The sequence below is a fragment of the Zingiber officinale genome, chromosome 7A (assembly GCF_018446385.1).
Source record: "Zingiber officinale cultivar Zhangliang chromosome 7A, Zo_v1.1, whole genome shotgun sequence".
Classification (NCBI taxonomy): Eukaryota; Viridiplantae; Streptophyta; class Magnoliopsida; order Zingiberales; family Zingiberaceae; genus Zingiber; species Zingiber officinale.
The window spans coordinates 92187095-92251316 of NC_055998.1; the positions used below are offsets into that span (position 1 = coordinate 92187095).

At 35.0% G+C, this 64222-nt stretch overlaps 4 protein-coding genes, 1 long non-coding RNA gene and 1 other non-coding gene across 15 annotated transcripts; 3 read left to right on the top strand and 3 right to left on the bottom strand.

The window, feature by feature from the left end:
• The first annotated feature begins 7319 nt into the window (after nt 1–7319).
• On the top strand, nt 7320–8506 carry LOC122000258. Its single transcript, XR_006117047.1, has 2 exons — nt 7320–7580; nt 8411–8506. It is a non-coding gene; the product is annotated as an uncharacterized LOC122000258 (long non-coding RNA).
• A 1370-nt stretch (nt 8507–9876) lies between these two features.
• Nucleotides 9877–10717, top strand: LOC122000259 (zinc finger BED domain-containing protein RICESLEEPER 2-like). Its single transcript, XM_042554725.1, has 2 exons — nt 9877–10444; nt 10518–10717. Exons 1-2 carry the CDS (start codon nt 9893–9895, stop codon nt 10533–10535), a joined length of 570 nt encoding a protein of 189 aa, XP_042410659.1. The 5' UTR covers nt 9877–9892; the 3' UTR covers nt 10536–10717.
• A 9270-nt stretch (nt 10718–19987) lies between these two features.
• Nucleotides 19988–27564, bottom strand: LOC122001783 (probable sodium/metabolite cotransporter BASS2, chloroplastic). 2 transcript variants are annotated; one of them, XM_042556704.1, is made up of 13 exons: nt 27174–27558; nt 26988–27072; nt 26101–26224; nt 25947–25988; nt 25721–25834; nt 25573–25635; nt 25248–25375; nt 24400–24481; nt 24264–24315; nt 23236–23333; nt 22580–22741; nt 20694–20783; nt 19988–20354 (listed from the first exon to the last, which is right to left on the bottom strand). In XM_042556704.1, the coding sequence occupies exons 1-13, from the start codon at nt 27307–27309 to the stop codon at nt 20277–20279; spliced, it is 1254 nt and encodes a 417-aa protein (XP_042412638.1). In that variant the 5' UTR covers nt 27310–27558; the 3' UTR covers nt 19988–20276. The 2 variants fall into 2 exon arrangements, with proteins under 2 accessions (XP_042412638.1, XP_042412639.1); XM_042556705.1 differs by lacking the exons at nt 25573–25635; nt 25721–25834; nt 25947–25988 and having other exon boundaries at nt 27174–27564.
• A 6092-nt stretch (nt 27565–33656) lies between these two features.
• Nucleotides 33657–38358, top strand: LOC122001784 (pentatricopeptide repeat-containing protein At3g22690-like). 2 transcript variants are annotated; one of them, XR_006117476.1, is made up of 3 exons: nt 33657–35829; nt 37738–37862; nt 37995–38358. XR_006117476.1 is itself a non-coding variant. In XM_042556706.1 (2 exons), exon 1 carries the CDS (start codon nt 33712–33714, stop codon nt 35782–35784), a length of 2073 nt encoding a protein of 690 aa, XP_042412640.1. In that variant the 5' UTR covers nt 33657–33711; the 3' UTR covers nt 35785–35829; nt 37738–38358. The 2 variants fall into 2 exon arrangements, 1 of the variants encoding a protein (XP_042412640.1); XM_042556706.1 differs by having other exon boundaries at nt 37738–38358.
• Nucleotides 38359–38599: 241 nt separating this feature from the next.
• Nucleotides 38600–38670, bottom strand: TRNAG-GCC. Its single transcript has one exon. It is a non-coding gene; the product is annotated as a tRNA-Gly (tRNA).
• Nucleotides 38671–39589: 919 nt separating this feature from the next.
• On the bottom strand, nt 39590–47557 carry LOC122001785 (transcriptional corepressor LEUNIG-like). 8 transcript variants are annotated; one of them, XM_042556714.1, is made up of 18 exons: nt 47317–47557; nt 46798–46895; nt 46606–46715; nt 45594–45920; nt 45410–45495; nt 45057–45144; nt 44914–44980; nt 44660–44670; nt 44053–44367; nt 43755–43934; nt 43264–43506; nt 43033–43147; nt 42748–42857; nt 42486–42635; nt 40575–40730; nt 40369–40485; nt 40057–40263; nt 39590–39923 (listed from the first exon to the last, which is right to left on the bottom strand). In XM_042556714.1, the coding sequence occupies exons 1-18, from the start codon at nt 47346–47348 to the stop codon at nt 39780–39782; spliced, it is 2556 nt and encodes an 851-aa protein (XP_042412648.1). In that variant the 5' UTR covers nt 47349–47557; the 3' UTR covers nt 39590–39779. The 8 variants fall into 8 exon arrangements, with proteins under 8 accessions (XP_042412648.1, XP_042412644.1, XP_042412647.1 ...); XM_042556710.1 differs by having other exon boundaries at nt 44621–44670; XM_042556713.1 differs by having other exon boundaries at nt 44660–44673.
• Between the last annotated feature and the right edge of the window lie 16665 nt (nt 47558–64222).

The following is a 64222-nucleotide window of genomic DNA, read 5'->3' on the forward strand; positions in this document are numbered from 1 at the left end:
TTTGTGGGAATACTGAAGCTAGTTACATGATTATCTGTCATAATTGCAAATAAAATTAAATTTTTATGTTTGGGGTGTTTTCTGTTGTCAGTCTTATTATTGGGGTACTTTCTGAATTATTTTTATAGTTCAACCATGTGGAAGGAGAATGCATTTGGTAAATATATATACAACACGACAGAATATGTTGCTTGTTCTTGTGTAGGATTTATTATTAATTATGTTTTTTTCATGGTGTTAAAATATATTCTAGTTTGCATTTTACTGCTTCACATCAACATATATATCTATATATATATTGACTTAAATTTTCTTGCAGCATCATTCTATCAGAAGACTGAAGCAAGGCAATCTCGCTCTCCTTCTGCCATTGTCATTGGTGGTGGATTTGTAGGGATTGCAACTGCTCATGCACTGAAAAATGCAGCTTTTCAGGTGTTATGTCGATATAAATTAACAGTTTTTTTAGTTGCCTTTACATATTAGATTCTAAGTTCTGATATGAATGCAGTGTGTGAAGTGGCTGGGTAAATTTGTATCACATGGAAGTTTATTTTTTATTCCTTAGGTTGTGCTTTTAGAATCTCGGGATAGAATTGGTGGTCGAGTTCACACTAACTACTCATTTGGTTTTCCTGTTGACATGCGAGCAGCCTGGTATGCTTCTTTTTTGTGTGTTTTTGTTTTCATTCCTTCTGAAGAGGATTGTGGCCAGCCTTCAAAATTTCAGTGACTAGCAGTTTTAATTTGGACACTTCAGGTTGCATGGTGTCTGCAACGAGAATCCATTGGCATCTTGGATTGGAAGACTTGGTCTACCAATTTATCGAACTTCTGGTGACAATTCTGTCTTGTATGATCATGACTTGGAGAGGTAATGGTTAACTGAATAACTAACAGATATCACTGATCATGGAGACTATAATCTTATGGAGACAAATTTACTTCTATTTTTCAGCTACGCACTTTTTAATGGTGATGGACATCAAGTGCCTCAAGATCTAGTGGAAAAAGTTGGTAAGGTGTTTGAAACCATTCTGGAAGAGGCAAGTTCTTTATTAACCTTATATTTGCAGTGCTGATAACTTGGAAATATTTCTCTTGTGAAATGACTGTTCAACGTTTACAGGCTAACAAACTCAGGTATGAAACAAATGAAGACATGTCTATAGCACAGGCTATTAAGCTAGTCATGGAGAGGCATTCAATATGATGCATTATTAATGAATTAAGTCTACTTTATGAGATTTCAGATTTTTTTATTATTCATAGGCATTTAGTTTAGATCAAGTGACATTTCTTTATCTTCTTCTTACAGGTGGAGTTTGAAGGATTAGGAGAATTAAGAAGCAAGGATGAAGAAGATGAAGGATTAGGAGAATTAAGAAGCAAGGATGAAGAAGATGAAGGCATTTAGTTTATCTTCTTTCTTTATCTACTTGGTCCACTTCGATCCAAGTACGATGCAAACATGGCAAGGATGAAGAAGATGAAGGATTAGGAGAATTAAGAAGCGGTGTTTTGTTACTCTTCTAGTGTTGTACATGGTAAAAGTAGTTCAAATGATCCAACTCTTCAAAACTGGATATCAAGATTAGGATGTTGTGTTACTCTTCTAGGATTAGGATGTTGTGTTGTTCTACCTTTGTTTTAATAGTGTCGTTGTCATTTTGTTGGCTGCTTTTGAAATTTCTTCGGAATGTTGTAAATATTATTTTCGAATGTTAGAAAATTATATGTTAAATTTTATTTACAAATTTAGTATTTTGAATGATTTATAATACTAGAAAATTGTATAATAAATTTTAATATTTTTTTTATTTTTATCAAAAAAAAGATAACAATTTTTCACTGTTGTCGTAAATAGTTTAAAACCGTTGTTGAAGACCCTGTTATTAAAGGTAGACGCTCAAAGACAACGGTGAAAAACTGTTGTCTTTGAAGGAAAAGACAACAGTTTTTCACCGTTGTAAAAACTGTTGTCTTTGTTTTCAAAGACAACGGTTAAAAATTGTTGTCTTTGAGTACCCCCTTTAACAACACAGCCTTTAACAACAGTCCGAAAGGGGCTACGACAACGGTGAAAAACCGTTGTTGTAAGGCTTTTTTCTTGTAGTGCTATATCAAGAATAATGATGTCACTCCCATCATATAGGAGGGATAGATCCTATCTACATCACTCATATCCCTCCGCATAATTTGTTACATACCCAGTAATCGCCTTTATAGTCAACCCAGTTACGGGTGACGTTTGACGAAGTCAAAGTATACAACTCCTTATGTAGGGAACCATGGTGACTTCAGGTCCAAGGACTAATAGTCATACTAATAGTCACATGAGAAAGTATATGACACTCATATAACGATCCATGATACTTTCTCATGACGGGTCATTCAGTATACATTCTCCAATGCATACCCATGTGTCAACTTGATATCTCTATATCCATGACTTGTGAGATCAAGTCATCGAGTTGACCTACATGCTAGTCTCATCGCATTAACATTGTCCCTGAATGTTAATACTTGACTAGGAATGATTAAGAGTAGTGTTCTCTATATCATCTCACTATCGATTCAACCAATCGATTGATATAGATAAGAACCTTCTACTCAAGGACGCTATTATACTTAGTTATTTGGCACCAATACAAGTAAGTATAATAACCATAAAGAAATACCTTTATAAGTATATAGGAATATGATACATCGAGTCCATACAGCAATTATCATATGATTAGCTCTAGGGCTCTAACTAACAGGATTGTCATGTAAATCCTGCAGGTGGACTTAGTCCGACATGACAACAAAGTTGAGTGGTACTACTCTTGGAGCTAGATATTAATTAAGTGAGTTGTCAGTAACTCATTTAATTAGTGGCATTCAATATCTTAAACACAGGGAGACTAACGTACTCATAATAAGAAGGAGTCCATATTGTAATATGGGATTGGTGCGATAATGCAATAATAACTCTTTAGTTGTATGAGTTATTATTGATGAACTTGAGTTGGGTGTTCGGGGCGAACACGGGAAGCTCAAGCCCATCGGGAGACCAAAATCAATTCCTCCTCTCGATCCCTATTGTAGCCTCTTATTTATAAAGTCTTATATCCACCAAAAACTCAACTTCTTACCCACCTCTTGGTGGTCAGCCAAGCCTAGCTTGGAGCCCAAGCTAGGGCCAGCCAAACCAAACCAAGATGGGAGCCAAGTTGTGGCCGGCCCTAGCTTGGAGCCCAAGCAAGGGTGGTCGGCCACATTAACATTAAAAGGAGTTTTTAAATTTTAAATATTTCCTTATGTGGAAGCCATGATTTTAAAAGAGAGTTTTTAAAATTTTAAATCTTTCCTTTTATAGCTTTCTACAAAGGATTAAGAGAAAGGTTTGATATCTTTCCTTATTTGTAGTTAAAAGGAATATTTTAATTTTTGATAGAACTTCCCTTTTTTGTAACCATCCACATGTTTTAAAGAGAGATTTTAATTTATAAAATTTTCCTTTTATAGCCAACCATGAAGGGATTTAAAAGAGAAATTTTATTTTAAAATTTTTATTACCGGAAACAAATAAGGAAGTTTTAATTTCATGTTTAAAAGTTTCCCTTTTTGGATTAAAAGGGGTGGTCGACCATGACAAGAAGAAAGGGAAGTTTTACTTTTTTGTTTTAAAACTTTCCTTTTTAGTCATTGGCAAAAAAATAAGAAAGTTTTAATTATGTTTAAAACTTTCTTTATTTGCCAAGACCAAGAAATATAAAAGAGAAGAAGGGGTGCCTCACCCAATAACACATCCATTATTCCTCCTCTCTTATTCCTTGTGGTCGGCCCTTCCTCTTCCCCTATTCTTCTTCTTTGTGGCCGGCGACATCACCTTCTTGGAGAGATTTTGGTGGCCGGATTTTGCTTGGAGAAGAAGAAGAAAAAGGAGGCATTGTTTCCTAGTATCCCTTGGAGATTGGTTGGTGGGCGAAACTCATCATCCTTGAAGGTTGTTGGTGGCCGAAACTTAAAAGCAAGAAGAGAAGGCTTGGGTGGATTTCATCTTGGTAGATCGTCGCCCACACGACGTCCAAAAGAAGGAGAGGAATACAATAGAAGATCAAGAGTTCTATAAACTACAAAAGGTATAACTAGTTATTAGTTTCCGCATCATAACTAGTTCATCTTTTGTATAGATCTTGAAAAACCAAACACAAGAGGTTATCGGTTTTTAAGTTATCATTTTTGTTATCGATTTTATTTTTCGATTTCATGTTTCGATAATGTGTTTCTATTGAAGTCTCTATAGTTAAACCTAGTAACCTAGTTTACTGTAAGAAGTTAAATATCCAATTTCTCTGTGAGGTTTTATCTAGAAAGTGGTGGATGATCCCATACCCAAGAAGGCCTAGTGTCTCGCCATGTTTAACCTGGAAGTCGATCTTAGTAATAGATATTTGATAACTTTTGTAATATTGTTTAACTTAGGAAGATCACATCGGTTGAACTTGGAGTAAGAATGTTAAGTTTCGTTCCCAATCCAAGTTTAGCTTCTAAAGGGAAATTTGGATTAATAATGTTAAGCATCGTTTGTAATCCAAATTTAACTTTAGTAGAGCACATGGGTAGCTAGGATAGTTCTATGCTTGTACAAATTTTTATACAGAGGAACTAGGACGGTATTTCGAGTAGCAACCAACACAATTTACTTTTATTGGTTTGGTCAGTAGAGGACCGATTTACTCTTGTTGGTTCGGTTAGTAGAGGACCGATTTACCCTTGTTGACTTGGGCAGTAGAAGATCAATTTACCCTAGTTGGTTTGGTTAGTAGAGGACTGATTTATTCTTGTTGGTTCAGTTAATAGAGGATCGATTTACTTTATTTCATAGAGTTTCTGACCTTTGAGTTGCTCATGCTTGGTTAGATAACCTAGAAGACACATTTGAGTACATGACTTGTACCAATATAATTGTTGGCTTGACTGGTCTATAGAGGATCGTTGTATTCTATTCCATGAGGACTTTGATCATAAACTATATGTACCTAGTTGGATAACCTAAAAGGTACAATTGAATAGATGACTCTCACTGAAATGGAAAAGTGTAGAGCCAGCTGCTTAATACTTACGAGCTATATTCGTTACTTGGGTGTATAACTTGAGAATACATTCAGATATATAACTTGTATTTGTGCGGAAAAGATGATGTTAGTTGCTTATCCTTTACATGACCAGGTACCATGTGAAGGAAAATACAGAAGATGATTTTTGGGAATAAGACATCACTTAGTGATTACTTTGAGATGTTTTGAGAGAGAGTACATCTCACCTTCGTTGGTAGTATAATAGTTAACAAGGCAATGGCTAGTCCAGTCGGCTAACATTGTTCCATGGGAGATCCTGACTCATGGATCTATTGGATATGGTTAGATATCCTTGGTGGTACATATAGATATATAACCTATAATGATGTGGAGAATGTGGTGTTAGTTGATTAACACCTATGAAATCCAACTATTACTGAGTGAAAGTATCATAAGATGATCTTTGAGGAGCAAAGTGTCGATTGACAGTTATTTTGACCAGTTATTAATGATAGTGCTCTTCTACCCTTGTGTGCATGGCTTGTCACTAGAGGTTCCTGAACCTTAGGTGGAGCAATCGTGTATGATAGGTTACAAGATAATGGTTAGTTGACTCAACTAGCATTATCTCCAACAAGTAGCTCAAGACCTTGACCACATAATCAATTATCTAGGGTATTGAAGTCTATATTTCATATCAGAGTGTTCGACCTTTTGTCGATATTTTTCAGAGGACATTTACGGGCACGATTATGAGTTATGGAGATGCCCTCTTAATGGGTATACTCTCGGTCCAGAAGTTAAGTAACCCTTTGGACTTTGGATTGTCATTCCTTTACTATGGATATTTGAGTACTTAGAATGATGAGATTTAACATATTCTTTGAACATATAAGGGTTGGTCATTTATTGTATTATACTTAACGGTCGAGTAAGAGTAGTAACCATGCAACCCTAGAACCAACCATCTTTGAAATTTATTGAGATTGATGATAAATAAATATTCTGTTTCATCAATACAAGCCAAGCAGTTACTGTCTCATGATGTCGGAAATATTTACTATTGCTAATAAAATTTAACAAGGATAGTATGTTACTTCACTCGAAAGTTTGTATCATTCGAGAACACCTAGATATATTTCTAGATGAACTCCTAAGCTTTCCACCTGAAAGTCAAGTGGAGTTCATGATTAAGATATTTTTGGGTATAACTTCGATACTCTATGTTCAAATAGAAGGTTGGATGATTTCCTTTCATTCTATCATTACTCAGAGAGCTATCAATTTTGATTGATGCTGAGGATGATTTGTAATTGGTGGATATTGTTGATTAGATTATAGACTTGTTGTCAGTGATCTTACGATTGAATGTGACTGTTGTACAGACATTATGAGTTCTTGATATTACCATTTGGCATACCAATGCCCCAGCTGTGTTCATAGATTTGATGAACTGAATATTTCTAGGGTGTTTGGATCAGTTATTATTGTCTTCATTGATAATGTTGTAATATATTCCCTATCTGAGATGGATCACGAACAATATCTTTGTATAGTTCAAGAGATGCTTCGATGAGAATATCTCTTTTCGAAGTTTAGTAAATGTGCATTCTGACTACCTTCTGTAGGATTTATAGGATACATTGTCTCCAGTAAAGGTATATCAATAGATTCACAGAAGATAGAGGTTGTTACCCGTAGCCGAACATAGTGCAGGAAGTTTGTAGTTATCTGGATTAGGGGTGCAAACGAGTCAAGTCACTCGTAAGCTGCTCGTGAGCCGCTCGGTCAAAGCTCAGCTCGAGCTTGATTTTGACTGAGCTCGAGCCGAGCTCGAGCTGGCTCGTTTAATATTTGAGCCGAGCTCGAGCTCCTCTAATACTAACTCGATGGCTCGTCGAGCTTTTTCGAGCCCAACTATATATGTATAATATATTTTTATCTATTCATGTGAATATTGATAAATTTAGGTCGTTAAGTAATTAATGATAAGTATTAGGGTAAAGGTGTAATTTTTGAGAGTTTATTTTTAAAATAAAAATACCTTTCTAAATCCAAGTTAAAGTAGTCAACCAACTCAACCCTAATCTCATCCTCTCACCCTTCGCCGCCCTCACCTTTCGTCGCCGCCCTCACCTTTCGTCGCCGCCAACCCTTGCCCTCCATCGGCGCCGCCTACTCAACCGTCGCTGTCTCGCCTACTCAGCATCACCCTCAGTCGGGATCAGCCCTCACCCCCTTCCCCATCACCCTCAGCCCTCACCCCCTTCCTTATCTCCCTCAATCGTCAGACGTTGCTCTCAACCCTCACCCTCTTCCTTATCGTCCTCAATCGTCACACGTTGCCCTCAGCACTTACCCCCTTCCCTGTCACCCTCAACTTGATTATAGGAACATCAGTTTGGTTCTGTGGTGGAAGGTTGGTTTTCTACATAACATTATAAGCTAGGCTTTGAAGAAATCCTTAAGAGGAGCTGCTGGAATTGGGTTTACACTACGGTGAAAGCTGACAAGGTAAATTGTAAATGTGGTTATTTGTATCTTTTAAATGCTTTTTTAGAGAGGTTTCTTCTGTACTGTGGTTTTTTCTATTAGCTGAGTGGAGAAATAATCTTTTGAGGTTTTCTGGACTTTGGAAATTAATATGGTGATCCTTTTGTATATTGTTGGTTCTGTATTTTTTCCCCCAAGTCAATGGAATCATTCCTAGAGCAGTAAATGCCTTAAAACCCTTGATTTGCAAGTTAGTCATGTTATGTGTCTTTGGGGCTAACTTCTTCAGTGCTTTAGGTGTCCCTCCTATTGGATTTTAGTGGGCGATAAGATTATATTTTCTTGCACAATCCGTGTATGCACTTCTGTTGTCTTAATTTATATGGTAATATTTTATGGTGTGATTTCTCCACTTTAAATTGGAAATTTCTCTGAACTAATCATAGCAATAACCATATCTGATCTTCATTTCTATTCATATTCTATGTAACATTTTATAGTATAACACTATAACCTCAGCCTAAAGTTAGTCATATTTTTAATGCTTTTGCAGTTCTGTTTTTATTAGTCTATTTAATATGAATGACCTATAAATTATGTGTGCTTGCAATATATGGAAGTGGTAATGAATTGATTTGCTGTGGTTTGTTTCCTTCATTTTTTAGGGGGGATTTCAAAGATTTGACCTTGGAAGTTTGGAGCTTTTTTTTTTTCTCGCAAGTACTTACATGGAGTTCTTTTGATTCCTACAAACTAAAGATTTGAATGTTGCTTTATAGACAATATTTTCTCTTTTTATTATTGTTTGAGCATTTTATAATTTATTTGATAATTATTTATCTCTGGATCAGTTATGTCTGTAGAAGAGTCATCTGTTCCACTTACCGTAAATAGTGCCATAACTGAAAGTAATGAAGTTAATCTTGAGATCAACAAGGAAATTATCACAGCTGGTCAAAAAACATAAGAAAATGCTAAAGAAAAAGAGGAAGAGGGGTTCAAAACAAATAAAAGGAAAAAAATTTCAGAAGTGTGGAATGATTTTGACATAATGGATGGATCAAAGAAAGTCAAATGTAAACATTGCCAATCCCTTTTTACATTGGGTAAATCAGGGCCCACATCAAGTCTTTTAAGGCATAGATTACATTGTGTGAAGAGAAAAATTTATTTGCGAGAAGCTGAACAACAAACAAAGTTGAATTTTTTGCCCACTGATTCAGCTTCACCATCCATTCTTACTTTGCATTCTGGAAAATTTGACATGGAACAAATGAGGGAGGCAGCTGCTCATTGGATTATGATGCATGAACATCCATTCACCATTCTTGATGAAAAGGGGTTCAATTTAATGATGAGGCGTGGAATGCCTGAATGGCAAAAAATTAGTAGGACGACATGTAGAGTAGATTGTATGAAAATTTATGAGGTTGAGTAAAAGAGGTTGAAGAAAAGTCTTGAATGCATTGATAAAATAAGTTTGACAACAGATTGTTGGAAGTCAAAGACTCAAAAAATTGAATACATGGCATTGGATTGATTCTTGTTGGAATTTGCAAAAGAGAGTTTTAAGTTTCATTAACATTCCACCACCAGGGGGAGGTCTTCAAATTTCTGATGCCATTTTTAAGTGCATGAAAGAGTGGGGTATTGAAAACAAGGTTTTCACTATTACTGTTGATAATGCTTCAAGTAATGATTTGGCCATTCGGTACATGAAAGATACCATTCAAAGATCTAGAACATTGGCATGTGAAGGAAATTTATTTCATATTCGTTGTTGTGCACATATCTTGAACTTGTGCGTTCAAGATGGGTTGAGGGAGATTGAAGATATTATTAGTAATATAAGGGAAAGTATAGAATATGTAAATCATTCAGAGGCAAGACGTATGCAATTTACAGAGTGTGTGCAACAATTGCAGTTGAAGGATAAAAGATTGATTCGTGATTGCAAAACTAGGTGGAACTCAACTTTTGAAATGTTAAGTTGTGCACTCAAGTTCAAATAAGTTTTTCAAATGTTCAAAGAACGTGATCACTTTTATGGTTGCTGCCCTCAAGAAGAAGAATGGAATAAAGCTTAAAAGATTTGCTCACTGTTGGAGGCTTTTTGGATAGCCACACACATCATTTCAGGTAGTGAGTATCCTACTTCAAATTTATTTCTTCAGGAAGTTCAAAAAATAAAGTCGTCATTGGATACTTATGCACAACATGAAGATTTGTTTCTTAAGCAACTGGCTAGTAAAATGAAAGAAAAATTTGACAAGTATTGGGGTGATTGTAATCTATTGATGGCTATAGCTATGTGTTAGATCCAACCAAAAAAAATGTTTGCTGTTGAGTTTTGCTTCCCTAAGCTTTATTCTGAAATAGATGCCTCTAAGCATATCTCAAAAGTTAAGGAGATAATTAATTCTCTTTATGAAAAGTATGTTGCTGAAGAAACTAATAAAGGAGCGCTTCATCCATCTGAGTCTGAGAGTTTTGGTTCTTTAAGTGTTAAAAGAAATCAACAAAGTTCTGTGTATAGTTGGGATGATTTTGATGACTATTGTGCAAAAGTTGAAACTTCGGAGACTAAGAGATCTGAATTGGTAGATTATCTTGAAAAGGGTCATCTTAAGAAGAATGAGATTCCTAAAATATTTTCGTGTTTAGAATGGTGGAAGATGAATAGAATGCAATATCCAATATTGTCAAAGATGGCAGCTGATATTTTAGCTATCCCAGTGAGTTCAGTGGCTTCAGAAGCAACATTTAGTGCAGGGACGAGAGTTATTGATTCTTATCGTTCATCACTATCTCCGGACACAGTGCAGGCTCTTCTATGTGGGGGTGATTGGCTTCGAAAGATACATGGACTGAAAAAAAAGACTAAAGTAAGTTAAATTTCATTATTAGTTTTCTAAGTTACAAACTAATCATCTAATTATTTGAATTTTTCTTTTTCAGAAAGAGAAAACTTACTAGGAAATTTTTCTTCCAGTATCTACCTCTTAAAGTAAGTTAAATTTTAGTTTTTTGTTTAACATGTGTTTTTGGTTTGATTATTATGGTATTATAGTTGAGCTTAATATCAATCCATATTATAGCCTCTCGGTACATAAGAAGAATTCATTCTTCTAACCAAATGATTGGCCTTTTCTATAATAGATAACTATAAAACTGCAGAACTAAGCACGTCACTTTGATATAGATAGTGTTAAACAATTGTTCCCAGTTTAGCAGTACTTCCCTACATGAAATTGTTTCACAAAGAATAAAAGAGCTTTATCACTAACATACATGATCTTTCAACAGAACAAGTCATTGTCATCGAATCCATGTACTGAAGACAAAGGTATTATAGTTGATTATTATGGTTTGAATGCAGTGCAGGTGATATAACTGAGAATTTGATTGAATGTAGTGCAGGTAATATAACTGAGAATTTGAGATGAAGGAAGATATTGAACGTGGCAAAAATTTGATATTTTGAGCAGCTAATCAATTTGGATGGAATATCATGTATGTTGGGTCATTATGTTTTGATGTTCAGTAATTTGACTTTTTATTGGAGAAACAGATAATTATATTTTGATCAATTTTATGGATGAAGATGATTGCAGAAATTTGATATTTTGAGCAGGTTTAGATTTTGGAATATCATGCTTTTGGGTTTAGTGTAAAACTGTAAACTATATTGGGTCATTTTTTGATGTTCAGTAATTTGACTCTTTTATTGGAGAAATAGATAATTGTATTTTGATCAATTTTGTGGATGAAGATGGATATGTTGCAGAAATTTAATATTTTGAGCAGGTTTGGATTTTGGAATATTATGTTTTTGAATTTGGTATAAATTATGTTGGGATGAAGTTTGAGAATAATTATGTTTTGATGTCCAGTAATTTAACTTTTTTATTAGAAAGATAGATAATTGTATTTGATCAGTTTTATGGGTGAATTTGATGAAGTTGTTAAAATTGCAGTAAAATAAGCTCAAGTTATGATTGGCTTGAGCTCGAGCTCGAGCTCGAAGGCTTGCTTTTAATTCGAGCTTTTTGAGTTGAGCTCGAGCCTTGGATTAAATGATCGAGCCGAGTTCAAGCTCAAATTTATAAGCTCAATCGAGCTCGAGCTCGAGCCGAGCTAGCATAAAATGAGTCGAGCCAAGCTCGAGCCAATTCTGGCTCGAGCTCTGCTCGACTCGTTTACAGCCCTAATCTGGATTAGATGGATATTACAAGGGACTTGAGGGTTTTCCAGCATAGGTATGTCATTGATTTGACTGACCAAGAAGGGTATGAAATTTTCCTGTATGGAGGCTTATGAGAAGGTTTGAGGAGTTGAAATGAAAACCAATAGTTGCACCCATCTTAGTTTTACTTTCTAATATAAATGAATTTGCACTCTACATAGATGTATTGTATCAGGGGTTAGGTGCAATTTTGATGCAGCACGAGCAAGTAGTTTTGTATGCTTCTTGTCGGTTGGAAGAACATGAGAAGAATTAAAATGTTCATGATTTGGAGTTAGCTAACCTCAAGGGAAAGCTAATATGCCTTGAGTAGGAAATCCTGAGGAGTTTTGGCTTGTCATCGGATTATGATTACAGGATTGGTACAGAGTTTCCAAGTTGAGATCGGTAGAGCGGAGACAGATAGAGCTAGCGAGGGACTCTGGTGTCTAGAGTTTCTCAATCACCTATTGTTGAGCAGATTTAGAGGGCTCAAGCTAGTAATCAGCATTTTTGATTTATATGTAGCAGAGCAGTCTCAGGAAAGCAGATAGAGTTTTCGTGTAATGAGAAAGAGATTCTTTATTTTTGTGAGAGATTATGTCTATTCCTAAGTCACATCTTGTCTGGGAGGAGTTGCTGCAGGAAGCACATCAATCTAGATTTACATTTCATCCGAGTGGTACCCTAATAATAAAATAAAAGTGTCAAAAAAATAAGGAAGAGACTCAGGATTTACTTGGTTACAACTTACGTGGTTGTTAATCCAAGGAAGTTATAAAGCTTACTAAGAATCTCTTTCTCTGAAGGCGGAGAAGCTTTTTACACACAATGAAAGCTCAAACAGTTGCTAGGAAGTTAATACAAGAATTGATATACTATTTTCTAGCTCCAGGGGTCTTTTTATAGCTCCTGGAAATCCTATCCGTAGCTTGAGAGCACCTCCAAGGGGAATGGAGGGTGCCTCCAGCGAGGCAGCAGTGGATAAAGGTTTATCTGCTGCCAACGGCTACTTTGGATAGGTCGAGGGCGCCTTCTATAGACATGGAAGGCACCTCCCTTGCTTATAAAGGGCGTCTTCCATGCCTATGGAAGGTGCCCTCGGCTTGAAGGAAGCGTTGGCGCATGGGGTGCCTCGGAGGTGTCTTTTATTCCTTTAGAAGGCACCTTCAGCAGATTCTCCGACCTCCATATGGTCTTGAGCTACTCCAATCGCCTGGGTGATTGCGACCTACCGAAATAGGACTCACTCGAATCTAATTTCCGGCCTTCTCCTCGAGCAGGCTTCCGCTCCGGCTTCTCGTCTCTCGAACGTTGCGTACGTTCTTCTCGCCCACTGGTGTACTCTTTCGCAGTACTTCTTCCCTTCGATGCATCGATCCCATCGACTATCTTCCTGTGTCATTCTTCTCGCTGGTTGTGTCTTCCACTCGACTTCTCGTGCTCCTAAGCTCCTACATACTTAGACACAGGGATCAAACCAAAATAGGACCTAACCTAACCTGGTTGATCACATCAAAACAACCACAGGGTTCAAAATTTACATCGCAAGAAGTTACTCCCTAATCCTAGAATCCAGAGTTTACCCCATAAACGTGGTATTACAATCACAAAACATGTTCACTATTTAGAAATCCGATTACAATCTTAGAGAAAGAGAGAAAAGGCTTAGGCTTGATCCGAGATTCCACTTCCTAAATGTTCTTTGCCTTGCTCCAAGCCTCCTTGGAACCCTCAAACAATTTTCAGATCGGATCCCCTTCAAAATGGCGTGAGAGCCTTAAATAGGTGAGGAGGCAGAAGCTCAACACAAGCCGTCCTGTTAGGCAAGGGCGCCCGTGCTCACTGCTGGTGGTTGAGCATGGTCCGTACCGCTAGGCACAAGCTCTCTAGATTAAAAGCCGAGCTGAACACAAGCCATGCCACTAGGCACAGCCACTCATGTTCGATACTGGAAGCTGAGCACAGGCCATTCCACTGGGCATGAGCGCCTATACTCAGTGTTGGAAACTCCGAACTTGGTCTTCAATCTTCATTTTATGCTCAATTTTGTGCCCTAACATAAGAAATATACAAGAGTAGTATCCCAACATAGAAATGTATTGGCATAAAGGAAAAAAAGATGAAACCATGAAATATTTACACACAAAGGAGGTCAAAAGATATATCGAAACATGTCAAAATACCTATATAAAGCAGACGCATCATCGTTCACAAATCTTTTAAGTGAAGAAATCCGATGAAAAAGCAGGAGGTCAACCTGAAGGAGGGACCATAAATGGGTGACCTCTGTGCTGGTCTTCGAACTAAGCATTGTGTGTTCAAACCATCGACAATGATGGATCAATACCGGTACCACTAGACACATCTAATGCAACAAGAAGCTGCTCCATAACTTCGAAGAAGTCAAAGATGGGAAGAAACTATTCATGGGGAACTTAACAACCTCGGACATCATTGGTCAAGGAAAAGTGGTGCTAAAGTTGATCTTAGGCAAGGAGTTGACTCTCAACTATATGTTGTATACTCCATAGCTTCGGAAGAATCTAGTGTCTGAGTCACTATTAAGCAATCATGGCCTCTACATTATTTTTGAGTCGAACGGAGTTGTTCTATCTAAAAATGAAATATTTTTAAAAAATGGTTATGTAACTGATGGGCTATTCAAGCTCAATGTAATGGCTAAGGTTAATAAAATTGTAAACTCTTCTGTTTAAATGCTTGAGTCTTTATGTTTATGGCATGGTAGACTAAAACATGTTAACTCTGATATATTGCATAGATTAATTAACATGTAAAGCATATCTATATTTCACCTTGACCTGAAATATAAGTGTAAGATTTGTGTTAAAGCAAAATGATAAGGTCATCTTTTCAACATGTTGAAAGAAACAACAGATCACTCGACCTAATTCACACCGACGTGTGTGACCTAAAAGGTACACAACATATAGTGAAATAAGTACTTCATCACTTTTGTAGATGATAACATAAATTATTGTTATATGTATTTTCTCAAAAGTAAAGATGAAGCTATCAAGAAATTTATTCTCTCTAAGAATGAGGTTGAAAACCAACTTAATAAAAAAAATTGAGGTGGTTGGAAGTGACTCAGGCGATGAACATGTATCATCGTTCCCTGAGTTGTGTGTTGAACATGGGATCATATACGAAACAACAGCTCCTTATACTCCTTAGCAAAATGGAGTTGTTCAGCAAAAGAATCACACTCTAAAAGAAATAATAAATACTCTTTTATTGGGCTCTAGATTATCAAAGTTCATGTGAGAGCTATATTAACAACTAATTATATTTTAAATAAGGTGTCACAAAAAAAAATTATATAAGAACTCTTTGTAGGATCGAAAAGAATTTAGATATCTCCACAATAGCATGATATTGTCCACTTTGGGCCTAAACCCTCATGACTTTGCTCTTGGGCTCTCCCCAAAAGGCCTCATGCCAATGGAGATATCTTTTCTCTTATAAACCCATGATCTTTCCCATGTGTTTCCAATATGGGACTATGTTTGCAACCTTGCAACCCCAATAATCCCCCCCTCAAACAAAGGACCATAGGCTTCCCACATCCGATCCTCGACCCACCAGGTCTTCCTACCCCTCGGTCCACCCGACCTACTAGGACTTCCTTGCCTAGTCGCAACTAGGACTTCCTGCCTGGTGTCTGGTCCTCTTGATCCGAACATAGGAGCCCCCACTTTCTTTATTCGAGGTCAATATTGTACTCACATGGCTCAATCAGACCATAGCTCTTGTACACAGTCGGCGGTTAAACCTTCTGGCAGTCCAGGCTCTGATACCAATTGTAGGATCGAAAAGAATTTAGATATCTCCACAATAGCATGATATTGTCCACTTTGGGCCTAAACCCTCATGGCTTTGCTCTTGGGCTCTCCCCAAAAGGCCTCATGCCAATGGAGATATCTTTTCTCTTATAAACCCATGATCTTTTCCATGTGTTTCCAATATGGGACTATGTTTGCAACCTTGCAACCCCAACACTCTTATGAGTTGTGGAATGAAAGACAATCATCTTATAAATATTTGAGAATATGGGGTGTCTTGTCAAAATTTTGGTGTCTGATCTAAAACGGATGAAGATAGGACCAAAAAATTTTGATTGTATATTTATTGGATATGTATATAATAGCAGTGTGTATCAGTTTTTTATGTATGAGTCGTAAATACCATATATGTACAAAAACTCGATAATACAATACAAAAATACCTTATTCTGCGAGCATGTGTTTTCGTAAAAGACTCGAGAGGAAGGAAGTTCCTTAAAATGGGTATATGAAACACAAGAGGAAGAAGAAGATGATGAACCAGTTGAGGTTGAGCTCAAATAAAGTAAAAGAGCTCGGATGGAAAAAAAATGCTACAGAACAGATTTTGTCACTTTCATATTGGAAAGTTAGTCTCAAAGTTACTCAGAAGCAGTAAGTTCTTTTGATAAACCTCATCAGAAAGAGATAATTGCATATGAGATAGATTCTATCTTGTCAAATCATACTTAAGAACTTGTGGATCTTTCTAAGAGAAATAAACCACTGGGTTGCAAGTGGATTTTTAAGAAGAAAATGAAATTAGATTGCACAATTGATTAGTACAAGGCTAAATTAATAATTAAAGATTACCGACAATGAGAAGATCTTAATTACTTTGATATGTATTCTCCAGTGTCAAGAATAACTTTCATTAGCATATTGTTGGCTATCACCGCTCTATAGAATCTAAAAATACATCATATAGATGTAAAAGTAGCCTTTCTAAATGGGGATTTAGAAGAAAAAATCTACATAGAATAACCTAAACAGTTTCCCATCCCAGAAAACGAAAATAAGGTTTATAGATTGGTAAAGTTGTTATATGGTTTGAAACAAGTACCAAAATAGTGGCATGAGAAATTTGATAATGACATGAAAGAATGTGGATTCAAAATCAATGAATGTGATAAATGTGTCTACATGAAAACCACATAGAATGACTATGTCATCTTCTATCTATATGTAGATGACACATTTATCATTGGGAGTAATAATAAGATAATCAAATATACTAAAGACATATTGAACTCAAGATTTGACATGAAACATGAGCCTAGTTGATGTGATTCTAGGAATTAAAATTTTTAGAATAGCAGAAGGACTTATTCTTAGTTAGTCGTTGACAAGATTCTTAGGAAATTCATCAATGGTGATACTACATTAGCACAAACGTTAATAGATACGAGTTATCATCTATCAAAGAATCGAGGAGAAAGTATCTCTCAAATAGAGTACTCTTGAGTGATTGAAAGTTTGATATACCTAACGAATTGTACATGACTAGACTTAGCTTACACGGTAAGTAAACTAAGAAAATACACAAGTAATCTCGATGTTGAGTACTGGAAAGGGATCACAAGAGTACTGAGGTACTTGACGTATACTCGTGAATATGAACTATATTGTACAGAATATCCTGCTGTAATCGAAGGATACAGTAATGCGAACTAGATATATGATATGAGAGACTCAAAGTCTACAAGTAGATATGCATTCACTTTGGGAACTGAACAATTTCATGAAAATCTTTTAAGCAAACTATAATATCCAGATCCACGATGGAATCTAAGTTTGTAGTTCTTGACAAATATAGTGAAGAGACCGAATGACTACTATAATTTTTAGAAGATATTCCTATATGGCTGAAACTAGTGCTAGCAATTTACATACATTATAATAGTCAATCAATAATTGGTCAAACATAGAGTCATTTGTATAATTTTAAGTCTAGATATATACGTCATAGACATAATACCATGAGATAACTACTCTCAACAGGAGTTATCACTGTTAACTATGTGAAGTCAAAGGATAATCTAACAGATTTACTAATCAAAGGGTTAAACAAAGAGTTATTTACAAGCTCATCGTGAGAGATGAGCTTGATACCAATGAGAAATGTTAGTACAAAGGAAATCCAATCTATTCATACTAGAGATCCCAAGAACTAGGCTCAAAAGGACAACCTAATTGCACAGACAAAGTTGCTCACTATGGGGAACGACCTAATAGATTAATAAAGGATGGAGGTTAAGCACATGACTTTTAATGATCCTATAGAGTAATGTGGAATACTCTTGAGATATCACCTATGTGAGAAAAATGTGGGGCTACTTCGAAGAGAATTGAAGGCATAAGTCTTAAAACTTCTCACAAAATCAGACATGTTCATGACTAAGAACATACTTATAAGAACTAAATTGTATTAGAACGAGTCATGGGTGAGATATGTCAATGCTTACACAGACAACAGAACAATTTAAGGATATTGTGTCTACTATCAACTGGTAAGCAAACAGATCTTTACAAGGGAAGATTCAAAGGGTAAAATCTACATGTCCCATACTAGCCTCAACTATTGAATGTTATCACATACCTATTCATATTGGGGATTGTTAGAAATTTAAATAGAAAACAAGAAGAGGTGGATGAAGGAGACTCCTTTGTGTATGAGTTTTTAGTCCCACATTGAGAGTTTCATGGCTAGTTGGTTAGTTTATATTGTTGCAAGTGCATGTATAATATGAACAAATGCATGAGGAAAGGCTCTGTCTCACGCATGGGTACATAGGGGCAGGTGCAAATCTAGGGCCTGGATTACACTGAACTAAGTTGACTCGTGTGGGAGCACAACATGCGCACGTCGAATGTCAAATCAATCGGGGTAAAATTTGCCCAAGTGGAACAACCAACATTTTGTTACGTAATTTTTTTTTTTTTTGCTATTGCTCAAGTGTGGTAATAGAAGCATTAATCAGACATTAATAACAATTCTAGAACCTCCCAAACAGCAATGACCGACCATTGATGATTGGTGGCTGTCATTTAACTTATGCATTGAATAGTCATTACTCGGTCATTCAACACGGCAAGGGGTGAGCACTCCTATATAAGAAGGCAAGATCTTATGCAGAAGGGGGGAAAAAGCTATAGTGCAAGAAAAGTGATCTCTATCCACCTTTCCTCCCTCACCGTTTTCCTCTCTGCCATGTATCCGCTCGGTCAAGCCGCTCTTAATAGCCTTCGGGTATTATCTCAATTTACTGCGACCACTAGTGCTTAGTGGAAATTCACAATTTGTCGTTGTATCCTGGGAAACAGATGACCCACAATAATCTTGAAGCACATTCGAAGGTGGGACGAATCTATTTTAAGAAAACTGTTTGAAAGGACTCGACAGTCGACGACTTGGCACTCATCAGTCGGCAGTCAACACTTAGCAATCGGAAGTCCATAGTCAACACTTGGCAATCAACACTCGTCAGTCAATAGTAAGCACTCGTCAATCAATAGTCAGCACTCGACACTCGGCAGTCGATAGTAGACACTCGGCACTCGACAGTTAGCAGTCGGCAATCGGCAATTGGGTATCCAAAACATCCTAGTTTTTTAGCTAGCTCAACTATCCCAAACAGCTCTTCCTTCCCTACTTAGCAACTTAAGATTATCAGCTCAGATCAACTCAACAGATAAGTCTAAATTTAGTTTTATAAATTCATAATCTTTCCCCTTTTCTCCAACTACAAGATTGTCTAACACAAACAAATCGAGCATGTTCACAGGCTTTTATCTTTTCAAATCGGCTCAAAAAATATTTGAATCATATCCAAAATTATCAAATTCGAGCCCAACTCGAACATGTTAAATAATTTTTTTGAATCGAATTCGAACTTATAATATTTTATTTGATTATTTATGAGCCACTCATAAATCGAACTCTAATTATTTTTATGTAATTTTAATTTAAATAGACTCAAATTAAGGTTTGAATGATTGGAATCAAACTAAAATTTAAATCATTTTGAACTATAATTTGATTACGCTCATATCAAAATTCAAACAATTTGAACTAAACTTGAGTATTTTGAACTATAATTTGATTACGCTCGAATCAAAATTCGAACAAAACTTGAGTTTGAATATTATTTCGAATCAAACTTGAGCTAAAATTAATAGTATTTTTGAACTTCAAATCAAATTCAAATATCTCTTATATTTTTTCAACTCGGACTCAAATATCAATATTTTTTATATTATTCGACTCAATTCATTTGTACCCCTAATTAAAATAAGTATATTAGACCAAGCCTCAGTTTGATTAGCTTATTTCCGTGTTGTGTTCTGTTGGACATATATTTGAAGGATTAAAACTAAGAATATTCATCATATTTCTGTGTGATGTATTTGGATAACAATGCTTTAATGCATTTGGAGCAAACCAACAATCTTATTCAGATGAATGTATAACTAGCAAATCGGAGAAACAAGAATCTAGTTTCTGCAGACCCATATCCGATATCGATTCCCCCACATAGTTCAAGGGGATCGGAAATTGCTCCATCTATGCCTATCTTCGTCAGTACAAGAATTCCTTTAGGCTTTCGATACGACGAGCAAACAGGAAAGAAATCGTATGTTTCTTCATCACTCTTGAAAGTCATCCTTGTCATTAGCAGGAATAGGCCTGTTCCTCCAGAAAACAGCAAGAGCACTCCCACCGAGCTGTTAAGTTAAAAGATGAAGCATGAAGGTTTAAGTGGCATTGCTTCGTATTCGAAAAAACCGATAACAAGTACAGTTAATATGGAGCTTAATCTTATTCTACTACTGAACCTCAACCAGCTATTATTTTTGTAAGAATTTAATCGAGAAGAAATTCTTGCAATCTCTAGCCATGATGTTTCGACTGCCTAAGTGGATCTCTGTAGATTATCAGTCAGTTTCCTGTAAATAATATAGTTTGTGTTTCTTTCTTGGCCTGTCTCCTAGCTAATACTCGATACTTCAAACATAAAACAAATGCTCGGAACAAAAGTAAGAGGCATCAGTTTGAAGTCTTACCGCCATGCAGACAACGCTCACAGCTGAAGGAACAGAGACGAGGGGATTTGTGAAATGTTTTTGAGCAAGCAAAAATCCAAGAGCAGAACTCTGGATAAAGAATTAAAGATTGGGTAGTACACAGTCAAGCATAATATTTCACATAAAAAAATTAATATAAAAGTTTTGAAAAAATGCAGCATAGCTGTATTTTGTTTTCAGTATTTCTAATCAAGCAAGACATTAGCTCAGCATTTTTTTTTCCCCGATCATAGTGAAGAAAAACTATAACTGACCTTGATTGCTAGTTTGCTATCTACTGATAAAATGCAGTAGTTAAGAGACCGTCTCATGCCGAGAAAGTAGAGTTAATCCAATCAGAATTGAATTACATGGTCAAATATCGTATTGCTGTCACACATTTGCACTAGATTTTGAGAAGGTAAAGATAGGAATGGTTTTTCATCGTCACGGAAGACTATGCAAACCTAAAGCTACTAGTGGTCTTGGTGTAAGAAATTCAATCTTAGATATTGCAACTCGCTTACACACGGACTGTGGCTTCGATAAAGGACATGTTATTATGGTTCAGGTGGTCTTCTATGAAGTTCCTAAAAGCTGATTCTACATGGACTATAAAAACCCCATGGTGCTAATCGTGGAATCTGAAATGCATCCTTAACAGAAACATTGCTGTAAATTGCATGCAAATGGAAACATTTGTTTTAAGATGAAATCAGCAAAAATGGTGATTGGGTGATTATGAAGTGCGACATAGTTATGCACTCATCCATGGTTGCTGATATTAGCATTCATCAGCATCTTTCCTGTGGGAGTCGTAGTTGACAGTTGCATGGTAGAAGACAATGCAAAATGGAGAATGCTCTCTAAAAATCTGCATACAGAGTCGCACAGTATACTAAATTAAATCGAACAAAAGAGATGCTATAAGTTAGTTGGTTCAAAGGAAATCCCTAATCCCTGAGGTACGCATTCATCATCTGAATGCTCATTAATTATTCTGAAACTGTAACTATGAATAGACTGAGGAAACGAGGAATGCAGGTAGAAACTACTTATTGCAACAGAACGAAGAGTGGAGATATGGAAGGAGTACAATATGTTGCATATTTGGAGGGAATTACGACGAGGCAGTTATTCACAATTTGTTATTGAATGCTTTCCAAGTCTCATACAAATGTGTTCTATAATTGCTGCAGCAAAAGGTAAACCTTTATTAAGTTGAAAACAGATACGTTTACTAGTTCCACAAATGTACATACTATACTCACTCTACTCAAAATTAAACTTCTTTTCATGTATAGAATGCATAACATCAAGTTTAACTTCTCTACAAAAAGAAAAAATCTCATGAGATTGTATTGCAACTGTTACTAAAAAAAAGATTAATTAACAGGAGATTATTACTGCATGTAGGATTGTGCATAACCTCAAATTAATTATTTTATTTTGTTTTGAATGATACTTGTGCAAATCATACTTCTGACAATGTTTTGAATGTTACCCTCCACATTAGCACAAAGTCACCAACTTCCAGTGAAACAACACCCGTGTGAAGGTGATGAAAGAATGAGAAAACTATTGAAGGATCATCATTTGTACCAGTTTATAATGTAACATTCGTATTTTGATGGATTTTTGGAAATCACCAAAGAGTAAGTTTTTTTTTTTCAATAAGAAAAAAGGAAGAACGAAGAATCTTTGGTCTAGGTCAGTTTTAATTTGACTGTAGTCAAAACAGAAATCCACAAGATTTGCTGTAATTAATTTAAAATGCTTCATAGTTCAGATTTGCAGCAGGATTTTCTACAGGATCTTATAGATACAGATCATATTGTGCCTCAACTGTGCCCATTAACTCTTTAAATTCAGTCAGTAAGTATTACCTGCATGCCGCATTCTATTGAAATGGTACGAGAAGTGGATTCCCCAAATGTTGAAAGTCTAGACAACCAATAGCCAAGGGCAAACGCTGCTACATGAAGGAGAGCTACAGGAATAATAAGTTGTGCTCCCTGAGATTTCAAGACTTCTGCAACTTGCCCGATCTTGCAAAGAAAAAAATTAAAAACCGATCAATCTTAAAAAAAAATAAAGATGCTAAAAGACACGATCACTCAACCAACACCATCACTTAAACAATAGGATTTGTTCCATGCACAGTGACATTCTTCAAATTGGCACACTTAGACTTAACACAAGCATATTCATCAGAAAAAAGACAAAATAGCTACAAGAATATGTAGCAATAATATTGAAAATAGATAATTGACACAAAGCAAGAATCACATATTTATGTGGAAAATCCTAGATGGGTAAAAAATCACAAGCAAAGGAAAAGAATTCACAATACCAAAATTGGTACAAGAGGAGATAACATGATGCTAATTACATACATAAGTGTGTGAAAATAAAAATAAAGGTAAAACAAATCTCATAATTAAAGTAGCACTAAATAGACTGCAAAATTTGCAAGTCAAGGCCAACAAAATTTGGGTCATAAACTCAACAATATGCTAAGTTCATAGTCAGGCATACTTACAGGGCTTGCGCACAACAATGTAGTAAGGATAACACCAATCAATGGGGTGAGTGTGGATATTCTCTTGGTAAACTTAGGGAAATACTCATTTGCCAATACTGCCAAAGTCAATTCAATAAGTCAATATGAGATCCTAATGTATGTAAAAACTTAATAGATACTATACCAGAAGGAGCCATTACATTGTCTATCCAGAACTAATGCCTGCACTATTCTTAGGAATATTACTATATAAAACAGAAAGGACCCATTATCGAATGAACTACCAGATGTGAGCAGAAAACATTCCAGCAATTGTTTTCCAGGGCTTTCAATAGTCTGATTCATCTATATCCTTTCAACTATATCTTTGTTTCAAAGAAAGAAAAGGTGGTCATTGGAATAGGCAAAAATACCTTCATCATAATTTAACATGGTTTAAAATATAATGCCGCACCGGATGGCATGATCAAAACAAAGTGTTCCAGTAAATTATTGGCATTCGAAATTGATTGGCACCAATAATATTTCCCATGTTGCTCATGCCAATAAATATCATACTATACCAACACTTGTCAAGTTTTAACATGCGTCAAGATGAAATCTATTAATTAAAATTCAAAATCAATTAATTATCTAATTGGCATATTCTTATTATTAAACGTAAACAAGTTAAGGAAAAGATTATAAATGTATAATTTAAATGAATTCATGTTAACACATATTGAAGCATAAAATACGTAAATTCATTTTTGGTTCCACTAATAATCCAAAAAAGTTCTAAATAGAAGAAACTTAAATAAGTGAGCCTCGTGTGATTCATCTCCACATGCTTTTACACATATGACATACTAAAATATGTCGAGCATTAGTCTGATGCAATATAATAACATTTTTAATTCAATGGACTATCTACTTGTATTATTAGGAATTAAATAAATTGATCTCAACACACTTTGAGAAGGGTACACATTTAGAATTGTATGTTCATAACAGCTCAACAATGAAAATAAGTGTGTGCTTGCAATATTTCTCAAAAGAAAATTTACCGCCAACAATGGTGGGGACCAAAACAACCTGAAAAGTACTGATGGCCAATCCCTAGAGACAAATAAGAATTCAGTGATTATCATTGTATCATTTGCTTGATTATCATTGGATTTACTAAGAAACAAATATCCTTACAGCTGCATCAACTGGGACAAGCTGACCGGCGAGAAGCTTAGTGAGAAGAGGTGTCATTACTATAGCCCCAATTGTTGAACAACTGAAAGAATCCAAGATCAGCATCTGATCACTATAATGTATTGCTTCTAGCAAGTTTAGTGCAGACAGATAAACATAAAGGTATCAATATATATATATTTAATCTTGGATAAATTTCACCACATAACAGGCATACCAACCAAACAGATTGGAGATGCCCTATAACATAATAGATATGTGACTCAATCTCTCTTGAACTATTGAAATTATCCAGAGGGAATAAACACTAAATTATCAGGGGGGTGATCCATCATTCATAGTTTAGAATCGTCCTCTATGTGATGCTTATTGGGCCCTATAAGCTGACAATGGCAAGAGAATGTTACAACAGTGCATAGCTGCCTGAATGATATATCGGTGACCAGTTGTCATGTGTCCACATAAACATAGCATAAATGAATTTCATCCGATGTACAGTAAATTATTAGTCATTTCTACTTGGGATGGAAATTAATTCTTCCTAAGTACTAAAGAACCTGCAGCCATAATCTCACATAAGCATATATACATATGTGTCAATGATAAAGGGCACACTACAAAAACTTGTTCGAATGATTGGATTGTTATCTTATATTTCCTCAGCTAGCAAAAACTTGTATAAATTAACCAGGTTCTCCTAATAACATACAAACAAGCCTCTTAAATCATATGAAAATGGAATACTTCACTTCACAGGATCCGTAAGGATTCCCAGGCTCCGATTATTTCTGCAGATGACAACCTTGTGTTTATGTCCAGATATTGTTACATGGTGTAAAGAAACTTACGTCGTCATAAGAACTGAAAGTGCTACATTTCCTTTTGATATATAAGTTGCTACATTGGATGCTTGACCTCCAGGACAACATGATACCAGGATAAGACCAGTTGCGAGAGGAGCAGATAATTTCAAAGTCTGCAATGGAATGAAGAACAATAGTGAGCAAAAATAGCAAACATAAATAAGGCTCCAGAAAAGGACCTGATTGATGTTCATAAATAAAGTTGCAAAAAAAAAAACCCTAGGAAATTCAGTAATAGTAACATATATTTGTTTAGCATACAAGTCTGATCGTTTTGCTATGGATAAAGCTACAGACAACGTGCCCATACCATAGCAATTACGAAGCCAAGCAAAGGTTTGACTAAATATTGAGCAAGAAATCCTACACCCACCTGTAAATAAAAAATGCATGATTGTGAACATTAACAATTTGTATCTATAAGAACACTAACAAGATAGAGCATCTTAGCATCCTACTGTCCATGGATTTCTCATGCATCTCCTGAAATCTTCAAATGTGAGGGTCAACCCCATGGAAAGCATGAGGAACCCCAAGCCAAGAGTGAAAAGGTCTGTCTCTAACCAAGTAACCTAAAATGGTAAGTTAATATCAATTAATAATAAAATTCATTTATCATAAGTAATATAGGAAGCCAATTATCACAAGAAATTCAAATAGAATTGGAGAATCAAAATAAGGTACCATAGATGGTTTGTATATGCCAATGATTGTGCCTATTATAACCTGTCAAAGAAAAGAGTTCATTTCCCCAACCCCAATTCGTGCTTTGGTACTAAGTTAAAACCAAGCTCAGCAAAAACAGGAGATAGACACCGATTAACCACCAACAACGTACCCAAACAGGGAAAAGAGTAGTAAGAAGTTCGACAATCCTCTCATACTGGCTCATTTCAGCTGCTGGACTATTTGGAATCTCCCCTGAAACATTTAATTCAGCTTTGCACAAAACTTGTCTACTCCTGAAATTTAAGTTCCGTGATGAAAAGGTAAGCAAGTAAATATGTTAATCTGTGCTGCGAGACATTATTACAATAATAACAGAAGAAAAAAAAACTAAATTGCAAAAAACATGGAAACAAATCTCCATGAGTTCAAACAAAATAGATAAAGGAATAGAATAAGATAGCGCTTTTTTTCATTTAGTGATGTTTTATGTAACATTTAATGTTCAAACCTATTTGCCATCCCAGCTGATTGATAAGCAGGTGATTGTGAGCTTGCTCAACATGTAAATGAAAAGTCAACTTATAGCAACAAGAGCATAATTAACTGTCCTAAATTGAACAAAAGAGTAATCATAGTCTTGGAATGAGAACCATTAACCCACACAATTGTTTTCTAATGCATCGCAGAGGTAAGCTATCTCAAGTCAAACATTACAAAACAAAAAAAAAAAAGAGTGAGGTAAAAGGAGCAGTTTCTTTCGCCTTGCCTTCATTCAGTTTTATGCCTTGGGCCACGAGCTGTATCAAGTATATATTTTTGAGCTTCATTTACTATATACACAGTGGTAAAACATAAAACTGACATCCAGATTCTGCTCGTCAATATGCATAAAGAAAATCATGAAACTAGAAAATCCAATTCTAATTGGATTACTTTAAACACCTAGCGAGATGAGAAATTTGTATCCATTCTGCCGCAGAAATCCAAGAAATTTATTGCATTCCTCATTTGTGCTTCAGTCCTAGAGTTCGGTTTGCAAACTGAAAAAGGATATACCTCAAAACCGGGACGAGAGGCGATGATGCAGTTGAGCAAGGAAAGCTATCGTTCCTCCCACTCGACGACCCACTTCCCAAGACTACTTTTTCTCAGACAACCAATCAGAAAAAGAGCAGACAGTGAGCGCCATAGCAGGAAGCCGAGAAATCGCTAAAGGGGGCCTTTTTAGAGAGGTGCGCGTACCAAGAGGCGGAGGTCGGGACCTGCAGCCGGCGGAGTACGGCAAACGGGAGAAAGCCACGGAGAACACAGACGGAGATCTACGATCCCTGCGGAGGACCTTAGAAATGGATGCCACATAGGAGGAAGCCACCGCCATTTCCGCCGCAGCCGCCTTCGAAGTAGCAAAATGGAGCAGGAAACGAGGGCTTTGGGAGGGGAGAGGAAGCAACGCTGGGGAGGACGGCGCCAAATCTGCGGGTCTGGAGTTGACTAGTCAGGATTGGGATTGATCTCGAAGGCGGAGGAAGGTGGTGAGGGCGTGGATAACGAGAGGACGACACCATGACATGGCCGCTCCCGATTGTGGCAGCGCGAGGATCCGAGGGGCCACAGCGGACGAAGACGTTGGCGCCGAGCGATGCCGTGGCCAGCATTGCGTCGAGCACTTGGAGAGCAGGGGCGTTGTCCAGGACCGTTGGTTTGTAGTTAGTGTGGCTTGGCCTTTGGGGACTAATTGCGAACCTGTCAAGATTGGGTTCGAGTCTCGCACGTGACAAAGGAGTTAGTGACCCTTTAAGTCGGACCGACGGGAACTGAACCGTCATTTGACCCTTTAAATCGGACCGACCAGAGCTGAACCGTTCACAGAAACTACCATATTCATTATTATCTATTTCACTAAAAATCAACGTTTCAGATGTTTGGGTGAGTATAATCATATTGTACTATAATTAATATCTATTTCATATATTTAAGTTTCAAAATATATAAATCACATGGTGTATTTTTTTGAAATACCCTTTCTTTTTTCTCTCTAGATCTATCAATTACCGTTGAATTTAGAGAACTCTTACATAGGAGTTGTTCAATTGGATCGACACGTTCAAAATAAAATAAAAAAACTCAGAAATTTTATGAATAGCATGAGAAAGTGTTATTATTATCCATTTTATGTATTTAAATTTTAAAATATCTAACTCTCATAGGGTATTCATAAAATATCTCATCTCTTTCTATCTAGATTTAGAATCGTCAATTTGAATTGGATTCATAGGATTAGCTCATCCTATCAAATAATTTAAATAATTTTAGTTAAAATTTTATCAACTTATTTAAACATGAATCCAGACGAGCCAACCCATACGAGCTCAAATGAGCCGACTCGTGACGAGCTTAGGTTGATCATCAAGTTTAGAAAAAAATATTATCCTAAATTTAAAATTAAAATGAAAATATTGATAGGCTCGTGAGCGTGACTCATCTCATCCGTAACTCAAATTCAAAATTTTCAATAATTTTTTTATCTTTTGACGGATCGTTGGTTAATCTGTCTAACTCACAATTCATCTTGGGTTAGATTGGGATTTCTCAATCTATCAAGATAATAGATTAACCTGTTTGACAGCACTATTTAGATTCATCAATCAATTACATCCCAATAAATTTTATATGAAATTATATCTATAAAATTTTAGAATCATTTTAAATCAAAATCAATCTCAAAACCTCTTAAATAGATCTAAATTTATAACATAAATTGTAATTAATTCTGGTAAAACTCCTGTAAAATTTATAATAAGCTCATTATAAAGTTATAATAATCACATTTGCTAATCAAAATCAACAGGTTTCTAGATTCCTTGACTCTAAAAACGTCCATCATTGAATTTTGGACGAAATTGAATAATGGACTTATTGAATATTGAATTTTGAATGAGTAAAAAATTTTAAGATATGGCCTTAATTTTTAATTTTAGTTCGAAGTGATTTAGGTTACCAAAGTGGCGTTTGATTTAATGGGTTTGGAAATAAAATGAATTCATTTCTAAATGTTATTGATAAAAATGAAATTAAAATTTTAAAATGAAATCCAAAATTTAGATTGTGATGAAATTCATCTCCTTCTTTGGGTTTAATTTGATCGGAATGAGAATAAGAATTAAATTTTGGACGAAAATATCTTTAATATATTTGTTCAATTTTCCTTTCGTATCATTTTTTTTCTCCTTTTTTTTCTCCTTATTCTCTCATCATACTTTCTCTCTCCTCATCCTCTCTCTCTCGTCGTGCTCTTTCTCTCCCATCACACTCTCTTTTATCATTTTTTTTTTATCACACTCCTCATGAAATCAACTAATTAACTCCACTTATCCAGTTAATAATGGTATCTCCACATACTCACCAAATCAACCAATTTATCATCATCTATATATTAACACAAATTCTAAATATGTAATCATTTCATAACTCAACTCACCTAACTTGGATTTCTCCTCCATCAACTCACGGCTAGAGAGGGTCACTTCCGGAATAGGATGGCCGGAACTGTGATTCGCCGGTGAGTAGTGCTGGCCGAAACTCCAAGGACAAGCCAAACATTAAATCTTCACATCCCAATACATAGAATGGAAAAACCAATCACTGCTAGTCAATTTCGGGCATTCGCCTTACCTTGATCTAATACCAGCATACTCCTCTCCATCTCTGGCTCTTCTGGTGATGGTTGGACGACTCCAAGCAAGTGACTAGCTGCGCCTTGAAGACGAGAGAAGAAGCAAAGGGTGGTTGGACCCTTGAGACAACGCCCCCTTCTTACTCCTTGGCCGGCGGCAGCGTCGAGACGAATCGACAGCGTCGGCTGGAGGAAGATCTGTGCTACACAGCGAAATCGATTCAAGCTAGGGCACGGTGAGGATGATGGCGTCGGGCGTAGATGCAAGGCACGACATCGGGCAAACGCTGTTGGGTTCTTCGGGCCGCGAAAATCGCTTTTCGCGTCGCGGAAACCCCGAATCACCCAAAGTCGTAGATCCGTGCAAGGAAAACCGAACGGAAATTACGAGTACGAGTTTCAAAATTTTAGATCTACTCCTAGATCTATGTGTTGAGAATTTTACCCTTGAAGCGTGCCCTCGCAAATCCCGCTCGTCCAACGGTACGCCGGATCTCGAGAGTGTCAACGTAGACACTCCTCTAATGATATCCACACGAACAAGGAGTGTCTCTCACACTCAAAGGATGGAGAAGAGAGCCCCAAGTATGCTAGCACTTTCTAGAGCTCTCGAATGGGATTGGAAAGGAAGAAAAGAAGAAGATACAAAAGAAAATCTTATACACTCACTAGTAATATCCTTTCTTTGTGACCTTCACTCTTCCTTTGCTCTTGGAATTCACTCAACCACCTTCTCCACACCATGAAAGTCACGGCAACAGCAAGAGAAGAGAAGGAAGAATCAAGGAAGAAGATGAGACCATTACCACACATCAATACACACTAAATGAAAACCATTCACTCTTTAGTGTGGCCGGCCACACACATAACTCCCTCATTTAATGTGGCCGGCCACATTAAATGAAATGGGAAGTGTTGTAACCTCCATGAGGTGGCATGTGATGTGGCAAGGATGAGTCATCCTTATGATGTGGCAATACATCAAGTCAAACTTGATGTTTCAACTTCTACTTGGTCAAGCCAAACTTGACCAATTGTCTTCCTTGTTGAGTTAAATCCAACCTTTGATTCAAGTCAATTTCAATTTAATGAATCTCAATTCATTAATATAAATTGACTCAATGAATCAAATTTAAATTAGACTCATTCAACAATTGAATCTAATTGAGTCTAACTCAATAAGTCTAATTTGAATCCAATCTTTGGTGCATCATATGAACCTAATCCAATTGGTTCATCATATGAACCTAATCTCCATCCACTTGTTCTTTATGTGTGACCCAATAGGTTCTTGTAACGTTGGCAATGTTTCTAAACTCCTTTAGAAACATAAGCAATGAGCGGCATCTAGCAATACATCATTGCTACCCAAGTTACAAGAAATGTCGAGATCCAACATCACCTTGTGACTACTAATTGTGACTCCTCACAATATATGACAAGTGTCCTTCTATCCTAGACATCTAGATTGATCAATATGAGGCATAGACCGTGTCATCCTCTTATCAATCTAAATCTTGAAATCCAAGTAGACTCACTCAATCAAATGAGCTCAACATCTAATGTTGACTCATTTGGGCATGGTCATGCACTTAGTGGTCTCACTCTATCAAGAATAGCGATGTCGCTCCCATCATATGGGAGGGATAGATCTCATCTACATCACTCACATCCCTCTGCATAATTCGTTATATACCCAGTAATCGCCTTTATAGTCCACCCAGTTACGGGTGACGTTTGACGAAACCAAAGTACATAACTCCTTATGTAGGGATCCATGATGACTTCAGGTCTAAGGACTAATAGTCATACTAATAGCCACATGAGAAAGTATATGACACTCATATAACGATCCATGATACTTTCTCATGGCGGGTCATTCAGTATACATTCTTCAATGTATACCCATGTGTCAGCTTGATGTCTCTATATCCATGACTTGTGAGATCAAGTCATCGAACTGACCTACATGCTAGTCTTATTGCATTAACATTGTCCCTGAATGTTAATACTCGACTAGGAATGATTTAGAGGAGTGTTCCCTATATCATCTCACTATCGATTCAACTAATCGATTGATATAGGTATGAACCTTCTACTCAAGGACGCTATTATACTTAGTCTATTTGGCACTAATACAAATAAGTATAATAACCAAACAAATGCCTTTATTAATATACAAGAATATGATATACATGAGTCCATACAATCATCAAATGATTGGCTCTAGGGCTCTAACTAACAAACGCTAGGGCACGCGCGGCTGCAGTGGAGTCAGGATGTGTCCGTGCAGAGATGGCCGAGGAAGGAGGAAGAAACCAGCGGTGATAATGAAGACTAGGGCATGGCGGTCGGCTGCTCGCGTGGACGGACGGCGGCGGAGTAGCGACAGCAAGGGGAGATCGAAGGCAGTGGATCAATTGGCCGGCTCAGTCCTCACCGCGACAGCTAGGGCAGAGAAGTGGCATCCCCACACGCGCGAGAGAGAAGGTTGGCGCCGACAGTGAAGGGGAGAATTTGATCGCGGCGGCTCGGGAAGAAGAAAGGAAACCGGCAAGGAGCAGTTAGGGCTCGGTTTCGGCGGGGGAAGAAGAACGGCGCACGGAGGTAGGCTCGGGTGAGGGGAAACGACACAGTAGAGGTTCGGAGGGAAAAGAAATAAAGAAAAAGAAAACTAAATTAAAAGGAAAAATTAAACATTTCCTCACTTAAATAGGGAAGGCCCAAACAGGCTTTCCCGGACCCCTTTTTTTTTATCCCCGTAGACTTGTCCATACGAGCTCCGAAAAATTTCTAAAAATTTTGAAAAATTCCCTTATTATTATTCGCCATTTTCCGATATTTTACAAGAGTAGTACCACTCAACTTCATCGTCATGTCGGACTAAGTCCACCTGCAGGGTTTAACATGACAATCCTTATGAGCTCCTCTTGGGGACATTCTCAACCTAGATTACTAGGACACAATTTCCTTCTATAATCAACAACACACACTATAAGTGATATCATTTCTCAACTTATCGGGCTTATTGATTTATCGAACTAAATCTCACCCATTGATAAATTAAAGAAATAAATATCAAATATATGTGCTTGTTATTATATTAGGATTAAGAGCACACACTTCCATAATAACTGAGGTCTTTGTTCCTTTATAAAGTCAGTATAAAAAGAAACGACCTCTAATGATCCTACTCAATACACTCTAAGTGTAGTAGTGTAATTATATAGTTAAGATAAACTAATACCTAATTACACTACGACCTTCCAATGGTTTGTTCCTTTCCATCTTGGTCGTGAGGTACTGTTTATAATTTATAAGGTACTGATAACATGATCCTCTGTGTGTGACACCACACATCATGTTATCTACAATATAAATTAATTGAACAACTACATTTATCATAAATGTAGACATTTGACCAATGTGATTCTTATTTCTAGATAAATGTTTATATCAAAAGCTAGACTTTTAGTATACATCCTAACAGCTGGGGGCAAGCGTATTCGCCTTTTGCCACCAATGCTCTATCTCATCACACTCTCTTTTCTCATTTTCTTTCATCACACTTTTTCTCTTTTCATTTTTTCCTATCATATTTTATCTCTCATCACACTTTCTCTTTCATCATACTCTCTCATCATATTTTGCTCTCGCATTCAACTTTCACTCACATCTAATTTTTTCTCTTATTTTTCTCTAAGGATAAAAAAAAAATTAGATTCATTCCGATAGAAAATATTCAACTAACTAAACTTTATTTTTTAAGAATGATTGTCCCAGGGCGTAGCATAGACGGTGGATCTCAACATACGTTTAACGTCTATGTACCTGTATGTACCTCTCTCCATATTTATAGGATCGGTATTAGAGAGACCGTTAATATAACAAATTTATATTTTTTTAAAAAAATAATACTTATAATTCTCATTTCCATTCCAATTTAGAAAAAAAATCAAAGATTTAGAAAAAAATCAAACGCTATATAAGAAAAAGGTATTTGGAGAAGACACTAAAGACTTTGGGTATTTTAAACTTAGTGGTCCATTAAATTGCCGAAACTATCAGGGTCCCAGTCGAACCGCGCACGCCTTGCGACGCCGTTAGATGCGCTATCTTTACTTCGATCCCAGGCGACTCCTCGCAGCCAAGAAGCTCACCGAGGCATGGAGCTCCGGCGATCACCGCCGCTTCCTCCTCCTCTTCCTCGAAAGCTGCTCCAACAGGTCGCAGCTCGCTCAGGTACACGCTCGCATGATCCGCTCTCGCCTCGTCGAAGACACCTTCGCCGCCAGCCGACTCCTCGCGGTCTTCACTTCCCCCTCCGCCATCTCCAACATGACCGCCGCCCGCCGCCTGTTCGATCTGATTCCCCAACCAAATATTTTCATGTGGAACTCTATCATTAGGGGCTACACCCACCACTGTGCTCCTCATGACGCCCTCTCTGCCTTTAAGCTGCTGCTCCGTCGTGCAGACTTCCCTCCTGATAGCTACACCTTCTCTACCGTGTCGAGAGCATGCGCGCAACTCGGAAGTCTGCGTGATGGAAGCTCAGTCCATGCTATGGCTACACGATTTGGCTTCGATTCGGACATGTTTGTGATGTCGGGATTCATCAACTTCTATAGCGGCTGCGGCGATATTGACGTTGCGAGGAAGGTGTTTGATGAAATGCCGCAGAAGGATGTGGTTTCGTGGACGTCGATGATATCTGGTTATTTGCAACAGAATCAGTTAGATGAAGGTTTTAGGTTGTTTGATGGGATGAGAAAGGTTGGCATTGAGCCAAACAAGTTCACTTTAACAAGCCTGCTATCAGCTTGTGGTGAATTGCATGCTCTCGGTAGAGGTTCTTGGCTTCACTCTCAAATTATGGAATATGGATGGGAATTCGACATTGACATCGGCAACTCAGTGATAAGCATGTATGCGAAGTGTGGCAGTCTGATAGATGCCCTTAATGTGTTCAAGTCTATGCCTATTAATAATACTGCAACATGGAACGCGCTGATTTCTGGGTTAGTTCTTAGTGGACACCACAAAGAAGCGTTGAATATCTACCAAGAGATGACATGCAGAAATGAAAGGCCAGATGGAATAACAATCTCTGCTGCTTTGTCAGCATGTGCTCAATTGGGCAATCTGCAGCAGGGCAAACTCCTCCATGCTTTTGTGGAGGAAAATTTGGAAGTTTGTGATGTCTTTCTTGGAAATGCCTTGATCAACATGTATGCCAAATGCGGGGATTTCTCAGAAGCTGAATCCATCTTCCGTGAGATGCCTGTGAGGGATGTTTTCTCGTGGACAGCTTTGATATCAGGCTACGTTCAAGGTAATCTCTATAAGGAAGCTTTAACCTTCTTTGAAGAGATGCAGCTTTCTAATGTGAAAGGAAACGAAGTCACCATGGTTAGTCTTTTATCGGCTTGCTCCCAGCTCGGGGCTCTAGACCAGGGCAAACTTATCCATGCTTATATCGAAGAAAATGAAATAAAAAAAGATGTTTGTTTACAAAACACACTCATTGATATGTATGCCAAGTGTGGTTGCACTGATGTAGCAATGCAAATTTTCCATGGAATGCCTCATAAAGATTCCCACACATGGAATGCAATGATCGGTGGTCTTGCAACTAATGGACAAGGAAGAGAAGCTATAAATCTCTTCAATCAAATGCATGAACTCAGGGATGTAAAACCTGACAATGTGACATTCATGGCTGTTCTTTCTGCTTGTACACATTCTGGAATGGTAAATGAGGGGCTAGCTTATTTCAATTTGATGTCTGAGCTATATGGTGTTTCTCCTGGAGTCGAACACTATGGTTGTTTAATTGACTTACTAGCTAGAGCTGGATTCATAGATGAAGCAGTGGATGTCATAAAAAAAATGCCTTTGGGACCAAACCATCTCATATGGGGCTCAATCCTTTCTGCTTGTAGAATCCAAGGGAAGGTTGAGCTAGCTGAGAAGATCTTGCAAAACATCATCAAGCTATCGCCTGGTGATGAAGGGGCACATGCGCTGATTTCAAACTTGTATGCTGAGGCTCGTAGGTGGGATGAGGTGGGGCAAGTGAGAACTCTCATGGGAAGCAAGATGATTGTTAAATCCCCTGGACTCAGTTCGATTGAAGTGGATGGGGCTCATGAATTCTTAGTGGAAGACAGATCATGACTTTAAATCAAACTACCAATTGTTTGGTATTTTTATGCCAAAAAGGTACACGTTTTATTTATTTATTTATTTATAGAAAATTCTTAAATCCTAACTCTGTAGCATCACTGGTTATAATAGTACAGGAAAAACAAGTTCATACATCTGTTGCAATGTTTGGTTCTTCATTGCCTCTTACTAAGATGTGAGTTTTTCGTAAGGACTTGAATCCATTTGAGCATCTTTAAACCAATGGCCTTACATAGAGATGGTTGTTTTTTGCTACACTACCCGAAAGAGTCACGTCACGTCCATTTCTCAATCCCTTATTGTCTAGATTGGAAACTGCAATCTATAAAAGTTGCTTAGTACAAGAAAGTTGGTAAAGATTGTGTTGCTTGATAAGTCTAGAGTAAATTTCTCCATGGTCATTGGTAGCAAAAGGTGAAATCGTCACCTCAGGAGCCTCTCCAAGGTAGCTCCCTATTGTCTGGAAGCATAGGGAGCTGCGCCCAACAATAGCAGCACATGCAAGGAGAAGTTGAGGCAACCAGTGGCGTATTCCGCACCTGCTAAGAATTGACCCAAGCTTATTCACAGCAACCTCCTTGTATGAACCAACTGCGCCAGCCCATAGGGGCAAATTTCTCTGTCATGATTTTATATGCAGTTGATAAATCTGCAAAGCAATTGCAAGTCTATAGAAGATGATGGATAAAATTGCAACTAAATCAACAAAACAAAGGCCTTGTAAAAAAATTTTCATATATAATTACATTAACTAAGTTTTTATTTTATTTTTTTTATTTCCCATTTTCAACTTAGATCAATTTATTTCATCTAGCTATATGAATTACCTGTCGTCTTTATACACATTCATGTCATTTTAACCTTGCTTTTATTTTATTGTCTTTCAAAATCACACCTAATTCTTCCCAGATTTTTTTTTATTTTTTATTAAAAAAATTGGTTGGTTTGGATTAAATCTATTATTATTCAACCAATTTGGTTTTTCAAATTGTAGACTTTCAAGAAAAAAGTATAATCTTAAGTTTTCTAAGCTAATTTTTATTTCCCTAACTAATATTTGTAATATATTGACAATTGTTTGGTTAACTCGAATCAAACTAAATCTAACTTATTTTTTTGTGTTTCTTCAATTAAAATTTGTTTTTGGTTCATCATTTTCTGATTACCAAATAAATAAAAATCTAACTAAAATTTACTTGTATTTGTATTAGATAATAGTGTATTTTAGCTAATGTATAATTATGCAACTATCTTCTGTGTTTCAGTCTCATTAAATCAAATCATATTTGGTCTTTTAGAATTTAGTTATATTATACTTGTATTTTATCTTTTTTGTTCAACTTGTTTCTTATTAAGCCATTGCATTCCCAAGGAAAGAGGCCACTCAAATAAAAAGTGGATCCGAAATGGAAAAAAGGTCCTAGTACTTTGAATTTTTATTGTCTGGATAGATAAATTTTCTTTCTCAATGATGAATTGCGTAGGTAATTTTTCCCTCAAACATTTTAAATGAATTTCTTTCGATTAAAACATAGATTGAGAAAAAGTAGTTTCATATTGATTGTCGTTCGCAATACTCTTTATCTTTCAAATTTGCCCTTCATCAAATAATGCTAATACCTTATTATCTCAGCACATGTCTCTTTGTTTCTCTATGGGGACTCTTAAATTTCTTCTTATTCTCGATACATAAAGATAAAAAATGAGAGAAATTTAGCTATTTAGTTCTAATTCTTTTATAAAGTAAACATGTTTAGTTGAGTTTCTTAAATTATGATGTGTAAATTTTTGTAATTGTAAAGTACACTTTGAGTTTTCAGTTTGTATGTGGTCAATTTGGTAAAGGTAGAATTTACAAGGGAGGAAAAAAAATGAAAAATTCTTTTACTATTTGTTCTTATTTCATTTCTAAATATTTTTATTAAATTCTGAATCTTGTGGTAGAGAGCAAAAGAAGATCAACCAAGTTTAAAGGAGCAAAGGCTATTTTTGCCACAATATAGTCCCCTATAAATTGCTCATAATAGAATCCATTACCTGAAAACTGTTCTATCCCTTGGAGTTTAAAGGTCAGTATCTTCCTTTTCTGCATGTTAATTTGCAAGACAAGCAAAACATCTTCGATTTCAAAATTCAATATTTGTCTCGCATCAAAATAACTCATCGTTTCCCTTTTCTTTCTTTCTTTCATTTTCTTGTAGATGGCAGACAAAGAGAATGTGAGTCATGGACACATCGAGGGCGGGGAGGAGACGACGAGGGATCCAGCCAAGCTTAGGGCAATGGTAGAGAATATCGATGCCAAGATTGATGCCTTGAAAGCGAAAAGGGAAAGGATCATAAGGCAATTGTATGAGCTAGAAGGAGCTGGAGCTTGAGTGACTAGTCGACCGCCGTAAAAAATAAAAATAAAAATCAAAGATTGCTTCCTCAAATTGAGGAGTCGATTTTATATTATTTTGTATTAATGGATGTTGAAGTTGATGCACAATTTCAACTTCTAGCATTTGTTTCGTTCTAGCATTTGTTCCATGCTTCTATTTAACTGGAATCTCTAGTTGATTTCACAACTTTTTTTTTGTCCTTGAATTGGATTATAAATTTTCTGATTTTTTATTTTCTGGACTATAAATATGAACATATTTGCAATGCTTCCTATATTACTTTCTAACATATTAAGATTTTTTTTGTTTTTTTCTTGGTTTATTTTTATCAATCATTGACAGTTCATATGAAATGAATGTTAATCGGGAGCAGAGGGGAAAAGGCATTTTTATAAATTAAAAATAAATAAATAAAAAAGCACTGCACCAGCCGGGAATCGAACCCGGGTCTGTACCGTGGCAGGGTACTATTCTACCACTAGACCACTGGTGCTAGTTATTCCAAGGGATTGTTAGTATATTTAAATCTAATAAACTCTAATCAACTGTCTTTATATTTTGATATTTTAATTAAAATTATTATGAATGAATGTAATATAGGAAATCCGTTACTTTTATGTCGTCAAAATATCATAATTGACTAGTGTCGAGGGACTCGATCGGAGAATAGAGGTCAATACTAACAATGACTCGAATCATTCTCTAATTAGACCAAGACGGAAAGGCACATGTGACTAATGTCGAGAGACTCGATCACAAGGAGAGGTCAAAGATTATTAAAAAACGGAAAAGATTATTAGTACAGAGAGTGTCAGGATCAATTTTTAATTTTTGATATTATCAAACGTTCAAATTAAATCTTATTACGATCTAACAAATTAATTAAATATAAAGGTTATTTACTCAACCGACGAAAACTCTAGTCCTAGATAGGTATGAAAGTCTTAACAAATTGTAAATAGCCAAGCAAAAAGTCCAAATAAATCGAGGACCTAATATCAAAAGAAAGTCTTAGTAAACCGATCCAATGCTAAGTCGAAATCCAAGTAAATCTAGAGGATCCAACAAGGAGAGAAAGGGCGCCCCTTCCTGCATCCCTCAAAATGGTTCAACCATGCCAAACTCTTTAGGAATTGCACTGACTTGAGCATGCCTAAAGGTCAATGCCAAGACTCCGACCTCAACTTTTCTCATGGATACAAGGCATCATCCGAGCCGACTCATCCTCTACAGAAGCACCCCTTTCAGATCACCAACTTCTCGCCCGATCAGATTGAGTAAACGAGTTTAAACCGATCTTGCAAGCTCATACTTTTTTCCTTCAATTTTTCCAAGATACAAAGAGGGGAAGGATTCATCCCCTCCTTTCTTTCACTCTAATCGAATTCTTTGTGGTGTTACAAACACTGGTCTTTAGGCGGAACAAAGCAGCAACCGATCACCGAAACATAACACACGGTTAGTACAGAACCCTATTTAACTTGGATATAGATGTCGAGAGAATACATGTCCAATGCCACCACAAACTACAACCGAAAGTCTTTCCCATGCCGGTCGTGTTCCGAGCAAACGCATTTTACTACCTCTCTGCTTCACAAAAGGCTATTTCCAGAGCTTAACAAACTTATCATGGCTGGCAGACGCAATCACTCCAGTCGCATTTGAAGCCGCCAAAGCTGCGATCAAACCTTCATGAGCAGGAAGAGTCATGGTCTTGTTCTCATTCATGTCCCAAACTTCTAGCGACTGCAAACCGCCGACCACTCACAGTCAGAACAAATTAACTTGTGAAGAAGCATAAAATACCACACGGTCGACAGAATTATTGGAAATACAAATTGGAGAAATAGAACTTTCATATCGAAGCAGAAAAACTTGCCTGGTAACAACCAATTATGAGCAGCGATTGATAGGTAGGGTGAAAAACACATGAATGAAACTTGCTTCCATTGCAACTCAACTCGTGCACACATTCCCCTTCGCTTCCCAAACCAAGAGACCAAACTCTGACAGAGTCCTCGCTGACAGAAGCCAGACGATCACCAGAAGAGTTCCAGCAGATGGAATCGACATGCTTTGTATGCCCCTGAAGTCGAACAGCAATGTCAATGAGCCACAATGGCCGTTCAAGTTCAGATATATTATTAATAGATAAACTGAAATCCATATGATTTCAGATACAACAACCAACCTGCAGCGTATGCCTACGACATTGTGTTTCAACATCTAGAACGCATATGGTGCTTTCTGCCGCAACAGCCAAGTACCTACCCTGACGGGGCTGAAACCTCATTTGAGTAGTTCCACCCTGAGCGTGCAGAAATCAATAGCTTTGTTGAAAATTAGAAGGATGTACACTTACAAATCATAAAAGCCATAATACCGTTTCATATGTACCTTAAAAACTCTGGCACAGTTACCGTTGTTTATACTCCAGAAACGCATTTCGCCATCACCATCACAAGAACAGATAAGATCCTCTTTACTTGGGTGAAAGTCCAGAGACATGACAGATGTGGAATGGCCAGTAAAAGTTCGAAGTGAATAGCCTGGCTGTCCATCAGAAATCATATAACAAGTCATTTGTTAGAAATTCGAATGTTCAATGAAGAAAAATCACAGAAGCAATGCAGCAGGCATCATAGTGAACAAATCACTTTTTCTGTTTGTAGCGATTCTCAAGTTCCTAACTGGTCCAGCCAATGAATAAAGAGTCAACTTGTAAGAAATTAATGCATTGTGTTTAAAAGGGCAAAAGCACTGAATCATCGTTCCTGACAATGGTGATATGTTCAAAGAAAGCGATACATAAAGACTAATACTTCTCAAATTGAAAAATACATTTGGTTGTGGTATATCTCTTTGACTACTGGACAAATGAACTAAGATTTTGAGATGCAACCCCTTGAGATCTTTTGGATGGTAAAAATTAGAGAATCCATGGTTTGTCAAGATAAATAATCTAATGGACCTCACTCTGCTTGATATGACTAACTGCCCTTATAAAATGCACATAAGCCTATATATAACTCGAGAACTTAATATTTGATTAGCTTGTCAGTTAGAATAGGTTAACCTAAATCTACTACCACAGTAAGAGAACCAGTTGACAGACACATGTGGCATTTATATTGTCGGTAACACTCGCCTTGTTTATAGTATCCATTTTTTGTTCTATGTTGCTAATTATAGGGCCAGGAGAGAGCTACTCCTGGCATGCAGTTGAGCCTGCCAAAAAAAAAGCACATTCCACAGCCCGTACATGAAATTTTATCTTATTTTATCATTCCTAAAGTTTCTTTGATCTCTCGCTTTCTTGATTAATGTATCATGGTCTCACATGATCTAACTAGGGCATCTATATGAGAAACAAACTTCCATTTATATGAGAACTGATAAAGATATCACATCTCTGCAAAGTTACCTAAACAAAATCAGAATTATATCTAGGATGATGGTAAAGGATATTTAAGATTAACTGATTCTTAAAGACAATCTTGCCCTATGAACTGGCCAGTGCCCCAATCAAATATGTCAAAAATATACTATTAGTGATAGAATATCATCCAGCATGTTCAGTTTGAACTTGCAATCATTTTAGTCTTGTCATGAAGAGAACCCAGTTTGTTTATGCCCAAATACATCTCCAATTTGGATATATATAAAAAAACATAGAATAAACTCAAACGCCTACATGTTCACTCATTTGTTGCCTAGTTTATGCTCATAATGGTCGCTCTTAACTGGACCAAACGTTACAGATCATCTAAGTGTGAAAGAATAGTCCAAACCAGGGTATAGCTAATTGCCAAGCATGCAAATCCCTGAGCAAAAAATAAGACAATGCATAGTATACACCTACACAGATGGCGATGGTAATTGGCACAACTTCATAGAGTAACCTATGTGCATTTCATCTCATGATCTCATCCTGATTAATTATTAGGACAACGAAGAAGTACTTTGATTCTTCCAAGTCAATATAAAAAGTTCTGGAGATTCAGCTATTTGCAGATTGTGACAGATCTAATTGGAACCTAGAAGCAGTATTTTCTAGTGTTAGGTAACTCAAATATAAATTATTTGTAGGTAACAAAAATATTGTTAGGTACCACATTCTTTGTATCTGCCAGGAGAAACATATGAACTCTCCTGCAAGTGATGAGGTAGAGAAGCTATATACGAGATGAGATGGATGCAATGAGATGGATGCAAGTAAACAGTAGAATCAAGTAGCCATGAATATGTTGAAATGATTAGAAGCTTTTAAACGAGAAATGGAACGAAAGTTAATCGATAAATACTAACATTATCAGCATCCCACACTCTCACAGTCTTGTCAAATGACGATGTAGCTAGACGAGGCAAGCTTGAACTAAACCGAACATCAGTAATCAGCAGGGAGTGTTCCTCCAGTGTAGATTTGAGCTTCAAACTATCAGCATGCCATAGAACTGCCTGCATGACAAAATCAATAACTAATCAGTATCCTGCAAGATAGTTATTCAAAAAAGAAAAAAGCCGGATTATGAGTGACGATTAATTGGTGTGCCATCATATTATATTTCACCTTTTTATCATGTCCTCCAGTTGCAAGGAGTTTTCCATCTGATGAAAAGTGGCAACAAACAACTTTATTTGTACTTGCTCTAGCTGCTACAATCTCAGTAAAGGAGAAACCTGAAAGGCCAATTACTGATATGAGAGAATGCATTAAAAACAGGAAAGTTTAGTCTTTAATTGCATCCAATGTTAGAAACAGGAAAAAGGAAGCAAGCAAAAAGGATAGGTAATTCTTCGAATGTTTCAAAACAGATACAAAGACCAAGCAGGGGGAACGAGCAGGGGGTAGAACCTTTTGCAGAATCCATAGAGCGACCAACATCTCTTGGGTCAGTATCATCATGGGACAGAAAGGATTCTACATTATCATCCAAAGATGCATCTTCCACAAAGCGATCCATGTCAGCCTGCAAGTGAAAAATCATTATCCACAATTCATGAAAAAGTACCAGTTAAGAAATACAAAAGTACACGTTCATGGCATAACTTTAGTTACTAAACAACAAACAATCCTAATAATTACCAATTGGTTAGTGGGAGATGTCAAAGGACCAGTCCCATCACCAAACATCATCAGAGGCTTAGATGAACCACCATTGTGTTGCAATTGTGCCATTGACATCACATCTCCTGGTGTATGAGTTGATGGTGTCGAGGGTGCTGAGCTTGGGGAAGGCCCAGCAGTATTTGCAGTTCCAGAGCTATTTGCAGGACCAGAGGATGAAACAGCCTGCTTCCGTTTACGGCCACTTTGATTGTTTGAAGTCTACAATTCATTAACAAATAGTTGCTAAAACTTATGGGGAAATAGGAGACTAAATGCTGATTTTGTTTTACTTTTCGCTATAAAGGAAAAGAAAGCAACATTTGCTAGTAATACAGACTTACAAAGAGCTCAATAGAGGAATAAGATTTGTGTAACCAACCCAAATGGTTGGGACAAATGCAACTTAATGATGATAATACAACAAAAACAGAAATTTGATTCAATACCAAGATAAGGTAAAATAATACCTGATCAGCCCCTCTAAAGGAATTTGACATGCTTCCATCAACAGTCATACTAACTGCTGCAAGTTTCTCTTGAAGCAGATGGTTAGAATTTTGAGACTGTTGGCTTGAAAGGACATGTTGTTGAAGCTGCTGTTGCTGACTGCTGCTTTGTTGTTGTTGGGGTTGCAACTGAGCTATTTTCTATTACAAGCATAGAAAAAATAGTTAGGCAAAATGTGAGTGTGCAGTATGACATCATATCATAGAATGAATGTCCAGCATGATGTACCATCATAGAATGAAAGGAAAAGCTGCAAACCTTCATTAATAAATCCGAATCGGTGCGAGGCATTAGAGGACTTGGAGATTGCATGGGCGAACCCACATTGGGTATGACATCATTAAGAACATTTGACTGGCCATCCTTTCCTAGAACTATGTTCCTGTTGTTCAGAAGCATTCTTAGTCTTCTATTATCAATATCTGCTGCAGCTGATGAGTTCAGATTTTGCTGTGCCTGGAGAAGTAGCTGATGTTGATGTGGACTTAGAAATTGCAGTTGCTGAAGTGATTGAGGTGACTGCACAAATGACTTTTGCTGTTGTAGAAGTCCTGAACGGAGTTGATCAAGACCCTATAAGATGTCAAAGAAATAAGCACCATAAGATATTTTGCTTCCAGCAATACTTCCCAAGCCCAAATCAAAGTTCCTACAGAGAACAAAAGAATGAAAGAAATTCACGTTCATGGCAGGATATTGAGCTACCAAAAGAATGTAACTGCAAGTATCTCGCAAACTAGAACATCTTTTTACAATAAAATTTTTTTAAAAAAAAACAATGATAATTAGGATCTTCCAATTCAGTTATTTCAAAAGTTATACTTACTGTCAGTGGCCAGCCTTTAAGAGTCAGATTGTTACCAACCTGATTGGGTCCTGCTAACAAAGCACAAAGAGTTGGTCAGTCTGCTGAATAAAAGGTTAGTGTGTCTGCTCAAATGCTAGCATCATTAAGTGAAAAGCTGAACAAATAAGAAAACTGACTTCCACCACTAAATGTCTTGGCCCTTACCCGTCCATAAGTAAGAGAACGATTTCTCCTTGGGTCAATAGCATCAGAAATAATAACAGAAAGTAGTAATAAAATCCTAAGAAACTCAAACTTCTAACAGATGCTACCTGGAACTCCAATCAATGAAGCATCAGGACCAGCAGCTCTCGGATTCAAAATTGGATTAATCTCACTCTTTATTTCCTGTAAAGCATACAATCATAGAACAAACAATAGATAATTAAAACAGCAACATTTCAGTAAATCATACCTGCGATGACCCAGGAACTTGCTGATTCCGGGTCTGAACCTGCTGAAGAGGCCCTGATAGACCACCTGCTGACCCATGCAAAACATGCCTATATTTAAAGCATTGGATCAGGGACCTTAAGATATATTAGAATACATAATGTCAGAAGAACAAGCATAATAACATACAGTTTAGTTCAAGAAACATGCCAAAACAGAATGAGTTGAATAACATATGTACAACAATAAGTTAATATTTGAAGGCCTTGGATTCTACTATTGAGTTCATATGTTACATAGATATGCATGCTATCAAACTGTCACAAAAATGAAACGCTAGAGGCAAATACTTTCAGCCATGTCAACCAAGCATACCCTGAAGGTTGTGCTGGAGCTGCAGCTGACTTTAGCATGGATGCATGGTTTGGATCCATGACCTGGCTCACATTATCACCAAACCTCTGAATGGAGAAGATGAGTGATCAATTGAATCAAATACTATATATGACAGACTAGACAAGTGTGTTAGGGTAAAATAGTGCTATGTTAATAGTAGTACTTTAACTGAAGCTTCGTCTAAGGAATCTCGTTGCAGGGGCAACTTTAGCCGTTCCTCATACATTTTTGTGGCCAATGCATTAGCAGTTCCAGGATTCTGGCGCATCAAAGAATCTTGAGTAACAAGTCCACCAGCATTGCCATTTAAAAGCTGAGCTCCCTCTCTGCGCTGTGGTTGTTGTTGCTGTTGTTGCTGCTGTGCCTGCCTCTGTAACAACAGTTGCTGAATTTGCAGATGTTGTTGTTGTTGTTGCTGCTGCTGCTGCTGCTGTTGAGATGGTTGCTGTTGTTGCTGCTGTTGCTGCTCTCTTGCTTTTAAAAGTTGAGTCTAGCATAAAATTCAACATCAGTGTTCAGACTCAAAAAGGCATAGATAACTTATCATAGGACCAGTATATCACAAACAAATGCATTCATGCATCAAGTTTCAGAGATAGTAGATACTCCAAGCTGTAAGATCTTTCTCAAATCACTTATTTTCTACAAATTAGGTGTGTAAATTGATTCCAAATAAACTTTTACTTTTATTTGTGTTACTCCTATCACTGAGATGCATTAGCTTTTGTTGCTGCTGTACTGCTGCAAGGTCATGAAAGAACATGACTGGGATCTTCCAATCGAAGGGCAACAGCAACAATGGTCCCACAGTAAAAGTTATACTATGCTAATAAATAGTGCAATCCAAGTATAATTATGCATGCCAAATTCCAGACACTGAAGACAGCCGCATGCACCTTTCTTCTTTGTTCAGATAAAATCAAGGACCAAAGTTTTTCTGCTAGTAAAATGATGGTTGGAGAAAACTTATCATCAAAATTTTGTTTGTAGAGCATCATAGGTTCTCAACATAAGGCTTTCTCTTTGCCAAAAAATTTTTTTTAAAAAAATAATGTATCGCCAAACATATAGGCAGTAAGTATGTTCCTGATTTGTGACTAGTATAGGTAGTAACTCATTAGCATGAAGAGAGAGCTATCATCAAAAGTATAATGTTTTGCAACTGAGAACCACACCTCTATGTATGAGGCAGCAGCATCTGAGTGCTTTTCGTTTGTCCTAGCAATAAATATATCCCAAAAAACAGACCACCACTCGAATAGAAACCCGCCGGGAGCATCAATAGCTGTGACAAAAGTCCAAGAGTTCAATTTCTTGGATAAGCTCAACCCATATACAGAAACACCATAAAACAAATTGCAACCTACCCACTGGATCAGAGGACACCTTGGCTTCGGCTTGAAAAGCCTTAGCAGTTGCCTGCAAGTTCCTCTTCACCAAATAATCATAAATGTAGACATCCAACCTGGTCTCAACATCACAGTAAGTGACTCCAATATCAGCAAAGGTACCATTTTTCACATTCACAACAAAAAAATATACTCAAAAGAACTAAAAGAAACATAAAACCAGTTACTCAAACTACAGGCAAAAGGAACGATCTAAAAAACCCACATTTTTGGAATAAAAAGTAACTAGACAAAGCCATAAAATCAACAGAGAGAAGTTCGGATAGATAAAAAAAAACTTTTTTTTATCAACAGAGAGAAGTTCGGATAGATGAAAAAAACTTTCTTTTTCTCAAAACGTAACCGAAATATAACAAGTTGCTCAAAACCCTAGCAAAGACCAGCTCAAAATTAAGAACACAAACAGCAGCACCGCCTACAAACCCCTAAAATCCATCAAATCGCCGAGCACTACAGCCAAAACTAAAGAAAGCTCACATCTTGTCGGCTTCCCAGTTGGTCTGCGACATGATTCCGCGATACACCGAATCAGCCCCTCTCTATCGCCAAAATCTCCCCCAGCGGCAAAAATACCCTACGAGCTCAGCCTCCGCCTCGGACAATATCCCTTCCGGTTAATGAATCCCCTGAGCTTCCTGCTTCCAGCCAAACCCTAGAGCCACCGGAAACAAAGGCCAAGCAAAGAGATATAAAATAGAAGCAACACAAGACATGGACAATGTCTAAAAATAAGGAAACAAAAAAATAAATAAATCAATCAAAAGAGTGCCTCTCTCTTTCAAAATTTATCAAAACACCCCTCCATTTATAATTTAATTTCTAAAATACCCTCCTATAATTTTTTTAGGAATAATTCGGGTGTTCAAATTTCACTTTTCACCTCGAGATGGCCGGTCTGATCGTAGAAAATTTCCTCGTAAGAGATTCAAGCGTTATAAGCATTTATTTGCATGGCATAAAAATCAAATCCTAATTACTTATGAAATCCATTATTTCATTTATGATTGTACTAAACGGTAAAGATGATATGATAATTAAGATATAAAATATTAACATATGAAATCTTAAGTTAAAATTTGATATATCTGAATATATTTTCTCTCGTCATTTGACACATAAGGTGTTGGATATTGGGGCCTAAATAGACCAATACGATTTTGAGGAGGAAAAATCGGAAGCCATCAATTGTTGAAAGTCGTAATTGACTTCAAAATTGAAATCTACGTTTCGCGTAGATAGATTTAGACTATTAATTTGCTCAAAACCGATTAAGGGTGAATGAGAAATTAATGTTCAAAGTCGGCCCAAAATAACGTTGGTTATTCATTAAGGAAATGCAAGGGAGAATAGTTCCACATCGGAAATTTCCGATGTGCATTCCTTACTTATTAATGATGTTGAGTTATTGGAGTTAACTCATAAAAGTACCAGGTACTCTCTGCTCAGGGGCGAGCAGGTGCTCGCACCTGTGAGCCCGCCACCCGCCACGTGCGCACGTTGCTCCAGGTGACATTCCAGTGCCTACATGGCACTCGGGTGACGTGTCAGGCTAGTACCTGACATGGCAGTGCCTATGTGGCATCCTCGTGGGCAAAGGGAGATGACTGGACAGTTGGTTGGGCGAACGGATGGCAGCCGTTGATCAACGTTGATCAAAGAAGTATGGTGGATCGCTTGTGATGCGATCTAGAGTGTTGGATCACAATGAGTCACGATCTGATGGCTTGGGATGAGACATGATCTGAAGCATCGGATCAATGGATCCAGATCCGATGGCTGATAGATCTGAGGGTCACAACTTTTAGATCTGATGGATGAGATTAAAGGGGCTATGTGAAGGGTTATAACTCTTCAGTCCGGACGGCCCAGATTAATCCACCCAAAGGTCACACCCCTCCCTAAAGCCTCTTCCTTCTCTATAAATAGAACCCTCCAGATTGGAATCAAATCACTCAACTTAATCTTCTCTTCCTCAAGTATTCACTCACTCATCTTGTGCATTCAAGAGTCCAAGAAGCCTACGAGAAAGGTTGGCTGGTCTCGGAAGTCGGAGTGCTACGATTCCGAGACGATTGTCGTCGTTGTATCTTGGGAACGAATTGCAACAATCCGTTAAGCACCGTAGCGGAGCAATATCGTTTACGGAGATAGTGTCGAACACTATCCTCGACGATCAGTTTGCATACTCCGGAATTTACCGGAAACAACATAAGAATTTGCTACTATGAAGTCAACTTTTAAAAGGTAAATACGAAAGAGTTTTACAATTCATCCCTAAATTATATAAAAGAAAATAAATCATGAAGTCATCTTCAATCGCTAAATAATTATTAGAAAGTGAAAGAGATTTTTTTTTTTTGTAAGAGCAAAAAAAAAATCATTTAACAGCATTAAAAATTTGATTCCTTGTTTATTATAATACGTTTGTCATCTTTTAATCCACTAGGCACTATAATTGTATCATCTTGAGTTACTTTATAAATGATTAATAAAAACTGACCAAAGTTGTTCGCTTCATTTATATTTTAATTCTCAAAATACCGTTTTAAAATTACATCCTCTTAAAATAATTTTAACCAAATTTACTTTAAACGGAGTAATTTTAACTTAAACTGAATAAAAATTACTCTAACAAAATTTTAACCGAATGTAGCTTTAACTAAAATTATTCCATTTATCTTAGAGCAATTTTAATTAAATTTACACCATTTAAAAATAATAGAGTTTTAGCTTTATAATTTTTTTTGTCAAAATTAAATAGCTAAAATTCAAAATAGAAAGATATTTATATAAAGATATTTTAAATGTCAACAATTTGATATGGTCAATAGCTTGCCAAGTACTTATGGAAATATATAATTTGAACCCTGACTCTTTGCTTTTTCTAGATTGTGATGCGTGTCAGACTCACATCCGCAAAAAAAATTAAAAGACATTTTAAATTGTTTATTAAAAACGTAATTATTTTGAAATTGAACACAAATTATCCTTTTAAAAATTTAAAAGTCATTATATATAAAAAAATACATTTTAAATTTTTTATAAAAAATATTTATTTTGAAATTTAACACAAATTATTCCTTTTAAAAATTTAAAAGTCATTATATATATAAAAGTGACATTTTAAATTTGTTATAAAAAATATTTATTTTGAAATTTAACACAAATTATTCCTTTTAAAAATTTAAAAGTCATTATATATATAAAAGAGACATTTTAAATATTTTATAAAAAATATTTATTTTGAAATTTAACACAAATTATTCCTTTCAGTCATTCTAGCAATCTTAAATAGATATGTTATACCCTGTAAATATTTAAAATGATTTGTTTTAAATATTATAATCTAAAAAGGAAAGTGTAAATTATAGAATTTTTTTTATTAATTTAAATTCATTATAACTTAATTTCTAAATTTTAAAATCATAAATTCTAAATATATATAATATACTCCGTGAGCATCTAAAATTTTTAATCTGAAATATTATAACTCAAAAGGGGAAGCCATTATAACCCAACTTCCGAATCCTAAAATTTTGAACTATAAATATATATGATATATCATAAAATAAAATTAAAAAAAATAATGAGGGAATCTAGGAGCTTGGACCAATTCACACACGAGGATTAATTCTAGACACCCCAAGTCTAGTCCAGACAGATTCACAGGATAAGGTTCGCACCTAGACCCCAAACACTTAAGTTCAGTCACGTGATCCTACATATCTTGAGTGCTTGGATTGAATTTAGGCATCTGAATTTAGCCTGTATTTGAGACATAATACTTTTTTTTTATTTTTTAGGATATATTATATATATTTAGGATTTAAAATTTTAGAATTTAAAAATTAGATTATAATGGATTTGAGTCAATAAGATTTTTCCTATTCAGACTTCCCTCTTGAGTTATAGTATTTGAAATTAAAAATTTTAGACGTTCATGAGGTATATTATATATATTTAGGGTTTAAAATTTTAAAATCTAGAAGTTAGATTGTAATGTGTTTAAGTTAATATTATTTTTTTCTTTTAAATTTTTGAATTTCTTCTCAAGTGTGTATAAAAAATATAATGATAACATGAAAAATCTCTTAAAATATATTAAATAATTATAAAAAATAGATGGATTATATATATATTCCATCAATTTTTTATAATTAATTAATTAATTAACTAAACATATAATTGTTAAATGGTGACATGTCATGATTACGGTAACGGGTGCAACATTTTATTGGTCTCAAGTGGCCAAGAAAGCCAACCTTTTAATAGGTAATATTTGGTCTTATCTTATAATTTATCTACCTATTTATATTTGGTCAATTTATTTATGTATTTCTTTTTTTTAATAAAAATGATCATGTGTGATATGACAAGTTTTTCAAATGCCACCTCAAGTTTTACCTTTTCCTAAAATGGTATGATAACAATGACTAGGGATGCAAACTAATAGAATATATTCGTGAGCTTCCTAAGTAAGTTTGAAAAATATTTGAATTCATATTTAAAATTATCATATTCGAATGAACTCTAATATATTTAATAATTTTTTCTAGTCAAAATCAACTTATAATATTTTATTTTATTATTCATGAATCAATTTACCGAATAGGAATAAAACTTTGATTTTTTTTTATAAATTTTTCATTTAAATATATTCAAATTAAAACTCAAATAATTTAAACTAAACTCTAAGTCATTTCAAAATTATAATTTAATACAGTTCAAGTCAAAATTCGAATAATTAGAATCAGAATCGAAGCTCAGGTCAAAATTAGTTATATTTTTAAGTTTTCAATTGAATTTGAATTTAAATTTAAAAATCAATAATTTTATATTATTCATCATTCATGATAACTATCCAGAGGAATTTTAGATCGATATGTTTGTAATATTTTTAAAAAATATATATATTTTGTTTAAGATTTAATTTATTAAATTTGGATTATAATATTATTAGATTATAATATTTCATCAAATATTTATAAATTTACACCCACAACATCAATCAAATATCTTAGTTTTAAAATATTTTAAATCTCATAATTAAATATTCCTTCAACTAAATATTTATAACATCTACCTATCAAATATCACTATTATTTTATCAAATATCAAATAACATCTTACTAATTAAATATCACTATTATTTTATTAATTTACCTGTTAAATAAAATTAATTATATTTTTTAATTCTTCATTTAAAAAATAAATAAATAAAAAAAATATAAAATAAAGAAAGTTGCAGATGCAGGTGGGGCCGCAGCAAGGTCCCCCACGCAGCTTCAACTTCTCTTTTTAAATTTTTAATTATAAATTCTTTTTAAAATTAGAAACCAGGTAGGAAGTTGTACCCGTGATTTATAATTTCCGCCGGCCACAGTAGAGAAGATTAAAATGTGAGGGTATTTATTTTCTCTAAATATTTTTGTACCATGAATGCTCTTAGATATCGGTGCATATCATGAATTTTAGGGTTGAGAATTATAGACATTTTTCTCTGATAGGTAGCGAGCATGAAAAAAACAGTAGGTAGTTTAAATAGACCATTATAAGTACCTTTTAAATTATTATGGCCAATAATAAATTTTAGGCAAACCAATCCTCCGAATTAGACTGGATGCCCACTAAAAATATAAAAAATATGTTGCTTAGTTGATGAAAGGAAAAAAAATAATATATGAGTTATTTATATATTTTTATTTTAATACTTAATAATTACATTTTCTATAAAAAAATATTACTCGATTGTTATACTATTTAAATGGTATAATTAATACAACATGATATTTTGTTGGGGAGTTAAATCAAGTAGCTACCTTGTGATTGTGATTTTTTTTTTTGTTTTAATTAATATTAGGATAACCCATCTATTTTTATAAAAGTTTTTTACAAGTCTTCACACGCTCGTAGCAGGTAACCTATCAGTTCAGTATTTTAAGGTCAATCGTCGAAAATTCATCCATTAATTTATTAAACTAAGATTTGATTTTTAGATGCTTGAGAAAATAAGAAGACATCCTACCATTACATCATTGCCCTGGGGTATTATGACTCTAATTTGTTTCCATGGATGGTGCTTCTTGATGTTTCTTAGATCAAATTTTTTTCTTTTTGTCGCATCAACTTCTATTGGGTTGATTTTTGTTGGGTTGGGTCGGCAGTTATCAAAGCAAGTAATGTGCGGACTATGGTAAAGTTATTTTGACGACGATGACTTCAAGGACTAAATACACAGATTAGAAAGAAGTTCAAGACGTATGTTCAAATCGAAGTATAGAGGAGATAGATGATACTAACGAAGTGAAAGTTGTACATGTCGATATCACAATGTACATTTTAATGTTACCATCATTATCTTATATGATGACAAAAGGTGATTCATTCGCCCCTAACGCTTCCACTGACTTATTCTCAGACCAACATAGAAGAAGTAAATCACAGATGATTACTAATATTAAGTAGTTGAATAGTGCATAGGAAAAGGTATACATATGGTTACTAGCCGAGATTTGACTTATAGATCTTATGAGATAACATCATCATACGTTAGCCAATTATTTGTATGGACAGATCTAGAGATAATTTCTGACGAGGGCTCAAAGATTTTTTTTTGTAACATAATAAATTATGGCAAGGGGTTTAAAATATGATTTTAAAGTGATATTGGTTAAACTAGGGGAAGAAGAGAGTCAGAGAGGAATTGAATTGTTGGCATGTTGGGCCTGAGTTGTAGCATGTCGATTGCAAAGTTAATAAGATGATTTTTTTTATAAGAAGTTAGTGGAATGATCTATTAATTCCTTTATAAACTAATAATAAAAAAATAAGAATGAAGAGTGAAGACAAAGCTTCTTCTCCATTTTCTTGGACGCTGGTCATGACTCAGTGTTAGGATTTTGTTGCTCGATGAGAGTTGAGAGTAGTGAACTCCACTATAACCTCCATGGCTCCTTCTTCGACAGATCTTGGTGAGGCCTCCAGCCTACTTCAACTCTCGCCTAAATTCACGTTTGACCATTCATCCCGAGAGGACTACCACCATTATCTTATATAGAGAGTGAAGAGGTGGCTAAGATTTCCAAAGAGGTACCTTTTTCTTCCACACGGAAGTGTGAATTAACTTGTATGTGACTTGATCTTACTTGGGTCGGCCATGAGTCGATTGACTTAACTCATGTTTGGTCATGAGGGGAAGCAATGGGCCCCACCATGAAGTGTAACACTAGTGGACGATGATGTTTGAAATGATGTTCGAGGTGAACGGGCCAAGCTTGGAGGAGATGAGGATAACCTTAATCAATTTTTTTTTATTTATCCTTTTGTTTTCTCTCGTATCTCTCGGCGCCTATTAATTTAATAAACCTTTCCCTCTCATCATGTCAGGTGGACGATCTTCCTTTAATTCATGATCAAGTCCCGGGCATTAGGCAAATACTTGGAGGATAAATTTATATGCAATCCTCATTAGTAAACATAATTTTATATGTACTCCTTATTAGAAAAAAATTTTGTTTTCATTCCCTAGTGTAATATACTAACCTAATTGTCCATGATATTTTAAGTATAAAAAGTCTAAAAATGAATATAAATCCTCTTAAATTCAGTACATTAAACTAAAATCTAGTATATTTTCTATCAAATTGAATACGATTCTTTTTTCACCTCAATTGGATGAAAAATATACTAGATTTTCTTTAAATTGTACTCAATTGGATGGAAAATATACTAGATTTTCTTTAAATGATACTCAATTGGATGAAAAATATACTAGATTTTTTTTCAAATAGTACTAAATTTAGGAGAAATTATATTAAATAGGAAAAATGTCGTACTCAATTTAATAGAAAATATACTCGATTTTGTTGGTGCGGGTAGCACTAACGGTCTAACCCAGGTTTTGATGAATGACAAATAGGTTAAGTTAGTTGTGTTGTTGTCTGACACTTTGATCAAGTGTGCAGGAAAAGTCCAGCTAGGTCGACGGGCTGACCGGATAGCTGGCGAGAAGTCCAAGCGGGTCGACGGGCTGACCGGACGCTTGGCGAGAAGTCCAGCTAGGTCGACGAGCTGACCGGATAGCTGGCAAGAAGTCCAAGCGGGTCGACGGGCTGACCGGACGCTTGGCGAGAAGTCCGAGGATGACCGGACGTCTGGCAGGTAAGTGAGGTAAGTCACTGGAGGGGAGTGACTGTGAGGACGCGTTCCCGGGAAGTGGACATTAGGCGTCGATCCGGCTTAGATCCATTTCGGATGTCTAAGTCGAGATCGTGACTAGATTCCGGTCTCGGAAAGACGGAATCTAAGTCATACTCTCTTTATCTATCTGTTGAACTTTAACTGTGCTAACCATTTGTTTTACAGGATATATATTTGCCTCGGACTAACCTTGTTTTGCAGGAAAAAGGAGTCTTTCTGGAACAAGGTGGTCCGGGCGCCCGGAAGGCGAATTTTATCCAGACACCTCGTCGCTACGTGGAGTATCTTGATTTGAGCAGTTACGTCACACTCCAGGCGCCCGGAAGGGATCCAGGCGCCCGGAACAGCATATAAAAGAAGCCCCAGACAGGAGCTTCAGAATCAACTTTGACTGAGAACTCTTCTGCTAATCTTGCTGCTCGACGTTCAAGTGCGACGCCAACAACGCTCCGACAAAAGTGCTCTTCCGGTTTTTGTTTAATTTTTCTTTTTGTCGGTATTGCTTTATTATTACTAGCATCTCCTGTACTTTTTCTGTAATCATATTTCGACTTGCTAGTGATTGCCCAACGAAAGTGGTCAAGGACCACGGGCCTTCGAGTAGGAGTCGTCACAGGCTCCGAACGAAGTAAAAATATTTGTGTCTACTTTATCTTTTTCCGCTGCGCTTAAACTCTTATTTTTTCGAATCGATATTCACCCCCCCTCTATCGAATCTAACGGTCCTACAGATTTTAGTTTAAAATGCTGAATTTAATAGGAATTATACTCATTTTTAGGATTTAGAAAATAGGAAAAAAAATATGTTCAATTTAATAGAAAATATACTCGATTCTAATGTAAAGTACTGAATTTAAGAGGAATTATACTTATTTTTGGACCTTTTGTACCTAAAAAATTTGAGGGGCAATTAGGTCACAATATTTGCATGAGGGAGTTGAAGCAAATAAAACTTTGCATGCAGGGAGTAGAAACAAAGTTTTTTATAAGTGGGAATTGCATGCAAAATTCAAGTTATGATTGGAGAATTTTCTCTACTTTATCAATATTTGGATCCTTAGTGATAAATCAGTAATTTGAAATTTGAGACATAGTTGTGATATTATTAAGATTTTTCTTTTTAATAAACAGTGGTTATTAGAATGTTAGCTGTCAAGATTTGTGTTCATATATATTTTTTTAATTTATCTAAATAGTCGATGAAAAATTCATGTGTGGAGTCTAGATTAATGTTACATGATTAATCATATGGATCAAACGAATTTATAGCATAATTTATATCCATTCAAAGGGTATATATAACCCACTAAATAGTTTAATAAAATTCAACACAGAGGTTCTAGTAGTTAATTATAAGCTTATTACTAAAATACGAGTTAGCAAAAAAATTGCTAAATTCATTTAGTAATTTTTTAAAAGAGGTGGTTCTTTTGTTAACTGATACATGGAAAGAAGTTTTATCCTAACTTATCTGTTTGCCAACAAGAATAAAGATGATTCTAATGTAATGTCTTGATGTTTAGTACCTATCAAAGACAGGCATTTCTTATTCATTACCAGACAATCACTTCATTAATAGTTTTTCATTTCTCATGAAAATCATTTTCGCTCTATTTAGTCCTATCTTTTTCTAGGGATATTTTAGTGAGAGGTTCTGGATATTAAATTAAAGATAGAATAAAACAAATTTAAAAATATTTCAAAATGAAGCAACTACAATAAAGAAAATAAATTAGAAAATATTGAAGATTAACGGATTTGACTTTTGAGATAATTATTAGAGATTTACTCGATTTAATCATCTTCCGATTAATACAATTTTCAATTGGACTGTGCGAGACTATTTCCTTATTTACTCCATTAACTTTGTTCTAATTTTTAGATGGTCTGAAAGTTTCCAATTTATATCAGAATTGAAGTTTGATAATTGAAACTTGGTATCGCCACGTTAGCGATCCCCTCATAATTGTCTTATACTATTAAGAATGAGGAGTTTAGTATGAATCCAAATTAATAAATACATGAGTTTTGTCAATGTTAACATCTCATTATTATTATTATTATCTCATATATTTATCAACTGAGCTAGTTCAGCTTGATGATATTAGATATAGATTTGGTGGGGGTGGCAAGGGATCCGATGCATTTTTCAAGTAATTGTGATTTAATTTTCATGTAGGATACATATAATTGAATTATTGGTAAAATTGGGGTGTTATGTCAGGATTATTCATAGATTTATTTGATGGACAGTGCGAGAGTAATTCCAGGGAAAAGGAAAGAAAAAAACATAGAAAGAGTAATTCGAGGGAAAATGAAGGAAAATAAAAATAAAAAATAGAAAGAGTAATTCGAGGGTAAAATAACAAAATATGTGAGAGAGAGAGAAAAAAAAGAACAAACCCAAAATATGATTATTGCTAAACAATTGAAATATTTATTCTCTGTGCTTGAAAAGGAAAGAAGTTGACAACTCAACGCCGATAAGGAATCAAACCATAGAAAATTAAAAAAAATAGAATAAATTAAATTAAAGATTTTTTTTTATAAATTAGTTCATTTGGAATTAAAAAAATAATTTAAAAATATTCAAGATTTACATATCTACAATAATAATAATAATAATAATAATAATAATAATAATAAATTACTAAAAAAATATCCGTCTAATTTTATTTCAATTGCACGGTCCCTCTTCGAGGTATCATTATTACTTGTTTATCATGATTCGTTGATCTCATTACTAGCTTATCAAACTCTTAGAATTTGATTCAATGATAAGAAATATAATATATTTTTTAATTAATCAGAGTTCAATCTCTACACATAACACATCTATAATGAAATTGAACTATTAATAAAATTAAGATCTATATCAGGAGCTATCCAACTCCCTGAGTTTACATGATATGATATTATTCAAAAGCTTCCTCAAATTAAAAATAAATTATGTAGAAAAAAATAATTTTTAAAAAAATTAGATTGAAAATAAATTTTAAATTGATTCATATGTGAAAAAAAATAATTTTAAGATTTTAAAATTGATGCATATGTAATAATGAAAATAAATTAGAAAATATTCAGATAAATTAAAGATTTAATTTATTTAGTATTTAGTAATTAATATTTTATATTAGGATAATAAATAGAGAATTAATTATAATTTCTTATCCTATTTTCTTTATTTATAATATATTTTCACATTTGTTATAGAGCCATATATTTTAATTTTCTTGAAATTACTATATTTTTTAATTCAATGAGAGTTTATCTCCAGGTTATTTTATTATTTCGTTCGTCAATTTTGTTCGGATTTTTTTTCAATAATTCATCAAAATTTATATATATATATATATATATATATATATATATATATCTTTTATCCTCTCTCCTCTTCTACCCTCTATTCAGAACCCCCATCTCAATTTTTAATTTTTCTACTTTCTTAAATCTAAATTTTTTTCATTCTTGCTCCTTCCTTCATCCACTACAAAAAAATACAACTTTGGGGACAAACGTTTGGAACGAAAAAAATTCGTCCCAAAATTGGAACAAATTTAGGGTCGAAAATAAATTTCGACCCAAATAACCAACAAAACTTGCAACAAAAAAATTTCGTTTCAAGTTTGCAACATAAAAATAATTCGTTGCTAAATTTGTCCCCAAATCTGGAACGAAAAAATAATTTGTCCCAAATTTAGGGATAAATATTGGATTTGTCCCAAATTTAGGAACGAATCGAAGATTCATCCCAAATTCTGGGACGAATCTAGGATTCGTCCCTTCTGGGACGAATCTAGGATTCGTCCCAAACCTAAAAATATTTTTAAATAAATAAAATGAAACACGTAAGGCTTAAATATGGACCTAGAGACCTCGGAATTTGATGAAACAAGTTTCTATGCATTCGTATCGTTGAGCTGATCATAAATACGCCATCATCCATAATTTTTAATTATTATTTTCAGTGATTTGAATTTTTAACACCAAATTAGGTCAAATTGGGATTAAAAAAATTCCAAATATATATATATTTGGTAAAAAATATTTTTATTGATAGATTTATGATCATGACAATGAGACGAGCACATAGAAACTTATTTCATCAAATTCCGATGTCTCTAGGTCCGTATTTAAGTCGTCCAAGTTTGTTTATTTTTTAAAAAAATGATTAAATTTTTGGGACGAATTCTGGATTCGTCCCAAATTTTGGGACCTGGATTCGTCCCAAAATTTGGGACGAATCCAGAATTCGTCCCAAACCTAAAATTATTTTTAAATAATTAAAATGAAACATGTAAGGCTTAAATATGGACCTAGAGACCTCGGAATTTGATGAAACAAGTTTCTATACATTCGTATCGTTGAGCTGATCGTAAATACGTCATCATCTATAATTTTTAATTATTATTTTCAGTAATTTGAATTTTTAACACCAAATTAGGTCAAATTAGGATTAAAAAATTCCATATATATATATATTTGGTAAAAAATATTTTTATTGATAGATTTATGATCATGACAATGAGGCGAGCACATAGAAACTTGTTTCATCAAATTTCGATATCTCTATGTAGATATTTTTTAAAACATCTATAGATTGATACTAACTAAAAATGTGTTGTGTACTGAACGTTTGTAAATTAGTATCCGAAAACTTAAATAAGGACCTAGAGACCTCGGAATTTGATGAAACAAGTTTCTATGCATCCGTATCGTTGAGCTGATCGTAAATACATCATCACCCATAATTTTTAATTATTATTTTCAGTGATTTGAATTTTTAACACCAAATTAGGTCAAATTGGGATTAAAAAATTCCAAATATATATATATTTGGTAAAAAATATTTTTATTGATAGATTTATGATCATGACAATGAGGCGAGCACATAGAAACTTGTTTCATCAAATTCCGATATCTCTATGTAGATATTTTTTAAAACATCTATAGATTGATACTAACTAAAAATGTGTTGTGTACTGAACGTTTGTAAATTAGTGTCCGAAAACTTAAATAAGGACCTAGAGACCTCGGAATTTGATGAAACAAGTTTCTATGCATCCGTATCGTTGAGCTGATCGTAAATACATCATCATCCATAATTTTTAATTATTATTTTCAGTGATTTGAATTTTTAACACCAAATTAGGTCAAATTGGGATTAAAAAATTCCATATATATATATATTTGGTAAAAAATATTTTTATTGATAGATTTATGATCATGACAATGAGACGAGCATATAGAAACTTGTTTCATCAAATTCCGATGTCTCTAGGTCCGTATTTAAGCCGTCCAAGTTTGTTTATTTTTTAATAAAATGATTAAATTTTTGGGACGAATTCTGGATTCGTCCCAAATTTTGGGACGAATTCCTGGATTCGTCCCAAAATTTGGGACGAATCCAGAATTCGTCCCAAACCTAAAATTATTTTTAAATAATTAAAATGAAACATGTAAGGCTTAAATATGGACCTAGAGACCTCGGAATTTGATGAAACAAGTTTCTATGCATTCGTATCGTTGAGCTGATCGTAAATACGTCATCATCCATAATTTTTAATTATTATTTTCAGTAATTTGAATTTTTAACACCAAATTAGGTCAAATTAGGATTAAAAAATTCCATATATATATATATTTGGTAAAAAATATTTTTATTGATAGATTTATGATCAGACAATGAGGCGAGCACATAGAAACTTGTTTCATCAAATTCCGATATCTCTATGTAGATATTTTTTAAAACATCTATAGATTGATACTAACTAAAAATGTGTTGTGTACTGAACGTTTGTAAATTAGTGTCCGAAAACTTAAATAAGGACCTAGAGACCTCGAAATTTGATGAAACAAGTTTCTATGCATCCGTATCATTGAGCTGATCGTAAATACATCATCATCCATAATTTTTAATTATTATTTTCAGTGATTTGAATTTTTAACACCAAATTAGGTCAAATTGGGATTAAAAAATTCTAAATATATATATATTTGGTAAAAAATATTTTTATTGATAGATTTATGATCATGACAATGAGGCGAGCACATAGAAACTTGTTTCATCAAATTCTGATATCTCTATGTAGATATTTTTTAAAACATCTATAGATTGATACTAACTAAAAATGTGTTGTGTACTGAACGTTTGTAAATTAGTGTCCGAAAACTTAAATAAGGACCTAGAGACCTTGGAATTTGATGAAACAAGTTTTTATGCATCCGTATCGTTGAGCTGATCGTAAATACATCATCATCCATAATTTTTAATTATTATTTTCAGTGATTTGAATTTTTAACACCAAATTAGGTCAAATTGGGATTAAAAAATTCCAAATATATATATATTTGGTAAAAAATATTTTTATTGATAGATTTATGATCATGACAATGAGACGAGCACATAGAAACTTGTTTCATCAAATTCCGATGTCTCTAGGTCCGTATTTAAGCCGTCCAAGTTTGTTTATTTTTTTAAAAAATGATTAAATTTTTGGGACGAATCTCTGGATTCGTCCCAAATTTTGGGACGAATCCAGAGATTCGTCCCAAACTTTGGGACGAATCCAGAATTCGTCCTAAACCTAAAATTATTTTTAAATAATTTAAATGAAACATGTAAGGCTTAAATATGGACCTAGAGACCTCGGAATTTGATGAAACAAGTTTCTATGCATTCGTATCGTTGAGCTAATCGTAAATACGTCATCATCCATAATTTTTAATTATTATTTTCAGTAATTTGAATTTTTAACACCAAATAAGGTCAAATTGGGATTAAAAAATTCCAAATATATATATATTTGTTAAAAAATATTTTTTATTGATAGATTTATGATCATGACAATGAGACGAGCACATAGAAACTTGTTTCATCAAATTCTGATGTCTCTAGGTCCGTATTTAAGCCGTCCAAGTTTGTTTATTTTTTAATAAAATGATTAAATTTTTGGGACGAATTCTGGATTCGTCCCAAATTTTGGGACGAATTCCTGGATTCGTCCCAAAAATTGGGACGAATTCCTGGATTCGTCCCAAAATTTGGGACGAATCCAGAATTCGTCCCAAACCTAAAATTATTTTTAAATAATTAAAATGAAACATGTAAGGCTTAAATATGGACCTAGAGACCTCAGAATTTGATGAAACAAGTTTCTATGCATTCGTATCGTTGAGCTGATCGTAAATACGTCATCATCCATAATTTTTAATTATTATTTTCAGTAATTTGAATTTTTAACACCAAATTAGGTCAAATTAGGATTAAAAAATTCTATATATATATATATTTGGTAAAAAATATTTTTATTGATACATTTATGATCATGACAATGAGGCGAGCACATAGAAACTTGTTTCATCAAATTCCGATATCTCTATGTAGATATTTTTTAAAACATCTATAGATTGATATTAACTAAAAATGTGTTGTGTACTGAACGTTTGTAAATTAGTGTCCGAAAACTTAAATAAGGACCTAGAGACCTCGGAATTTGATGAAACAAGTTTCTATGCATCCGTATCGTTGAGCTGATCGTAAATACATCATCATCCATAATTTTTAATTATTATTTTCAGTGATTTGAATTTTTAACACCAAATTAGGTCAAATTGGGATTAAAAAATTCCAAATATATATATATTTGGTAAAAAATATTTTTATTGATAGATTTATGATCATGACAATGAGACGAGCACATAGAAACTTATTTCATCAAATTCCGATGTCTCTAGGTCCGTATTTAAGCCGTCCAAGTTTGTTTATTTTTTAAAAAAATGATTAAATTTTTGGGACGAATCTCTGGATTCGTCCCAAATTTTGGGACAAATCCAGAGATTCGTCCCAAACCTAAAATTATTTTTAAATAATTAAAATGAAACATGTTAGGCTTAAATATGGACCTAGAGACCTTGGAATTTGATGAAACAAGTTTCTATGCATTCGTATCGTTGAGCTAATCGTAAATACGTCATCATCCATAATTTTTAATTATTATTTTCAGTAATTTGAATTTTTAACACCAAATAAGGTCAAATTGGGATTAAAAAATTCCAAATATATATATATTTGTTAAAAAATATTTTTATTGATAGATTTATGATCATGACAATGAGACGAGCACATAGAAACTTGTTTCATCAAATTCCGATGTCTCTAGGTCCGTATTTAAGCCGTCCAAGTTTGTTTATTTTTTAATAAAATGATTAAATTTTTGGGACGAATTCCTGGATTCGTCCCAAAATTTGGGACGAATCCAGAATTCGTCCCAAACCTAAAATTATTTTTAAATAATTAAAATGAAACATGTAAGGCTTAAATATGGACCTAGAGACCTCGGAATTTGATGAAACAAGTTTCTATGTATTCGTATCGTTGAGCTGATCGTAAATACGTCATCATCCATAATTTTTAATTATTATTTTCAGTAATTTGAATTTTTAACACCAAATTAGGTCAAATTGGGATTAAAAAAATTCCAAATATATATATATTTGGTAAAAAATATTTTTATTGATAGATTTATGATCATGACAATGAGATGAGCATATAGAAACTTATTTCATCAAATTCCGATGTCTCTAGGTCCGTATTTAAGTCGTCCAAGTTTGTTTATTTTTTAAAAAAATGATTAAATTTTTGGGACGAATTCTGGATTCGTCCCAAATTTTGGGACGAATCCAGAATTCGTCCCAAACCTAAAATTATTTTAAATAATTAAAATGAAACATGTAAGGCTTAAATATGGACCTAGAGACCTCGGAATTTGATGAAACAAGTTTCTATGCATTCGTATCGTTGAGCTGATCGTAAATACGTCATCATCCATAATTTTTAATTATTATTTTCAGTAATTTGAATTTTTAACAGCAAATTAGGTCAAATTAGGATTAAAAAATTCCAAATATATATATATTTGGTAAAAAATATTTTTATTGATAGATTTATGATCATGACAATGAGGCGAGCACATAGAAACTTGTTTCATCAAATTCCGATGTCTCTATGTAGATATTTTTTAAAACATCTATAGATTGATACTAACTAAAAATGTGTTGTGTACTGAACGTTTGTAAATTAGTGTCCGAAAACTTAAATAAGGACCTAGAGACCTCGGAATTTGATGAAACAAGTTTCTATGCATCCGTATCGTTGAGCTGATCGTAAATACGTCATCATCCA

Coding starts and splice junctions, on each gene's coding strand:
- LOC122000259 (XM_042554725.1), top strand. CDS start 9,893: ATGTTTGCTGTTGAGTTTTGCTTCCCTAAGCTTTATTCTGAAATAGAT.
- LOC122001783 (XM_042556704.1), bottom strand. CDS start 27,309: ATGGCGGTGGCTTCCTCCTATGTGGCATCCATTTCTAAGGTCCTCCGC. Junction 26,225..26,987: donor CCTCTCGTCCCGGTTTTGAG/GTATATCCTTTT, acceptor CTTAAATTTCAG/GAGTAGACAAGTTTTGTGCA. Junction 25,835..25,946: donor GCATATACAAACCATCTATG/GTACCTTATTTT, acceptor TTACCATTTTAG/GTTACTTGGTTAGAGACAGA.
- LOC122001784 (XM_042556706.1), top strand. CDS start 33,712: ATGCGCTATCTTTACTTCGATCCCAGGCGACTCCTCGCAGCCAAGAAG.
- LOC122001785 (XM_042556707.1), bottom strand. CDS start 47,348: ATGTCGCAGACCAACTGGGAAGCCGACAAGAT. Junction 44,990..45,056: donor AAGTTCCTGGGTCATCGCAG/GTATGATTTACT, acceptor TATGCTTTACAG/GAAATAAAGAGTGAGATTAA. Junction 43,148..43,263: donor CATCTCCCACTAACCAATTG/GTAATTATTAGG, acceptor TTTCACTTGCAG/GCTGACATGGATCGCTTTGT.